We start from the raw sequence: 72,089 nt of genomic DNA, 5'->3' as shown, positions 1-72,089 counted from the left end.
AGTTTGAATACATCAGGACTACACAAGAAACTTGAGTAATTGCTTCAAAACCACACCAAATCAATATCCTCCAACTATTTATAGATAAAAAAACATCATCACTTCTTTAACAATTCAACATTTTCCAGATTAAGCAACAATCATCATCAACAAACCTTTTTGAACATCAATTTATCTTTATTGATTGAATACTTTTACACATTAAACTCATACCATAACTTCAAATAGACGCTGACAAATAAATTGACAACGAGTTAGAAACCAAAATTGATTATATTGACTGAAAAAACAAGGGTGGATAAAATAAAATTTGGAAGAACTGTTGATCAAAACAGGGGCCGTCGATGGTGGTTGACAGTTGAAGAAACGCACAAGAGGGGTAGTTGGTGTGTTCTCCGATAGTTACTTTGGGGGTAGGAGGCGTCTATCTACAAAACGAAAGGGAGGCTGTAACAATTGGTAAAAATAGGAATAATTGTATGGTGTCATGTAAGGAATATCAAGTCTAAGTCATTAAAAGATTGAAATACTTGAGGTAAGTGCCAAGACATCTAGTTAAGCACTTAATCAATTAAGGCATTTGCAAACTCATTCTATCTTCCTCTCATTTTCGAGACTTCCTAATTCCCTCCCTTAAACAACTAAATTAATTAATAAACTAACTTATAATTAGTTAGTTACTAAAAACTATCTCTAACTAACTAGATCTTCAAGATTGCAAGTGGGTAAATCTAAATCAAACCCAAATGATTTCCAAACATCCTACAAGATTGCAAAATCAAACTTGGATCTTATCTTATCTTTGCAAGAGACCTTCCTCCTCCTTCCTCTCATTTTCGTAAGGTTCTTCACTCTCTCATTAAAATAGCAATTTTAACTACTAACAAACAACTAACTAGTTAGTTAACTTCCTATCTTTAACTAACTAGAACTAGCAAGTGGCAAGGTAAATCTTATCCAAAATCCTTGGTAAATCTTATCTAATCTAGTAAGATTTGAGAGATCTTTTCACCCTCTCTCCTTCCCCTATAAATGTCGAGCCTTGCCTCCTCATTTCTCCTTCATATTTCAGCCAAATGCTCTCAAAAATCACTCGAATATCACTCTCAAACTTAGCCATTTTCAGCTACTCTTTTCCTCTTCGTCATCTACCAAAATCGAGAGCAAGAAAGGTGGTGTTGCCCCTCGGTTTTCTACCATTATTCCAGCCCCTTTCTTCCTTCATTTGGTCAAGTTTTCTACACCAAAACACCTCTGGAAGTGTGTTATTTTTCTGCAGTAAAATGGGTTAACAAAACAGTAGCAAAACCACTTCTTTTCTTGCTTCTTTGTTGTGATTTTCGAACCAAAGAACACCCAAAACAATGGATGTTTTTTGAGTGTTACACAACCCACAAAAAGTTCCAAATTTTCTGCCATATTTCAAAATTTTAACAGCCCCATAAGGTGCTGATTTTGAGTGTCTATAAACCCAAGAAACCCTTTATCTTGTTCCTTAAAATCCTTGTGTTTCAACACTCTTTTTGGTAACACACTTCTAGATCCAAGAATAAGCAAGGTAAACACTTGTTTCCTACCTTTCTTTTTTCATAAACTAACTTATTTTAAGTGATTTAAAGCTTGATAAAAGTCTAAACTTATTATTAATGTATGTTTTTATGTGTTAAGACATCCCAAAAATCATTCAAATCTCAAGCTTCGTTGGAACAGGAAATTCACGAATCTTTCTCGAACCATATAACGTTACGCAACAGAAGTGAGTTTCTATGGATCCTCTTCTATGTTTTAAAATTTTTGGGCGATAATACATGCTAAATGATTTCTAGTTGGATGATATAAAGGCTTAGTTAACTGAAAATACATGTTATTTCTCTAAACATTTCTAGGCTTAATTTTCAGCATTTTACAGAAAAATTGCGGTCTGTTCAAGACCTGTTTTTCCCCTCTTACACCCTATGGTTTTAAAACTGTACAATATGCAAGTTGTTCAGATCGATACCTTTACAGAGACTACTCGTACACGTTCATACAATGTTTCTACAATTTATGATGATTTTTACAAAATTGCATATCATTTCAGTATATTTCGAACTAGTCTGTAAAAACGGTAATTTTCACCCTGGTTAGGATCTACATAAAGTCAAGGAAAAAATCATGGACAATGTAGATTAAATTTCTAAGCTTTGAGAGTTTACGGATCCTAATTCCGACACCCGATGATTTTTCTAGAATTAAATTGATGTGTTCGATTAAGTTCTTTGTCAAACAAATCGGAAATCGGGAAACAAACTGCTGGACAATAAGTAAGACATTGTTCCATGTATTTGTCCGGCTGATATCATGAGAGCAGAGGATTATATGATCACTTATCTAAAATGACGCTTCATAGTTCAACAGGGTTTTGAGAGCTACGATTGCCGGTTGGTTCCTGAAGTCATATCTGCAAATATGTTATTAGACTCATCCAAGTGGGAGACTGTTGGATAAGGTGTCTAAGTCCATAACAATATTTGAGATGTACTTGACCCGACCCGGCATGGTCCATTTGGGTTGCACTTCACCCGAACAATTTGTTTGGATAATCTTTTAAGAATAGTATGTTCATGCTTTATTAATATATTATAAGTTATAATATATTAATATTAAATCATATTATTTAATTAGTATTGGTCATAAATTAATTTAGAATTAATTTGGTGATAAAAAAGGTGACTAATTAAATATGGGCTCTTGTATTTTATGTAGTGTGGGCTAATACTCATTTGGAATGGGCTTGGCATGCATGGGAATCCATGGATAGTCCGTGGAATTTTTAACCCATGGATCCTTGGAAAGGAAGAGTCATGGGTATTAGGGTTTACATAGATGTAACCCTAATCCTCTATATAAAGGAGCTTATGATGCTTGAAATGACACTAGTGGTGTGTGAACAAGAGTGGTGGCCTAATTTCTAGAGCACATATATTATTCTCTCAAGAGTTTTCCAAAGTTTGTGGTGATTTGTGATTCCACTTGAGGCATTCACACTATTGGTGCTAGGCTCTCAAACTCCAAGCAATCAATCACTATCAAAAGGTATGTCATTCTTCTAGTGTATTATGATTCTAGTTTTCCATGCTATGCTAGTTAGGATGTAAACCTTGGAAATTCTTATTTGCATGTATTTTAGAGAAAACATAGATCCAAGGTTATTAGGGTTGCATGTACACCTTAGGGGTAAAATGGTCATTTTACCCTAAGAGTAGATATCAGTTTCTAACTGAGTGTTTTGTGGGGATTGTAGCCGGAGGATTTCCGGAGCAGCAGCGGACAGAAGTTTCCCGCACAGCTTATCAGCAGTTTCTCGTATGAGGTGAGTTACCTTCCAGTAGGGGTGGGTCTAAGGCCACAATGCCGGCCCACCAAAGAGGAGTATTTAGAAGATGATTGTAGTTGTGATAATTATCTTGGTCTGGTTACATGCTTTGGTCATGAGTTTTATCTGTATGATATGTTACGTGTATGATAGGGATTGGTTTCCCTGATAGCGATCCTTAGGACCAAAGGGTAGGTCAGTACCCGGATATGCCTGACTGTATGTTTATATCTTGTTGTTGTATGCTAGTGGTAGGGGTGGAATAGTCCCCAGTTACCGGTTGAAAGATACCGATGATGATTACCGGTTGAAAGATACCGATGATGATTACCGGTTGAAAGATACCGATGATGAGTACCGGTTGAAAGATACCGACGAAGATTACCGGTTGAAAGATACCGAGGATATTGTATGGTATGTGGTATGATGGGGGAACTCACTAAGCTTTGTGCTTACAGTTTCCGTTTTGGTTTCAGGTACCTCTTCGTCTAAGGGGAAGGAGCCGGCGGCGTAGCATCGCATCACACACACACACACATGATTTCCGCATGGAGTTTTCTGGGATTGTACTCTGATATGTTATTATTTTATGACTCGAGTTTTCAGACATGATGCATGGTTTTATGAGATGATGTGTTTTCACAGTATTTTCTTATGAATATTTTTATGAGTCAATTAGATAAAAAAAAGAAATTTTTGGACTTGAAAATTGGGATGTTACAAGTTGGTATCAGAGCCCTGGTTTGAGGGATTCGGACACACCCTCGGGGGTGTCTGGACTCAAACTGAGGGACTAAAAGGTTTTTACAAGGAAAAGTGGTTTTCTAAAATCTAAATGGAAGGATTTTAAGAAAGACAAAGTGTGTGATGCATGCGACCGGCCGGGCTCAAGTAAGTTTTCCCCAAGATACCCATACTTGATATGTTATGCTATATGGTTATGATTATGAGAATTGCATGCTAGTTAGGGCTAAGGATCTAGGAGGATGCCTTGTGTGCCTGATATATGATTCTGAGAATTACATGCTAGTTAGGGCTAAGGATCTAGGAGGATGCCTTATATGCCTGTTGTATGAGCTGTATGCTAGGACTGTTTAGTCAGCAGTAGGATGGCCTGTGTAGGTTATGCCTGAATGCTGCTTGCTTTATGCTATGGGGGTTCTGGTCACCTTCAACTAGCTAAGGAACGGATATGTAACAGTATCCGCAAGTTAGTTAGGGGGAAGTGGTGGGGACTCCTAGTGCAGCTGATGGCGGAGGGTAGGTCGGAGAGTGCCCTAGGAAAGCCTAGGATGAGGTCAGTAGAAAGGGGTATCGGTGAAAAGGACTTGGTGAAGTCGAAGCAGTCCTTGAGGAAAGCACGGATAGATGTGGAAGGTAGTATGGGCCCGTACTACTGGAAGCAGAGGATCCGTACTCGAATCAAGGAAGGTTGAGACAGAACCGGGAACCTTGGAGAGTGTGTTAGACCTCTCGAGAGTATGTATGATCCCGACATTTACGCGTGTATTTTCAGCATGGTGACCACGCGTCATGGAGCAGGAGGTTCCGGATCAGGATCAGGATCAGGCTCGGGTGCAGGATCCGAGCAGGTTGATGACGGGCTGCGCGAGTTCATCGCGTCTGAGATCACGAGAGGCATTCTTGAGTCGACCCCGGTCATTTTCGGGTCGATCAAGGAAGGGATTGTTGAGCTGATGGAGGATCGCCTCCGAGCATTCAGGAGTGATATGGCGTCTAGTCAGGCGGGTACGCGCGCACTGTCCTTTAAGGACTTCCGAGGGAGTGGTGCGCCAGATTTCCATGGGGTGAAAGACCCCATTGCTGCTAGGAGATGGATCGCACACATCGAGTCTGCGCAGCTGACGAGCTTCTGCCCGGAAGGGTCGAAGGTGAGATATGAAGCAGGATGTTTGAGAGACAGGGCCAGAGATTGGTGGGAGTCGGTTGGTGAATCTCTGGGAGCCTCGGTTGTTGAGGCAATGACATGGCCGGATTTTGTGCCCCGGTTCAGGGCTGAGTTCACACCTGCGGTGGAGCTTCAGCAGTTGGCCAGGGAGTTCCTGGATATGAGGCAGACGACTGAGACAGTGGCGGAGATCACCGCCACGTTCCGGGAAAGGGCATTATTGGTGCCCCAGTATGTGGGAGATGAGGATATGAGGAGGACCCGCTACCATGACATGCTACGAGCTGATATTCGGGAGCATGTCAGTTTCTCAGCTTGCCCTACCCTGGACTCCATGATTGCCAGGGCTAGGGAGAAGGAGATTGATCTGGAGCACATCCAGAAAAGGAAGGCAGCGGAGGGGCTGACGACGGGGGCTTCGGGGAAGAAGCCCAAGGGATCCGATGGTAGGCCGAAAGGCCAGTCAGGGCGGGACCGCTGTGGGAAATGCGGTCGGTCACATGAGGGAGCTTGTCGCACTGGGCCGGGTTCAGGCTGCTATAAGTGTGGCAAGGTTGGGCATTTTGGCAGAGATTGCACTGCCCCTACTCCTGCGATTCAGATATCAGACCTGATTTGCTTTCATTGCAATCAGAAGGGCCATAAAAAGGCCAATTGCCCTAGATTGACAGCAGCAGCGGCGCCGGCAGTGGCACCGACTCCAGCGACAGCACGGGTTGTGGATGGCCGGAAGGCCAAGTTGGAGGCTCCAGTGGTTCGGAGCCGAGCGTTTCAGTTGACAGCCGAGGAGGCACGCGCTGCACCCGATGTGGTGACGGGTATGACTTCTTGTTTATGCTTTTATGATATGCTGCTGTGATGTTGATATGTTATGTATGCGCTCTGGTTAGGATCGTTCCATGTGAACGGTATTCCAGTTCAGCTATTGTTTGATTCGGGTGCTACCCGATCGTTTGTCTCTCTTGCGCTTAGCAAGAAGTTTCCGGAGTCTTCGGGCATGTTGGATTGCCCTCTAGAGGTCGAGATTGCGGACGACCGGTTGGTACGAGCGTCAGAGGTCTACCGGGATTGTGTTTTGAGGCTGTTCGAGGAACGTTACCTGGTGGACTTGGTTCCCATACCTTTGCGGGGGAACAAGGTTATTATTGGTATGGATTGGCTGAGCCCCAATGGGGCAGTGATTGACTGCGCGTAGCAGTCAGTACGGATTAGGACCCCTAGTGGGGGAGAGCTGGTGGTTCAGGGCGAAGGGCCACAGCGAGGACCAGCTTTATGTTCGGCAGCGAGGGCTAGGCGCTACCTCCAGCAGGGTTGCGCAGGTTTTGTCACCTATGTTAGGGATACCCGAGAGGCGGGTAGGGCGACGGTGGACGATGTGCCCGTGGTACGAGAGTTTGCGGACGTATTCCCCGAGGAGTTGCATGGGATACCTCCGGAGCGACAGGTGGAGTTCAAGATCGACCTAGTCCCTGGTGCGGCTCCGGTAGCCAAGGCACCGTATCGGTTGGCTCCTCCTGAGATGCAGGAGTTGTCTACACAGCTGCAGGAGCTGTTAGACAAGGGATTCATTAGACCGAGTAGTTCTCCCTGGGGAGCCCCGATTCTGTTTGTGAAGAAGAAGGACTGGTCGCATCGGATGTGTATAGATTATCGGGAGCCGAATAAGGTAACGGTGAAGAACTGTTACCCACTCCCGAGGATTGATGACCTCTTTGACCAGCTACAGGGAGCATCTTGGTTCTCCAAGATTGATTTGCGATCAGGGTATCATCAGATTAGGGTTAGAGAGGAGGATGTGCAGAAGACTGCGTTTCAGACGCGCTATGGCCACTATGAGTTTCTGGTGATGCCTTTCAGGCTCACCAATGCTCCTTCCGCGTTCATGGACCTCATGAACCGCGTGTGTAGACCGATGTTAGACCCGTCTGTGATAGTGTTTATTGATGATATCTTGGTTTACTCCAAGACGCGATAGCAGCATGAGGAGCATCTGCGAGAGGTTCTGGAGACTTTGAGAAGGGAGAACTTGTATGCTAAGTTCTCCAAGTGCGAGTTCTGGTTGCGCGAGGTGCAGTTTCTTGGGCACCTTTTCAACCAGAACGGGATTTCGGTAGATCCGGCCAAAGTGGAGGTCGTGATTAGATGGGAGGTTCCGAGGTCTCCATCTGAGATTCGGAGCTTTCTGGGATTGGCAGGTTACTATCGGAGATTCATTCAGGACTTCTCCAAGATAGTCGTGCCCCTGACCAGGCTGACGAGGAAGGCCGTGGTCTTTCGTTGGGGGCCTGAACAGCAGGCTACATTCGAGACATTGAGGCAGAGATTGTGCGAGGCGCCAATCTTAGCCCTGCCACAGGGCATGTGTGACATCCCCAATTTCACGGCCAGAAAAGACCGATTTCGTTTATGCTTTTTAAAATAAAATCAGAGTAATCATTTGATTAAAAGTGTTGCGGAATTTGTTCCCAAAACCAAACATGATAAAAATTTATCAAAACCTTTCTTTAAGAATATATATTTTTATTTCATAACAAAACCTCGGGATGTCATGTTCCGATACATATCAAAAGCATAAACAAGACATTATAAGCCTTACACAGTTATTTACAACTACTGGCCTATAATCCAAAATCACTCATCGTCATTCGACTATGCTCGGGGTCCACTACCTGTAACATAAAAAGCTGAGTGGGTCAGGCTTGGGAGCCTGGTGAGCATATAGGGTTTTCAACCCACAATAATAATAAACTTATTAAGTTCACCAATCAACAATAACCCTGATTGGACCGAGGGTGCGCAGGTGGCTGCACGTGCGAAGGTGGCTGCACGTGCGAAGGCCTCGGTGGCAGCTGCTGATTGGACCGAGGTCTAGGGGTCCATCTGCGAGGCTCGGAGGCTAAGGCGGTGCGAGGCTCGGTCCAGCTGCGAGCTTCGGATTGGGCCTCCCTTCGGTCGAATCAGAATCCGACACGTAGCTACTGTTCATGCGAGGGAAGGCGACACGTGGCTTCGCATGACTCACAAATTTCGGACACGTGGCACTTTTTCAGCGAAGGTGACGTGGCAAAAATGTGACTATGCGAATTTTCTCGATTTTCGCGCCAAAACTTCTAAAATCCATAACTTTCGCATACGAGCTCCGTTTTTGACGTTCTCTATATGCACGCGTAGGTAAAATTACGCTCTACAACTTTCGTTTAGACTTCGTCGGCTAATTTTGACTTTAATTTTTATATTATTATTTTTAACAGACCGGGACAGGAAATCCGTTAAAAATTCATAACTTTATTCATCCGACGTCCGTTTTTGTCAGACTTTTTACCGTTGTGCTACTATTTACGAGACCTTCGATTCTCGTTTAGGTTGTGTCGGCTAAAAATCACTCGATCTAAAATTCGAGTTTTTAGCTGTCTACTGCTAAGCTGAAACTTCGAAAAATCATAACTTCCTCATACGAAGTCAGATTTGGGCGTTCTTTTTATCGAACTTCTCGGTTTAACGAATACTACGAGTTTCGTTTAGATCACTAAGACTAAAAAGTAGTTTATCAAAAACTCACTTTTTACGACATTCGGCACCGTGCCGGTTTATCGCGAAACTTCGACATGTCATAACTTCTTTGTTATAACTCGGATTTCGGCGTTCTTTATATTTTCGGAAACCTCGAGACATATACTACAACTTGGTTAAGATTAATACTTCTAATTAATCTTCCATCAAAAAGTCATTTTTTGATGCTTATCGTCTCTAAATTGACTAGCCCGGATCTACGGGCGTTACAATTATCTCCTCCTTAGGATGATTACGTCCCGGAATCATCAACGAAAATAGGACTTGTATAATGATTCCATACGTTATCTTTCCATCCTAAGTAATAACCATGATGCTCAATCTTACACCTGCTCTTCGTACTAGGTCGGACTTTCAATCGTAACCTACAAGTTACAAAATAAATCCTTACTGAGGACTCCTTCTTCTTCTTAGGATAAGTACTTCCCCTTATCTATTGTAACAGATCGACGGGTCATGTTCTAATGACCTTCACTGGATGATGCAACGTCTAGACTCAAGTCTCTTTGAGTCAAATTCCAGAATGGAATATACCTTCATTCGTATCTTAATGTGATATAATCACATTTTAGCATATAGAATTTCCCGCTACAAGCTTCATTAACAACGAGCGCGATGTTATCGATCGCATTAATTTCCACCTTCTGACTTTAGTCAGATGCTACATCGAACTTGGTCCTCCGAACCATGTAACAAACTCATCGTAGTCGGACTCAATTTGATATGACCACTAGGGTCGGAATAACAACCAACTTACTAGTCATTATCGAAACAAGGGTAATTACATATCCGAATAAAACGGAATCAATCACTAGTTTCTTGGTAACCTTGTGACTTTCCCTGATCCAAGCGTGAATCCTATGCTTCCAGTAGTATAGATCTCTACTACTATTCACACCTACTCATACTCGTCCCAAGTACTGTCTCGCAGTCCCCAAGTCCTAAAATCACAAAACAATTTAACACATACGAATGTGTCCAAGTAATCATAAAATTTTCCTAGACTCTACTAGGACTTCTTCCACGAGTATCTTCAATCATCAATTCTACTTCAACTTGGTTGGTGATGGAAATTCCAAACGATGGAATAAGTTCAAGAATTACACCAACCATTCCATCATCCTGCCAATCGGAGGTGTACTTCAGACGTATCGTACCCCTCTAAACGTTCCGTTATTTTATTAGACATATTCTAAAGGCAAGATACCACTCTTATGATATCTTCTGATAGGTATCATTCACTATCATAAGCTTTTCATTTCCTCCATCTACTCAATTATCTACGAGTCTTCACCATAATGTTTTGTACACCCAAGCAAACGTTCGGTGTACCGGGCGAGAATTTAAGATAAGAAAGCTTTATTTACGATAGACGTATAAATCTCCTTATCACTCCGAAACGTTTACATGCTAGTTCTAATATCGTAGTCGTACGCTTAGAATCCTACACACATAAAGTTTCCAGATCCGGTCGGCAACAGACCATAGATCCGAACAAATAATAGCATCATTATAGCTATAACACAAAACATTTAGCACATAAAAGCATTTTAGGCATCCTTCCTAAAATAAACTACTGCTCGTGTCAATTTAGGTGTACTACCTAAAATATAATAGACACACTCAACTCACAATCATCGCTTAGCATTGTAAGTTTAAGTCTTGAAATCCTACAATTTTCCTAGTTCGCTTAAACTAATGCTCTGATACCAACTGTAACATCCCCAATTTCACGGCCAGAAAAGACCGATTTTGTTTATGCTTTTTAAAATAAAATCAGAGTAATCATTTGATTAAAAGTGTTGCGGAATTTGTTCCCAAAACCAAACATGATAAAAATTTATCAAAACCTTTCTTTAAGAAATATATATTTTTATTTCATAACAAAACCTCGGGATGTCATGTTCCGATACAGATCAAAAGCATAAACAAGACATTATAAGCCTTACACAGTTATTTACAACTACTGGCCTATACTCCAAAATCACTCATCGTCATCCGACTATGCTCGGGGTCCACTACCTGTAATATAAAAAGCTGAGTGGGTCAGGCTTGGGAGCCTGGTGAGCATATAGGGTTTTCAACCCACAATAATAATAAACTTATTAAGTTCACCAATTAACAATAACCCTGATTACCCATTTCCCGTTATCCTCACTTTACGTCCCTAAACACTTAACACATGGGACCTAGCCTAAAGAATATCATCGGGATGAACACTACTGCTAAGGGGTTTCCTCAGCCATACATGTCCTAAAGGAAACCATGAGGGGGATGGAGTACAGCGAATGAACACCCAAGTTCATTAACACCTACAGGTTGCGGACCTGCTAATGTTTCCCACTGGACTGTCTAGAAAGTTCGTAGTCGTCATCCAAACTCCGCTAGATGACTGAATCTCAAATCACGTCGAAACCTTTCATCACTTTATTTTATCACACACCAACTATCTACCCATGTTCTAACCAACATATTTGTAGATAAAAATATATATATACAGTTTAAAACTTGTATAAAACATCAATTCAACAGTCACCTCAAATAAACAATTAATATATTTACACATAGCACGTATATTAAACAAAATACTTCATATATATGTGTAAGGTGAAAGTAACTACACACTCACTTGTTTTGATGAAAATCAGGCAGCAATTCGTTTCCTAAAACGTTCGTTTCTAATAAAACCGGGAGTTTTATTCAGAAACCGGGCTCTGCGAGGGTCGGGCTTCGAAACCGAAAAGATAAATTTTCCGGACTTCTCGGGCTCTTCGTGGCGTATTCCGGGGCTTATAATTGATACCGGGGCTTTGGGGGATTCTAAGATGAAGAAAATATGAAGAAAGGGGTGAAAGATGGTGATTTTCTAAATGTTTCCGAGAAGGCTCGCATGACCCTTCTATTTATAGGGGGTCCGAAGTAGGTTCTGGTGGTGGGGTCCGCAGGCGAGGGTGCGCAGGTGGCTGCACGTGCGAAGGCCTCGGTGGCAGCTACTGATTGGACCGAGGTCTAGGGGTCCATCTGCGAGGCTCGGCGGCTAAGGCGGTGCGAGGCTCGGTCCAGCTGCGAACTTCGGATTGGGCCTCCCTTCGGTCGAATCAGAATCCGACACGTAGCTACTGTTCATGCGAGGGAAGGCGACACGTGGCTTCGCACGACTCACCAATTTCGGACACGTGGCACTTTTTTCAGCGAAGGTGATGTGGCAAAAACGTGACTATGCGAATTTTCTCGATTTTCGCGCCAAAACTTCTAAAATCCATAACTTTCGCATACGAGCTCCGTTTTCGACGTTATTTATATGCACGCGTAGGTAAAATTACGCTCTACAACTTTCGTTTAGACTTCGTTGGCTAATTTTGAATTTAATTTTTATATTATTATTTTTAACAGACCGGGACAGGAAATCCGTTAAAAATTCATAACTTCTTCATCCGACGTCCGTTTTTGTCAGACTTTTTACCGTTATGCTACTATTTACGAGACCTTCGATTCTCGTTTAGGTTGTGTCGGCTAAAAATCACTCGATCTAAAATTCGAGTTTTTAGCTGTCTACTGCTAAGCTGAAACTTCGAAAAATCATAACTTCCTCATACAAAGTCAGATTTGGGCGTTCTTTTTATCGAACTTCTCGGTTTAACGAATACTACGAGTTTCGTTTAGATCACTAAGGCTAAAAAGTAGTTTATCAATAACTCACTTTTTACGACATTCGGCACCGTGCCGGTTTATCGCGAAACTTCGACATGTCATAACTTCTTTGTTATAACTCGGATTTCGGCGTTCTTTATATTTTCGGAAACCTCGAGACATATACTACAACTTGGTTAAGATTAATACTTCTAATTAATCTTCCATCAAAAAGTCATTTTTCATGCTTATCGTCTCTAAATTGACTAGCCCGGATCTACAAGCGTTACAGCATGGAGGATCTCGTCGTGTACTGTGATGCGTCCATCTCGGGTTTGGGCGCAGTATTGATGCAGAGAGGGCATGTCATTGCTTACGCTTCGAGGCAGCTGAAGCCTCACGAGGCGAACTACCCGACGCATGATTTGGAGTTGGGGGCTGTTGTGTTCGCCCTCAAGATTTGGCGTCATTACCTCTATGGGGTTCGTTGTACGATTTACACAGACCACAAGAGCCTGAGGTATCTCATGGACCAGCCAAATCTGAATATGAGGCAGCGTCGGTGGCTTGATGTGGTAAAGGATTATGACTGTGAGATTCTCTACCACCCGGGGAAGGCCAATGTGGTGGCCGACGCGCTTAGCCGCAAAGCAGCGCCGATCAGGGATATCTGTCTGAGGATGACAGTGGTGACTCCGCTTTTGGAGCAGATTCGGGAGGCCCAGCAGGGTGTGGGACAGGTTTCCTCCTTCGACTATGATAGCCGAGGGTTATTGACTCTTCACCGTAGGATGTGGGTCCCTTATCATGGAGGCGTGCGCCAGATCCTGATGGAGGAGGCACACAAATCCAGATTTTCTATCCATCCCGGAGCGACGAAGATGTATAGAGATCTTCGTCCTGACTATTGGTGGCCCTGCATGAAGCGGGATGTAGCATGGTATGTGGAGCGGTGCTTGACCTGCAGGAAGGTCAAGGCCGAGCACCAGAGGCCACACGGCAAGATGCAGCCGTTGGATATTCCGCTGTGGAAATGGTAGGACATTACGATGGATTTTATCACAAAGCTTCCCAGGACCGCGCGGGGAGTGGATTCGATTTGGGTCATCGTTGATCGATTGACCAAGAGCGCCCATTTTATCCCGATTCAGGAAAGTATTTCGGCCGAAAGGTTGGCCGATATCTATATCAGGGAGGTAGTGGTGCGACACGAGGTGCCAGTATCGGTGATTTCAGACAGGGATATGCGGTTCACTTCCAGATTTTGGAAGAAGTTTCATGACGAGCTGGGTACTCGTCTGCATTTTAGCATCGCCTTTCACCCGCAGACGGATGGTCAGAGCAAGCGGACCATCCAGACATTAGAGGATATGCTGCGGGCATGTGTTTTAGACTTCGGAGGTAGCTGGGATACCTACCTTCCGTTGGCGGAATTCTCGTATAATAATAGCTATCATGCGAGTATTGACCATCCTCCCTTCGAGATGTTATACGGGAGGAAGTGCAGAACCCCGATATGTTGGGGTGAGGTTGGCCAGAGGGTCATGGGGAGCACCAAAGTGGTGCTCAAGACGACAGAGAGGATTCAGCAGGTTCGAAGCAGACTTCAGATTGCTCAGAGTCGGCAGAAAAGTTATGCCGACAAGCGCCGATCGGACCTGGAGTTTCAGGTCGGGGATATGGTTCTCCTGAAGGTGTCGCCATGGAAGGGCGTCATCCGATTCAGGAAACGGGGCAAGTTGGGTCCCAGGTATATTGGACCTTTCAGGGTTATAGCCCGGGTGGGCAAGGTGGCTTATAGGTTGGATCTGCCAGCATAACTCATCCAGATCCACAACACTTTCCACATCTCCCAGTTGCGGAAGTGCCTGGTGGACGACTCGGCAGTGGTACCATTAGAGGATATTCAGGTCGATGACAACCTGAATTACATCGAGCGGCCTGTAGCGATTCTCGACCGAAAGTCGAAGGATCTGAGGAACAAGAGGGTTGAGCTGGTAAAGGTGCAATGGCAGCACCGGAAGGGCTCGGAATGGACTTGGGAGCCGGTGGATGAGATGATGGAGCATTACCTAGAGCTGTTCCAGGATCGAGCAGCAGACTTCTAGGACGAAGTCTAAAATAAGTGGGGGAGATTTGTAGCACCTGGTTCTTGGTATGTATTGTTATTTAAGTATTTTGCATTTTTGGCCTTGGACTCAGCGAGTTGAAGGACCGACTCGCCGAGTAGAAGCGGGATGAGGCGCGGGATTTAAGTGATGGACTCGTCGAGTCGGGTCCCAGACTCGACGAGTAGGCTCTGACTGGACAAAACCCTAATCTGAGGGTTTGTACCCTATTTAAACAACCTTATGCAGCCTCCATCGCCCCTTTATGCTCCCAGAAACCCTCCATAGCAAACCCTAAGTGTTTTGGGGCAAGATCTAAGGCTTTTGAGTGATTTTTGTGGGTTTTGACCTCAAGGAAGAAGGAAGAGCATAGAAGGATCAAGAGGAGACTGAAGGATTCGAGTTTGGTTCATCATTTTCAGTCTTTGAGAGGTATAAAGTCTGTACCTTGCTCTTTCATTTGATAGATCCCTTTTTGGGGAGATTTAGGGCTTTTATAAGCCATTTTTGGTAACCAACCATGATTGCAAACATGGTTGGGGGTTGAGGCTTTGGAATCAGGTCTTTATAGGGGTCACAAGGCAGATTTGGGTTGCTTTTGCACCCAAGGAAGGCCCCATTGAACACTAGAGCTTATTTTATGTCCTTTTGAGCTCAAATTCCCATGCATGCACGTAAAGTTTGTAACTTTACGTGCTAGAACGATTGAAGGAGCTTAGATCTATCTTTTGGTCAAGTGTTGTACATCAGAAATCGAGGATTTAGGGTGTGGATGTTATCGACTCGGCGAGTCCGTTCTTGGGACTCGACGAGTCCAAGGCTTTGAGTCCCATATCTGTTGAGGGTCAGAAGGACTCAGTTGGGTGTTAGAAGGGTTGTAGCAGGATAGAAAGAGTGACCCAACGCATTGGACTTAATTTTAGACCTGTAGTTCATGGGACTCGACGAGTGCTAGAGCAGACTCGGCGAGTCCAAGGCAATCTCCTTATGTTTGGAGATGAACTCGACGAGTTGTTCATACAACTCGGCGAGTCAAGGTCAGGACTTGTTCATCAGTTGAAGGTGAACTCGGCGAGTGTTCATCCGACTCGGCGAGTCGGATGAAGGTTAGGGAACTGGTCGAGTCGTTGCCAAACTCGACGAGTCGAGTCGTGGATAAGGACGAGTAAGGGGAAGGGACTCGACGAGTTGACGGCCCAACTCGGCGAGTCGGGTCAATTGGAAGTTGACTTTGGCTTGGACTTGGTTATGGGTAAAATTGTCATTTTACCCTAACAGTAGATATCAGTTTCTAACTGAGTGTTTTGTGGGGATTGTAGCTGGAGGATTTCCGGAGCAACAGAGGACAGAAGTTTCCCGCACAGCTTATCAGCACTTTCTCGTACGAGGTGAGTTACCTTCCAGTAGGGGTGGGTCTAAGGCCACAATGCCGGCCTACCAAAGAGGAGTATTTAGAAGATGATTGTCTTTGTGATAATTATCTTGGTCTGGTTACATGCTTTGGTCATGAGTTTTATATGTATGATATGTTACATGTATGATAGGGATTGGTTTCCCTGATAGCGGTCCTTAGGACCAAAGGGTAGGTCAGTACCCGGATATGCCTGACTGTATGTTTATATCTTGTTGTTGTATGCTAGTGGTAGGGGGTGGAATAGTCCCCAGTTACCGGTTGAAAGATACCGATGACAGTTACCGGTTGAAAGATACCGATGATGATTACCGGTTGAAAGATACCGATGATGATTACCGGTTGAAAGATACCGATGATGAGTACCGGTTGAAAGATACCGACGAAGATTACCGGTTGAAAGATATCGAGCATATTGTATGGTATGTGGTATAATGGGGGAACTCACTAAGCTTTGTGCTTACGGTTTCGGTTTTGGTTTCAGGTACCTCTTCGTCTAAGGGGAAGGAGCCGGCGGCGTAGCATCGCATCACACACACATGATTTCCGCATGGAGTTTTCTGGGATTATACTCTGATATGTTATTATTTTATGACTCGGGTTTTCAGACATGATGCATGGTTTTATGAGATGATGTGTTTTCATAGTATTTTCTTATGAATGTTTTTATGAGTCAATTAGATAAAAAAAAAAGAAATTTTTGGACTTGAAAATTGGGATGTTACAGAGTTGCTGTCAATCGTTTTTGCATTGGAAAAATTCGGACAATATTTGTTGGGCACGAAGGTTATAATCTTTTCTGATCACGCAGCTATCCAATACCTTCTTGCCAAAAAAGACTCGAAGCCAAGGTTGATTAGATGGATTTTGCTGCTACAGGAATTTGATATAGAGATCAGGGACAAAAGTGGGAGAGGAAATTTGGTAGCTGATCATTTGAGTCGACTCACTCCACCTGAAGACCCGACACCGATCCGTGAAACATTTCCTGACGAGCATCTATTCGCTGTTCAGAACCCTCCTTGGTTTGCTGATATAGTGAACTATTTAGTCTCCAAAGAACTCCCTTCAGATCTCACCCGAGCCTGGAAAGATAAAATAAAGAAGGAGGCGAAAAGATATGTCTGGGACAAGCCATATTTATGGAAACACTGTACTGATCAGGTGATTAGAAGATGTGTGCCTCAAGATGAAGTCAATTCTGAATTTCTGCCATTCAGAAGCTTGTGGAGGGCATTATGGTCCACAACGAACCGCACGCAAGGTCTTGGACAGCGGTCTTTATTGGCCTCATATTTTTCGTGACTCTTTTCTATTTTGCAAAACTTGTGAGAGGTGCTAAATGACTGGGTCTTTGACATCTCGTAATCAAATGCCACTTACTCCAATCTTGGTATGTGAAATCTTTGACGTTTGGGGTATAGATTTCATGGGTCCGTTTCCGCCATCTTTTGGGTTTGTGTACATCTTACTTGCTGTGGATTACGTTTCCAAATGGGTTGAGGCAAAAGCTACACGAACAGACGATGCCAAGGTTGTAGTTGATTTTGTCAAGACAAACATATTTGCTAGATTTGGGACACCAAAAGCCATTATTAGTGATCGGGGCACGCATTTCTGCAACCGTACCCTCGAACCAGTCCTCAAGAAATATGGTGTCACACATCGGGTATCCACAGCATATCACCCGCAAACCAACGGGCAGGCCGAAGCTTCAAACAGCAAGATCAAGGGTATTATTGAGAAAACCATCAATCCAGTCAAGAAATATTGGAGTATTCGATTGGATGATGCGTTATGTGCTCACCGGACAACATACAAAACTTCTATCGGTATGTCACCATATTGAATTGTTTTTGGTAAACCTTGTCGATTACCGGTTGAATTGGAGCATCGCGCATATTGGGCTGTCAAAAATTTGAATATGAGCATGGATGAAGCTGGCAAGAAAAGAAGATTGGATATCCAAAAGTTAGAAGAAATCCGGTATGATGCTTACGAGAACGAAGCAATCTATAAGGAGAAGACGAAAGCGTTTCATGACAAGATGATCTCGCGAAAGGTATTCATTACCGGTCAAAAGGTACTCTTATACCATTCTCGTTTCAAACTTATTTCTGGTAAATTGAGGTCTCGTTGGGTGGGACCTTTTGTTGTTACTAACGTGTTTGATCATGGTGCCATAGAAATTAAGAGTGAACAAACAGGAAAGATTTTTAAGGTAAATGGTCATCGTTTCAGACCATTTTACGAAGGGTTTCAAGTTACAAATAAAGAAGTGGAGGTATTCGAGGTCCCGACTTACCGCAATTGAGGAAACCAAGTAACAACGTCGAGCCAACGATAGTAAAAACGGGCAGCTTACCGGGAGGCAACCCGGGCGTTTGTTGGGTTTCGTTTTATTTTGCAACTTCTTTTTAATTTTTGTGTGTTTTTAGCTACTTAGGTCGTCCCTTTTTAACTGAATCGTGTTTTTAAAATAAAAAGGAACAGGGAGAATTTGAAAAAGTTGAAAAAAACACAGTTTTGGTGGAACCAACGATCGCAAGTCCTGTCTTTGCGATCGCAGGATATGATTTTTTTAGTCGCAGGTAGTCATCGAGGTTTTTTTGGAACATTTTTCACGAAAAAAGCAAACCTGCGATCGCAGGTCCAGTACATGCGATCGCATGTATCCGTTTTTAGTGCCTGGAACAATTTTGAACAATTAAAAAAATCGATTGAAGCACATTTAAGCAAACCTGCGATCGCAGGCTCCCTACCTACAATCGCATGTATCAAGTTACTTTCATATTACCTTTACGTGCCTCGAAAAATATGCCATGGTAAAAATTTTAAAACCTGCGATCGCAGGTTCCCCCTTGCGGTCGCAGGTTATGTTTTTCCTTAAAATATCGGTCGCAGGCCTCATTTGTAACCACCACACTTCAAAAATTCTCTCTGAATTCCACTACATTTCGAGTTCTTTCACCAACGAACACCCAAATCACTCATTTTTCTTCCAAATCAAGCAAATAAGGTATAAATCTCTTCTATTTTACTCCTACAACATCTATACGGTAACGAAATCATGTTTTCATGGTTGAAATTCTCCAAAAATCTCATTTAGTTCATTTGAAATTTGAATTTTTGTGAGTTTCTTTTTCAGATCTACGCTCCGTAAGCAATCCGCAGGCCACGAAAAGTTGAAACGTTTGCTCACGACGCAATTCAGAAGAGATTCATCCAGACGAAATTTCAAAAATCAAAAAAAAAATTCGGCACGAAAAATATACTGCTGCTCAGCGCACAGTCAGGTATTTTCGTTTTGAAACTGAATTTTTGTTTTTGTTATATATTTGAGCGGGCTTGCGTATCCGTTTGGGAGTAGTTAGACATAATTATTTTTGCTTGATTATTATTATTATTATTATTATTATTATTATTATTATTATTATTATTATTTACCTGGAAATTGTGCCTACCTTGTCCCACTTGTGACTTGAAAATAAAAATGCCCTTAGACCCTCCCGTTCACGCAGACAGGTTGACGCCCCAGACCCGTCATACACTGTCCAGGTGGACAATGTCACTGTGGATTTAGGTTCACAGGCCGCACTCGACTGTTACCAGTGACTTCTCGACCGCGAGATTTTGCCACAAGTCTGGGCCCCTAGCCGCACATTAATGCATGAACTCCATATTTATGATGGTGTTCACGCTCTTTTTGCCAATATTGGCTGGGAGCGCCTATTATCTGCAGATTTTGCCACTTGTCCCCTATTAACCCGAGAGTTTTTTAGCTACGCTTAGTGAGGTAAATCATGATGGAAACTTAGCTTTTCGTATTTTTAGCACCCCTCACACTATTCACGTGCACCAGTTATGTACTTTCTTCCATACCCCTATCACCAGTTTATCCCAGCCCGCCCTTGCTTTTGACGTACGCGAGTTTTGGTACTCCATCACCGGTTCGGAGTTTTACGATTCAGCCCAATCCGTCCAGACTAGTATTGTGCACCCTGTTCTCAAAATTGCATTGAAAATTATATGCAATATTATTTATGCACAACTTGAGACTACAAAAGCCGGCAAAGCCGAGCTTTTTCATTTGTGGTGCATGATCACCGGGTCGCACTGCCCGCATTTTGGTGATATTATCATCAAACGTTTCCACAAAGTTATAGCCCTTCGCACCGGCGGTGCAATTCGCTGTGGTAGTCTGATTTCTATCATTGCTCGCGCCCTTACGGCGCAACATGTCCCGGGATACACCTTCTTTACGGGTGACACCTTTCGTTTGACCCTGCAGAACCTTCGGGCAATGCACATGCTACGTACAGCCCCAAGTGGGTATGTTTGGATGCAGGGTTGCTCCACTTATTTCAAGGTTACTGGTCCTGATGTCATCGCTCTCGCTGACCTCATTAGCGAGACTGTGTGGGTTCTTCCATCAAACCTTCCACCACATCTTCGCCCACGTAGGTCACAGCAGGTCCCGCGTCCACATTCTGATCGACCATCTTCGTCCACTATGCACCCAGATTACGCAAACGCTACACCTATCTCCTTTAGTCAGCCTGATCCCATGCAGACTGACTTTCAGGATCAGCCCCCACCCACCCAGCCATCTCACCCTGACCCCAACTCCCCCTTCACTTACCAGCATTATCTTGACCTCCGTCAGGATATTGCTTCCCTTCAGCAGACTATGACTGGTCTTCGTCTTGACTATCAGCTATATAGCTCTCAGGTTACCGACTATCGTGACGAGCTCTTAGGTTTGCGCGACGATTTCTTCCGTCGCTTTACACCCACGTCCGAGTAGTCGTCTTCCACTCCTCCCTAAGCATTGAGGACAATGCTTAATTTTAAGCTTGGGGAGGGGATTTCCTATCTTTTTGTAATAAGTTTTTATTTTGTCATTTTTATTTTAAAAATCCAAAAAAATTAAAAAGTTTCAAAAATCCAAAAAAATTTAAAAAGTTTAAAAAAATCCAAAAAGATTTTTCATTTACGTTTTTATTTGTCATTTTTTCTTTCATTCCTAGTTTTTTCAAAAATATTTTCATTTTGTTGCATTTTGCATTTGCATATATAAAAAAAAACGAGATGATGACACTCTTTACATACGATAGCTCCATGAAGTAGGATATTGAGAATTGAAAATGAAAAAATCCGAAGCAACCTGATTGTTATTGGAAGTGTAGAATCAGCTGTCATAACCAGGGGATCCAAACACCGTGATTCGAGACCCCAGCTTTAGACAATAATAAAAATGAAGCACTGAAATGTTATTTGGGCGGTAATAACAGCTTTAGGATGATTTGCTTCTGAATGTTTAAAAAGAATCTTTATCGGCAACTCTGAACCCACAGAACATGGCCCTATTTGTTGACACGCGTTACCCCTCGCGGTAACAGAGAGCTTAAGTATCAGATCCACACAGTCGAAGAAAGAAAGAAGAAAGGGTACAACGTCATATCCAGTACCCAAATCAAGAATTTCAAGCGCTCAATTGAAGAAATTCCAAAAAAAAAGATTGAAGAAATCAATCTCAAAACGGAGTATAAATCAAAGTTCAATCAAGTTAGAAGCCGTTCCAACGTTACATCTGGCGAATAAAGAACTGTGTGATATGATACTTGTGGCTCTTGAAAAAGTGAAAGCATAGATCTCGGGCTTGTACGGGGTTTGGCCCTTGCTGCTTCGGCGAAAGCTGATTTGGTCGTGCGGGTTCTTAAGGATGCGTCGATTCTGATTCTTGGCCGTCTAGTCTTAAGGACATGAGATACGGACTGTGTTATTTTCGCTCATAAAGCTAATTAAGGTATAAAGTTTAAATAAAACTAGAGTTGGATTATTGGGTTACACCGTTTATGGTCTTCCTCACTTTGGGAGTCTGTGATACATGAAAGATAGCAGGATGGTTGCTTTGGTGTTAGTGATTGGAGCCCATTATCGATGTAAAGTCTGATCGTATAATATATATATATATATATATATATATATATAAAGCATGTTTCATTTTAGTTGTTCGTTTCTCATTTGCGTATTATTTTAGTTCATTGTTCATTTTCTTTATCTTTGCATGCATATTTTATGTTTAGCTTTGGTAATTCTCATTATTTAGGTTTTCGTTTTCAAGTTGACGTGTGTCTAGGTTATTCCTTTATTGCCCTTAGCCTCAATTTCGTTTCCAAAGTTATCGTTTCCTTACTCGAGGGCAAGTAAGGTTTAAGCTTGGGGAGGTTTGTTAGATGCATTTTTGTAACATCCCGAGTCCAGGTATACTTCGAGAATCTTGGTCTTTTGAGTTATTGTCTATTTTGGTCCTTATTACGGGAAAAGGTAAAAACGAGTACACAGGGCATACCTGAGGTGTACGCTTAGTGTACTCGTCAGCGTGCATGTCACGCGGAGACCACCTAGTATGTTGGGCGTACCCGTGAGTACGCTGGGCGTACTAGGCCCAGAATGCAACCCTAATTTGGGGTGAGTCCCCTATATAAGGAATATGATGGCCTCATTTCTGGCCACCATTCCCAGAGAGAAAACCCTAAGAGTTCCCTAACCTCCATTCTAGAGATTATGTGTGTGTGTGTGTTTGAGCCTTGAGAGAGTGTTTGTGTGGAGGTTCCATCGACGAGTGAGAAAAGGAACGAGAGACCTACGGCTACGTGAGGATCAGGACGCTCTGGCTGCATTTGCCAAGTCCGAGGGCTGAGGGGTTTGAAGAGAAGAGAAGGTCTTGAAGAAGGAGAGTTGGAGTCCAAGCTTCTAGATCTGAGCAAAACTGAGTGGGAAGCTTCTTATTGAGGTATAAAGCTTCAGACTTTGCCTTTCCTTTCTTATGAGCATGTTATTTGAGCATTTTAGGGTTTTGTCCCATAAAGGTGGAGTCTTGATGAGATCTTGAACTCCAGAGTCTAGGACCAACCCCTTTTGAGTGTATGAGTAGTGTTATGCCATAAAAATCCAATCTTGGTTGGTGAAATCACTCCATGCATGAGTTATGAGATCCTTGAAGACAAAAGAGAGTATATTTTGGAGGATGGTGACTAATCAGCCATGTAAAGGCTTAAAGTCGATGACTTTATGGATTAAGAGACATTAGAGAGTCTAGATCTGAGATATGAGCTTATGTATTAACTGATTAAGACCAAAAATGTGAGAAGAGTGAAACTGGGGCGTACGCTGGGCGTAACCCCAGTACGCGCAACATAGGGGTCGAGCACCCCCGATTCTGTAGAGCAGCCGAGTACGCCCAGCGTAGGGAGGTGGAACGCGCAGCGTACTCCCTGCTGTTGACTTTTGTTGACTTTTAGGGTTTAGTCAAGATTGAGGACTATTAAGCCTTGGAGGGGTAAAATGGTCTTTTACCCTTCTGTGAGTTGTAGAAGGATTAGTCTAGCTTCTTGAGGGCCAATATTAATTAGGGATAATTATTATGTATTAGGCGGAGGCTAGACCGGTGGGTAGAGTTCGAGATCCCGAGTACGAGGTTTTCATTCACTAGCTTACGAGGTGAGTCTTCTCACTTTACTTACCTTGTGTGGTAATTTTATGTGTGACCAGACGGTCTTATGTGAATGAGCTGTGTAGTGAGATATCCTGCTATTTGTTTTGTGATATGCTTACTGTGTATTATATTGAGCTGCTGAGTTGAGGGACCGGAGGGTCCTTCTGAGTTGTGGGACCGGAGGGTCCCACTGAGACATATTGACCGGAGGGTCTTATTGAGTTATAGCCTCGAGTGGCTAGTGAGCTGTGTGTGGTATTTTTGGGGAACTCACTAAGCTTTATGCTTACCGTGTTATGTGTTATGTGTTTCAGGTAGTTCCGAGGATCGCGGCAAGGCACCAGCATGAGTGTACACACTAGCGAGAGATTGTTTTATGATTCTGGGATTTATGTTTTATTGTTGACATTTGAGATACATGTGATTTTGAGAATGATGAAATGAGATATATTATGTTTCTAAAATGAGAAAAATTGTTTGAAAATTTTACGTCGTTACAAGTTGGTATCAGAGCATTGGTTTGAGGGATTCGGATGCACCCTCGAGTGTGTTTGGACTCAAACTGAGGATTTGAGAAAGATTTTCAAAAGAGATGAATTTTTATAAAAATGAGAAAGAGTTTAAGAGAAGACGAGCCGGAGCAGTATGTACAATCAGCCAGAGCGGAGCGGTGAATTCCCAAAATACCCTCATTTTGTGTTACGAGATCTTTTATGTGATATAATGCATGCTAGAGAATAGGCTAGGTGATTCATATATTAGGACTAGGGTGGCCTGATTTGTGATGCCTTAGCCTAGGGATTTCTGATGTCAGTGATTTGCTTTGAGTATGAGTATCTAGCAGAAGCGAGCCAATGAGAGGACTACTGTGAGAGTAGCTTGTGAGGCATAGAGTACTTGTAATTGGGATCCGAGGAGGAGGACTTGGGGTGAACACTGATGCGGTGTGGAAGGTAGTATTGGGCCCGTACTACTGAAAGCACCGGATCAGTGAGCGGTCCAAGTAAGAATCCTTAGGATGCTAAGGAACAAGTAGGGGCGGGTGATCGAGTGTGAGTATGCTCGAGCGAGTCTCTGATGATTTTGTGTTATGTTTCAGAGACATCATGGTGGGTACACGCCACAACCCTGGTAGCAGTGGGAGTAGTGATGAGGAGATACAGAGGATGATCCACGAGGAGGTGGCTGCAGCTATCCGAGCAGAGATTCCAGAGATGTTTGGGTCTATCAAGACCACCTTGATACAGACGTTCGACGAGCGATACGCTGCTATCACTGAGGCTGCTGCTGTCGCGGCCACTGCAGCCGTCGCCGCTGCTAGGCTGCAGGGAGGTGACTCGTTGCTGTTCCGAGAGTTCAGCAACACGAAGCCACCAGAGTTTGATGGGACGCATGATCCGATTGCTGTGATGAGGTGGATATCTGATATCGAGGGGTGTTTTTACACGTGTTCATGCCCCGACCACTTGAGAGTTCGGTTTGCGCTGAACCAGCTTCGCTTGGGGGCGAAAGACTGGTGGAAGTTTGTGACAGCTGGTTTTACCCCTGCAGATCATGCTGCAGTGACATGGGAGAGGTTTGTTCAGTTGTTCCGAGACGAGTATGTTCCCCCGGTGGAGAGGGAACGTTTGGCACAGGAGTTTATGTCTCTCAAGCAGAAGACAGAATCAGTGACTGAGATTTCGAGGATGTTCCATGAGAAGGCGATGTTTTTCCATGAACACATGTCCACTGAGCAGGCACGTGTGAGCCGATATCTGAGCATACCGAGGAGGGACATACGAGTGTTCATGGCGAACTCGTCGTATAATACATTGGCCGAGCTTCAGGCCAATGCCAGGAGGAGGGAGATTGAGCTTGAGTTGCAGACCAGGGAGGAGGAGGAGGAGTCCCAGGGGAGGGACTGAAGACCAGTGCAGTCGCAGCCGGCGACGAAGCGGGCCAAGCCCGCTGATTCTAGAGTTGGGGGCCAGAAGGGCCGCACTTGTGGCAAGTGCGGCAAGAGCCACGGGGGTTCTTGCCGTTCGGGGATTTGCTACAAATGCGGCAAGGAGGGGCATATGGCGAAGGATTTCCGCAAGGGATTCTCGGTTTGCTTTCATTGCAACCAGACCGGCCACCGGAAGGCCGAGTGCCCTCATCTCGTGCAGGGATCAGCCCAGGGATCTTCACCTACTTCTGTGCGTGCTACTGAGGTTCGGCCAGTGAAGGCCGAGACACCGAGGGCTCGTGGGAGAGCCTTTCAGCTGACAGCGGAGGAGGTCTGCGCATCACCGGATGTTGTGGCTGGTACGTGTTCCTATTACATTCTTTTGAGATATTTTGTGCTTATATTGTAATTGTGTATAGGTACTTTTCTTGGGAGTTCTGTGCCTGCCTTGGTGTTATTTGACTCGGGTGCGAGTCGATCCTTTGTATCTTTAGCATTTAGTCGTCATATCAGCATCCGACGCGAGGCGTTGAGTCGACCTCTGAGAGTTTCCGTAGCCGATGAGCATGCGGTATTTGCGACTGATGTGATTCGTGGATGTGTGCTTGAGATTTTCGGAGTTGAGTTTCCGATAGATCTATTACCGATCGCAATGAGGGATGTATGTATCATCGTAGGCATGGACTGGTTAAGTCGATTTGGAGCTATGATCGACTGTGAGCGTCAGCTGGTGACCATACGAGACCCTAGTGGGGGAGTGCTTACAGTATATGGTGAGGGTACCCGATCGGGGTCGGCATTTTGTTCGGCCGCCAGAGCGAGACAGAGCTTACAGCAGGGATGTATGGGATTTTTGGCATATGTGATGGACACACGGCCTACAGCGGAGAGATCGAGTTCTATCTCCGAGGTTCCGATCATGCGTGAGTTTTCAGATGTTTTTCCCGAGGAGTTGTCGGGAGTGCCTCCCAAGAGGCAGGTAGAGTTTCGGATCGATTTGGTACCGGGAGCGGCGCCCATTGCCAAGGCACCGTATCGCCTTGCGCCTCCAGAGATGCATGAGTTATCCTCACAGCTACGGGGAAGGGGTTTATCAGGCCGAGTAGCTCACCGTGGGGAGCCCCGATCCTTTTTGTCAAGAAAAAGGATGGTTCACACCGGATGTGCATTGATTACCGGGAGTTGAACAAGTTGACGGTCAAGAACCGTTACCCACTTCCGAGGATCGAAGATTTGTTCGATCAGCTGCAGGGGGCGTCTTGGTTTTCCAAGATCGATTTGAGGTCTGGGTATCATCAGATGAGAGTTCGCGAGGAGGACGTCCCGAAGACGGCCTTCAGGACACGTTATGGGCACTATGAGTTCGTGGTGATGCCCTTCGGGCTCACCAAGGCACCGACAGCGTTCATGGATCTCATGAACCGGGTGTGCAGGCCCATGTTGGATCGTTCGGTGATTGTGTTCATCGACGATATTTTGGTGTATTCGAGATCTAGAGAGCAACATAAGGAGCACTTGAGGGCGGGTTTTGGGTATACTGAGATCGGAGAGGCTCTATGCCAAGTTCTCCAAGTGTGATTTCTGGTTACGAGAGGTCCAGTTCCTGGGACACCTCGTTAACCAGAATGGTATTTTGGTCGATCCGGCCAAGATTGAGGCAGTTATGAGATGGGAGGTACCGAGATCCCCCACCGAGATCAGGAGTTTTCTGGGACTGGCCAGGTACTATCGGAGATTTATCATAGATTTCTCCAAGATCGTCGTCCCACTCACCAGTTTGACCCGGAAGGGCGCCACGTTTACCTGGGGTCCCGAGCAGCAGACCTCATTCGAGACCCTTCGCCAGAGATTGTGCGAGGCTCCCGTGTTGGCCCTTCCGGAGGGGATGGAGGATTTTGTGGTTTACTGCGACACATCTATTACGGGCATGGGTGCGGTACTGATGCAGTTTAAAAAACAATTTTTTTTAAAAAGTTGCAGTTTTTAAGAAAAATTACTTTGTTTTTCAATTTTTTTAAAAAATTAATGTTTTCTGAAAAAAAAACTAAAATATCTCCATTTAAAAAAAATCAAAAATTATTTTTAAAAAAATCTGAAATTTGATTTATTATGTTAATTTTGTTCAATTACACAAAAAAATAAACATTACATGAGATCGATAAGATTACGATCATGCCCTTAATGAGTTAATTTTGATCTAACGCTCCATCTTTAGTTCTCAAGTTCTCGGGAAACTATGAGTTCTCAACCGATCTCACCCCTATATATATCATTATATGAAAACCCTTTTTCTTTCGTGCCTCCTAGATCAATTTTACCCTGTTCTTTCGACGCCACGTAACCTACTCTTGAACGACATAATGAATCGATTCATATTACTCTTGAACGACGCAAGGAATCGATTCATACGTACTTTGTTTCTATTGTGCCGTATCACTTTACCTTTCAAATTTATTGAATCGGATGCTCTTCCGTTCCTCCTACTCCCGCTGTTCTCCATTAAACACAACTCCCACTTAGTGAAAAACTCTTATCAAATCCTCCACAGAAAAAAAAAACCTATTTGGCGAATTTGGGTTTCTGCACAAGAAAAATTCCACGAAAGGCTCCGTAGAAAAATCCATTTAAGCCTCTGCAGAAAAAAGAAAAAAAAAATTAATTGGCCTCCACATATGTCTATTCATCTTCTTCCTCGGTGATTGATGACATTCTTGACTCCTTAACAAAGGTTATATTTCATTTACTTTTTACTTATATATTCCACTTAACTGTATGTTCACTGTCAAATGACTCAAACTAGAACAACATCGACATAAATCACATACTTCATTATTACCTCAGGAAGCTTTCTAATCTATAAATAATAATCAAGTTTGTGACAATGTGTATGAAGACAAACCTTGCTAAAAAAAACCATCAAATAAAACACCAAGAATTTATTGATGTTTTATAAACGTTATGTTTTCACTTTTGACTATTGTTGCACTTGTTCGCTTATATATACCTCTTCCATCCATATCTTATTTGACCACCGTTGTTCTTCAAGCGTTAAACAGTTAATCATCAACAATTTGGATGGCCTTAAAAGATGAAATTGTCGTATAATCATCGATTCATATTCCTCTGTCTATATATCCAACTCTTTCAAGTATTTACCAAATTGTAAAAGCTAAACAAGTATGTTCCAAGTTCCATTTCATCATTGTCAACACACCAAATAAATTATTTGTTGGTTACAGACCATGGCAAGTTTCTATATTCAACATCAATATGTATGACGACATTTCAATCTATTTTTCCTAAAATATAGTCAGATTTTGAAATTATGTACATCAGTTATGTATGTTGGCTTGTAGTTGCAGGGAAGTTTTCAAGGGCATGGCTGCACGGGAGCCTGACACCATTTTAATAAGGTAATATTTTCATGTAAGTCTTCAATGTTGGTCACAAAATAATCACAAGTCGGCTTATCAGGTCAACTGTTTAACTTCTTACCTCCAATTATATTTTTGTTATAAAAACATTCCAAGTTTTCTATTTTTTTATAGTTCTAAAAGTACTGTTGACCTCTTCCAAAACCATCATTATCTCATTTGTATTTTTCTATTTTACTTAATTAAGTTAAGAGTTAAGTTGGGGAAATTAATGGGGATTCTCCTATTAATTCATAGCCTTTTCAAAATCTGCCATTATTTATTTTTTAATTCTTTTTTTATCAGAGTCAAGTGGGGGCATGTGGAGGGGTTAACCCGATGTCCTATTTTGAATTTGTGTTTGATACGGTGAGAATTGATAAGTATTTTTCAAATTCAAGCTCATTTATTCATGATCTCACTTCTGCCATTTCTTTAGTTGATTCTTAATTTAGTTTAACTTTTTACTAGAACATTAAACGTATATCTTTTGATGTCATATACAAAATTTACATTGAGGTAGAAGGCAAACACAAGAGAGATTGGGACTTAGTCACTGCCGGCAGGAAAGGTATGTAAATTTGGTCCATTTATTATCCAGTTGCTATGGTGTTGTTGAATTGCTATGAATCATGAGTGTATGAAAAATATGCAACTTTCAAATTTAAGGATAATGATACATAATCAAGTCAAAATTTCCTTTAACTTATACTTGTTCACTGATATATAAAATATAAACTCTATTGATGAGTTCCTGCATTTATATTCATAATCAGTTTCAAATTCTCCCTTGCAGACCGAGCCTACAAAGTCGGTGCCTGAGAAATACTATTGACTATCGAGAACCAAAAGACTCATGGCCTTTACCTTTCCAACTACTTGTACTACCAAACAAGCCTTTATACAAGCAACTCAACTCTCAATAGTATATACCGATTACTCTGTCTTTAATTTTTAATTGTTTGTATGGGTAGGTTTCTTGAAGTACCATGACTTAGATACAAATTTCTTGAATTGCAAAGATGTAATAGAAATAAATGAAAGTGTATCACTAAAATACAATGTATTTGCACTTTTTCGGTATTAGCAAAATCAAATATAATTCAAAAATTCCCAAATTGCCCTCCATGGACTGTGCTTAGCACGGGCCTCAAACTTTTCTAATATATATATATATATATATATATATATATATATATATATATATATATATATATATATATATATATATATATATATATATATATAGTGTGTGTGTGTCATTATCAAGCAGCGTGAAGAAGGATCCAATAAATGGTGTTATATGAGGGAAAAAGTAGTGGTTGGTGATTTACCGATGTAGCGAGTGGGTTGTTGCTGCTTTGGCGCATGAATAATTGGCCTACACGGTGATTAGGCCACGTGATTCGTTGGTTCATGGACCCCTCACCTGCATTAGCATATATCTTCATCATGTGGCCTATAATTTTAAAGGGTTGCTACTCGTCAGTTCTATTGTATCTTATTTTGGTTGGATTTTATTAAGTTTTTGTTGGTTAGTCAAACGTTTAAAATATGTTATTGTATATATGAATTTCAGAAATTAACGAAAAATAGATAATCGATGAAAGTCTCCTTCCGTTCATGCTCTTTTTGTTGTAACTAAGTTCTTTAAGATTATGTTAAAAGGACACAAGGGGAGGGGCTTCCTCAAGTGATTTATCTTCAAGCTATTTATAGACTTAAACTGATCACGAGTCAAGGGTGAGGACAGACTCACTCATATCGTTAATAAAGATCATATGATTGGATTATGTGAGTTTGTTGGGTTAAACAGCAAGATGCCTTATTTAAATGAGAAAGAGAAATGTGTAATATGACAACATATATACAGTGGACCACATCCATTATAATGATTGATTAATGGTTATGTGATCGTATCGTGTGTGTGTGAACAAGATATTGGATAGCTATGCTGCAATGCTAAATAAAATATCTACTTGGGATCGCATTTTTATCCCTTTGTGAAAGGAGAAAGGTATCAAAGACGATATCACTTTATGTAACTAACATATCACGCATGCACTTTGGACTTACATGGACTCATGGAGTATGTTGTCGGGGGGCCTTGGGGGGGGGGGGGGGGGGGGGAGGGGTTCTAGTTTGGTATGCATGCAATCATAAATATCCATTTTAGTGTGTAGTAAAGCATCATGAACTCAACTTTCAATCGATGCCGGATCCGTTTTTTCGAATTCATTTGATTAAAGACAAATCAAATTCATTTTTTTCCTAATGTCTTGGAACGAATACTAATACACAATTGATTGACGCAGTGTGGAAATACTTCTTACAAAATAGACAATTTCTACAATGTTCAAGGGCTATTATATCTTCCCAGCTAACAAGGTCTAAAAGTGGAGTAATAAGGTCTAAAATAGACTACATGCCTTACAGTGGGTTATTAGGTATAAAATAGATTATTTTCTGATGTGCCATTGCTTCATTGTTGAAGGGTCAAATTTGCCAAATCTGACAAACCTTTTCCCTTTTGTAGCTTCAATTGAACACAGGAAATTAGATGAGAGGTTTTAGAAGACAAAATAGATACCGTTTTTTTCTCCCCCTTCCGAGTTACATTTCTAGGGTTTCAATCCTTTATCACCAAATCATAATCTCTTTGATCAAACTCTGTAAACACTGCAATATTTTAGTGGATTGATTATCGGTTTCTTCCGCCTGTGGGTTTTTCCCGATTTGGATTTTCCACGTAAATCTCTGTCTCTTTGATTAACTGTTTTACTTAATATTTTTCATTCCATGTGATTGATGGTGGTTTGATATATTATTCCTATTCCGCTTGAACTAATATGGTTCTTGTTATTCGGATTTCTGGGTTGTTTGATGAATTAGGGTTTTTTCGTTTTAGTGCATCCTTACCATCTTTCTTTACTATAATTGGTATAAGAGCTTTCAGATTTAATATTAGTTTGTCAGGATAACTGTATCAGCTGATTGATCATGTCTTCAATGAAATGTGATATTTCGTTGGATTGGAACACTAGGTTTCCACTATGGCAAGTAAAGATGAGAGATATTCTTATTTAGATGGTTTACACAAGACACTTTTGGGTTTTGATAAGATGCTCGGTTCATGGACGGAAGAAGATAAAGAGATAAAAGATTTAAAAGCTCAATCCCAGATCCGTTTACATTTGTCAAATGATGTTATTCAAGATGTTTTGAAAGAAACTTCACCGGCCGACTGCTTTATGGTTAAAGTTTGAGCAATTATTGATGACTAAGAGCCTGACAAACAAGTTGCACCTAAAGCAACGGTTGTTCAATCTCAAGATGATTGAAGGAGGTTCTTTAGCTGAACATATTTCCATATTTAAAGAGTTGGTCAATAACTTGGAGAATATGGATGTTCGGTATGAAGATGAAGACTTGGCTTTATTCTTGTTGTCATCGTTGCCCAAATCCGATAGCCATTTTCGTGATACTATCATCTACAGTCGTGACACTCTTGTTTTAGATGAAGTTCTTATAGCTTTGGATTCAAAAAAGAAGACGAAGCATATTATTGGTGGTGGTTCAAGTGATGTTAATGATGGGTTTTTAGCATAACAAACAATCATATGTGTGCATGCAACCCTAATTGATTTGATCTATGTTTCCTCTAATTGAACATACAAGTATTGAACAACAAAAGGAAAAACCCTAGGAACCCTATGTTATAATCAAAATTTACATCTAGGGTTAGTAAACATACATTTAATTGTTATATAGTAATAACAATTTAAATCCTTAGTGTTGTTGAAGCTTCAAGAGCAAGCACCACAAATGTCGTGCCTCTAATGGTTCCCACCCAACACTAGCAAGAGGATGAGAGAGGAGAGAGAGGAGAAGGAGAGGGGAGATTTTCGGATTCTCTTCTAAAGATCTGGTGGTCGAAAATACAAGGGTGAAGGGCCCTTTAGATAGTGCAACAAGGATGCCTTGGATAAGCCTTATCTGAATATAATAATAATATTCAAACTTGGTAATTATCCACATCCTTAAATATCCATTTGAGATAATCTGGAAACCCTAATTATCTTAGGAATTTCGTCCACCACCTTCTAGGAAGGTTCTGGACCATTTTGCTCAATTATTGAACAATTGCACTTTTAGTCCCTACACTTTTAATTAATTCATTTAATCCCAAAATTAATTACAAATTAATTTCTGATTAAATATTAATTAAATAATATGATTTCTAATTAATATATTATTTTCATAATACATTAATAAATCATTTATTTCAACTTATTAATCATATAATAAATTCAACCTCTTTCTCCAAAAGTCATCATGTCCAATTGCTAGTTATGAGGGCAACGCATAAGGACTGTGCTACTATCAATTCAAGTATATACCAATTATAGTTATGGGCTTAGACACCTAATCCAATAGTTAAAGCCGAAGGTTTAAATGCTAGAGGAAGAACAATAGATAGAGGTAAAACCTCTCACTCTTCCAACAGGGCCAGATCCAAGTCTAAAGGTAAAAGAAAGTTTTGAAATTATTGTCGCAAGAAGGGACTTTTAATTAATGGATGCTTCAAGTTGAAGAATAAAGATAAAACAACAACAAATGGTAAACAAGCTAGTTCTTCGGGTGAAGCCGATGTTGCTAAGGTTGATTGTACTGGAGAACTTCTTACAGTTTATTCAGATGAACTGGATTTTACTGGTGACTGGATACTCGATTCCGGTTTTACTTTTCAAATGTGTCATAATAGAAGTTGGTTTTATACGTTTGAGAAGGTTAACTGTAACGCCCGCAGATTCGGGCTAGTCAATTTAGAGACGATAAGCGTCAAAAATGACTTTTTTTATAGATGGTTATTTAGAATAAATAATCTTAACTAAGTTGTAGTATATGTCACAAGGTTTCTGTACATATAAAGAACGTTGAAATCCGAGTTATAACGAAGAAGTTATGACCTGTCGAAGTTTCGCGACAAAATCGGAACGACACCGGGAATCGTAAAAAGTGAGTTTACGATAAAGTACTTCTTAGCCTTAGGTTTCTAAATGAAAGTTGTATAGTACGTCTCCACCTTCGCGTGGATATAAAGAACGTCAAAAATGGAGCTCGTATGCAAAAGTTATGGCCTTCCGAAGTTTCGCGACAAAACCGGAACGACACTAGGAATCGTAAAAAGTGAGTTTACGATAAAGTACTTCTTAGCCTTAGGTTTCTAAATGAAAGTTTTAGAGTACATCTCCAGCTTCGCGTGGATATAAAAAACGTCAAAAACGGAGCTCGTATGCAAAAGTTATGGCCTTCCGAAGATGTACCTGTCTGAGAGCATGACATGTGTCAGAAACCCTAATCTGACTGGACTCGCGACGTGAGCATAGAAATTCACGACGTGAGGAGTCAAAACGCCACTTTTTAAGGCTAGAATGCAGATGGCAAGTCTACGTTCAAAACTCACGACGTGAGCATGATTTCTCACGACGTGAGGAGTCAAACGGACACTAATCGAGCCTAGAAAACACATGACTCTTGAAAGCTCACGACGTTAGCTTATCATTCTCACGACGTGAGAAGTCGTCCAGACACATTTCGGAGCTATAAACGCAAGTGGAAAGTCTACGAGGTGAGCAAGCATGGCTCACGACGTGAGTATGTGTGGCTCACGACGTGAGAGAGCCAAAATCAGCCTATAAATAGCAATCAAGACCCATTCTTTCATTACACCTTCTACTTTCATTCTCTCTCGTTTCCGAAGGCCGTTTTCCCTTCCCGAGCCTGACAACGACGAACCGCTGACCGTTTCTAGTTAGATTCTATCCAGTCATGCTACAAGTGAGTGCATAGTTACTTTCATGAACATGATTTTAATACAAATATTAATTAAAATATTAAATATTTTTTGGAAGTTTATATGTCAATTGTATGTTTATTTCCTGAAATATGCGTTAGATATATATTTGATGATATACGATGTGCGAACCAGTTATGGTTCTATATGTTTTAATATGTATGTATAATGATATTACATGATAACAATAATAGAAGTATTATTTCTAAGAAAGTAGATATATTAATACATAATACTTTGTGTTACTGTATACACTAGATTAGGACAGTGTTGCCTAAACAGAATTGATATTATAAATATTATAGTCTTTCCTAGTGATGAGATAAGACTTAAAACTTAAAAGGGGTGCTTAGTTTAATTAAGTTTGGATATTGGGTAACATCTTATTAAGGGTACGTGTGTGATAGGAACGGAGAGTAGAAGCTCGGTTCAATGAGATTGATGGTCGATGGAGTACATCCTACGTATAGGAGTACTACATTTGTATTTCCCATCCTAAAATTCTATTAGCTGATGATAATGATGGTGATCGGTGAAGTACGGGAGCGTACGGGAATACTATATTAGTATTTCCCCATAATTTTTATTTTGAAAGGGCTTTGGAGTCATCGTTTCTTTTATGAAGTGATCGGACGAGCTTCATGTGTCAGCGTTTCCTTTCACGAAGTAATTGAGGGAACTTCGTAGACTGCCTAATAAAGTGTGTCGGTAATAGATGACTACTAGGCATGTCTGGTGTTATATTGCCGGATAGGGTGAGTCTGGGGGTAAAATACCTCACAGTGTCAGACCACTGCTAGGCAAAGTTCGATGCCGGATAGGGTGAGTCTGGGGGTAAAATACCTCACGGTGTCAGACCACTGCTAGGCACAATTATCTAGATAACTACCCCTGACTTAACTGTCTTGTGGTTTTTACGAATTAAGGTTCATGGTGAAACTTATTCCATTCCCCTCATTTGATGTCTTTATTGATCCTCATTTTCTGCCAGGGAATTTTCGAAGCAGCTTCGTCAGTTTGTTGTTCATATCGGTCGTTTAGGCTAGATCTCGTAAGATCATTAGGATCAGTACGTGGGGATCGACAGGATGGGATAGATTGTTTTAGAGATATGATATATGTATTTTGATAATAGTGGTTACGTAGGTTTGAGATATATATTATTATCACATTGTGGGATTGAAAACCCTATGTATCTCACCAGGTTTCCCAACCTGACCTACTCAGTTTATTTGTATCACAGGTGTCGATATGAAGCTACATTACACTGAGAGATTAAAGCAGATGTAAATCACTAGTGTAAATGAATGTAAGTTCTGTTTATGCTTATGTTTCAGTATTGATGATAACATCCCAAAGTTTTAATATGAACAAAATACATTTCTTCGGAAATGCTTTGATAATATATTTATCATGTTTTTCTGGGGACAAATTCCGCAACACTTTTCTTTAAAAAGTTACTCTGATTTGAAAATAAAGCATAAACAAATTGGTCTTTTCTGGCCGTGAAAATGGGGATGTCACATTAACCAAGGCTATGTTTTGATGGGTAACGATTCTACATGTCCAGTCGTTGAATATGGTTCAGTCAGAATCTGTATGTTTGATGGAGTTATCCAAACAATAGGGTATGTTAGATATGTTCCTGAACTTAGAAGAAACTTGTTATCTCTTAGTTCCTTTAATAAAAAGGGATATGAGTTTGCTAGTAAAGTTGGAGTTCTCAGGGTATTTAAAGATGTTTCTGACAAATTAAGAGCCAAGCGAAAAACCTCAAACCTCTATTTTCTTGATAGGCAAACAATTTCAAGTGACGGTGTTATTGTTTCTAAGTCTCTTTCTGATCCAGATCAATACCGTATTTTGCACCTTCAACTCGGCCATATGAGTTTTCAAGGCATGTATGAGATAGGTCGAAGAGGATTACTTGGTAAATAAAATGTTGTTGATGTGGAGTTCTGTAAAGATTGTATATATGGCAAGGGAAAACGGGTGAGATTTTCAAACCTCGTACCTAGAACATGCTTTTGTTTCTTCCATTGTACAACTTCATTGAATATAGTTGGCACATTGGATTATAGCGCATTCTCATCCATCTTTGCATCAATGTCATTTTCATCCTCGGGTAGGGTGTAACATCCCAAAATATGGTCCCAAAAATTTTGGTTTTAAAATAGATAAAATAGTATTTCTGTGATATCCCCATTTTCACGGCCAGAAAAGACCGATTTTGTTTATGCTTTATAAAAATCAGAGTACCTCTTTTAATAAAAGTGTTGCGGAATTTGTTCGCAGAAAAACATGATAAATACGTTATCAAAGCATTTCCTAAGAAATGTATTTTATTCTTTTTAAAACATTTGGGATGTCAGCGTCAATACAGAAACATAAGCATAAACAGAACTTACATTTATTTACACTAGTGATCTACATCTCTTTAATCTCTCAGTGTAATGTAACTTCATATCGACAACTGTGATCTATGTAGTCAATACCGGCACTATAGCGGTGCTATAGCGGCGCTATAGCGGTTAGCGGAGGTAAGGAAACGCTATTTCGAAATAGCGGTTTAGAATAGCGGCGACGCTATTAGCGCCGCAATTTACCGCTATTTACCGCGATTATGGTCACCGCTATAGCGGCGCTATAACCGCTATTTGAATAAATTCCATTTTTGGGCTATTTTACATATAAAAAACATTTTTTTGTGTCATTCCATTGAATAAAATTGTTTTTTCTAAGCCCCTAACTAAAAATTTTGTGTCATTCCATTGAATAAAATTGTAATTTTGTGACTGTCATGACTTCCATTGAAACCATGTATGTGTTGTGTTGCTAATTGTGTTGAAAACTTGAAGTACTACATTATGATTAATTATCAAATTGCTTAATCATTTATTTGATAATTGTAATTGTGTTAAAGTATGATAAAATAGTAAGTATTTCATATGTTTTCTTGTTAATTGTGTTAAAGTATGATTAACTGGGGCATTGGTAACCGATCTGTGAAGTATGATTAACTAATTATGATATGTGAAGTATGATTAACTAAATATGATATGTGAATTATGATTTACTGATTAACTAATCAACTGGATTGGGTTGAACTTTAAAGTATGATTTACTGATTAATAGTCTAATATATATAAATTCTAAATAATATAAAAAACGCTATATCACCGCTATATCGCCGCGAAAACCGCCATTTCAAATAGCGGCCGGTGACCGCTATTCTATTTTTGACCGCGATAACTGCTTAGCCTGTGATACAAATAAGCTTGAGTGGATCAGGTTGGGAAACCTGGTGAGTACATAGGGATTTCAATCCCACAATGTTATATCATATATATAATTTAGAACTCACAAAATATACAATTTCCCCATATTTATAATCAACTCTTACCCCGCCCCGTCAATCCTCACAACGAGACTATCCATACTCTCGGACCTTAAACTTTACCTCTTACTCCCAGATCTAATCCATGATCTCGGATCAATAATTGTGCCCATTGCATACTCTCGGATTAGGGACAAGTGTCTACGTCTAAATCCATACTCCCGGATTAATGACGGATAACTATGTCCTGCCCATACTCGCGGACCAAGGACAACTGACTATGTCTTAATCCATACTCCCGGATTAATGACATTTGACTATGTCCAATCCATACTCTCGGACTAGGGACAATGACTATGTCTAATCCATGCTCCCGGATCAATGACATATTAATAAAGTTCTATTCTCTGGGTATAACTCACTCGTACTCATAAGAAGATACTACCCAATATTCCTCATAATTAATTTAGGTTTACTCTTTATCCTAAATCATCATATATAATCAGGTATGTTCTTTAACACGTATTTCAGGAAATATCAAATAACTCGTTCATAAACATATATTTAATACTTCAATCAATACTTGTATTAAAATCATGTTCATGAAATGGACTATGCACTCACTTGTTAAGGTGGTGATTCCGAACTCAAATAGCGCTTCGCTTCTTAAAAATAATTTCTTTCGACGAAACCTAGTATTATTACCACTAGATTTTAGTCTAATATTTACCGTGACTAATTATTATTATTATTATTATTATTATTATTATTATTATATAAGCGTTTAAACAATATTTTCCAACCACTATATACAGACAAAGGCCAGACATAAAACACCGGAGGGCAGGACCATTTTGGCATATAGCACTTCTGAAATCCAACAACCCTATGCGGCCCTTTAAACCAGATTCCCCGTACCACGAGTAGTTAAAAAGATATTATAACGACACTTATATAAGTCATAATAATAGCCCAAATATTTATTATAAGTTCATAATAACAATACTAATTTTAAATATAAACTATATTTAAAATAGGGTAAGCATAACTTACTTACAAGGGGGTTTTAGCTAGGAGCCAAGCTCTGCAGGGGCAGAACTTCGTCACTGAATCTTTCTAAGAAAGATTCGTGCAGCGCTTCAGCGCTCACCTTACTATACTAAAACTACAGAAAGAGAAGTCGAATCACGAGGGACCGAAAATGCTCGGGGGATAAGAAGAGAAAGACTCTTGAATCAAGAGAATGGTGCAAGAAATATGAGCACCCAAGGCTCTTATTTATAGTAATTGAATTTACAAAAACTACCCTCCATAATTACTTAATGACCTTATAGTTATATAAACGACTAAACACCCCTTCATAATACTATTTTAAATAGATTTAACGATATTTGTACTAAACTAATGTCGAAAGTATTCAACACTAGTCTTATAATGACCGCATCGTCGATACCTTTCTAATGATATATACATATATATATATATATATATATATATATATATATATATATATATATATATATATATATATATATATATATATATATATATATATATATATATATGTGTGTGTGTGTACGTATATATGATTTATAGTTTATTTTAATACTTAAATATGCTATTATAACTTGTAACTCGTTCATACGAACTCTATTTTTGACGCTATTTATATCCACGCGTAGGTGGAGACGTACTCTACAACTTTCATTTAGACTCTGTCGGCTAATTTTGACTTTATTTTTAAAGTTATATTTTTAACAGGCCGGGACAGGAAAAGTCCGTTAAAAATTCATAACTTCTTCATCCGATGTCCGTTTTCGTCTGTCTTTTTACCGTTGCGCTACTATTAATGAGATCTTCAATTCTCATTTGGGTTGCGTTGGCCAAAAATCGATCGATCTAAAATTTGAATTTCGGGCCGTGCACTGCTATGCCAAATCTTAGAAAATTCATAACTTCCTCATACGAAGTCAGATTTGGGCGTTCTTTTTTTTGTATGTTCTCAGTTTAACGTATACTACAACTTTTGTTTAGATCACTAAGGCTAAAAAGTCTTCTATCGTAAATTCACTATTTACGTCTCCTGGTGCCGTGCCGGTTCTGTCACGAAACTTTGATGGGTCATAACTTCTTCGTTATAACTCGGATTTCGGAGTTTTTTATATGCACGGAACCCTTGTAACATATACTACCACTTGGTTAAGATTAATCCTTCTAAATAATCTTTCATCAAAAAATTATTTTTGATGCTCATTATCTTTAAATTGACTAGCCCGGATCTACGGGCGTTACAATTTCCAAATATCATCCATACATCTCAAAATAACCAATGTATCAAATGTCATAAAAATCAGAGTAAAATATCATGTGAGGAATCCCAATGGTGTGTGCGATGCAGTTAACCCGAGCTCTTCCCTTTGCAACCGGAAGTACCTGAAACATAAACTGAAAACTGTAAGCACAAAGCTTAGTGAGTTCCCCAAACTACTCCATACCAAACATAATAAATCACATACTAGGCCTCCTCCCGACATCGGTATACATATATGTTATTCTCAGGCCTCGCCTGTCACTGGGCCTCGCCCGCTATACACATACAATCAATATCATATAATCATGCTAACACATATAGAGATCATAAACAATATCATATGTTCCAGTCCTCAGGCCTCGCCTGGCATCGAGCCTCGCCCGGTTCGCGTAGCAGCACATAACACATGCAAGGGCCACGTAGACTCCTAACATCCTAACATAATCAATAAGGGTCCGTATTGGTGCCTTAGACCCGCTAAACCCAGTAAGGAAACTCACCTCGAAATTTGAACGATAGTTGAATAGGTCCCGACTTCGAATATCAGCTCTACCCGCCACCTAATAAATAACAGTGACCAATCCTTAGATACACCTCATATTACCTCAAGTGCCCTCCCTTAGGTCATACTTGGTCAAAGACAAAGGTCAAAAGTCAAGGTCAACAGTCTGTGTTGACCCAACACACCGTGTTGTCCTTTAACACGCCGTGTTTCTCCATCCTCTACACGGTCGGGAAAAACCACGCCAACACGCCGTGTTTACCAATAAACACGTCGTGTTCGACTGAAATCTAATAGCTTAATACATTAAGCTGCCTTCATCGAATCTAAGAGATCCAAAGCTCATATCTCGACCAAAATGATATCTAGAAGGGTAAAGTTTCCAACTTTACCCCTAGGAACCACCAAAATGGGTCCAAAACCCAAACCCTAGGCTTAATAGAGTGAGGGCTTAACCATTAAGCACTTAATCTTCAAGACATATCCCCAAAATGCATATTTGACACCCTAGAGCTGGAAGACCACGTAACGTTGCCAACTTTACGTTCAAAATGACAAAGAGAAGCTATAAAGCTCAAGAAGGGATTAATAAAGGACTTAATGTATGCATGAGACCTATAATCCTATAAAGCTTGCACCTTTAAGCCAAAGGAGGTCACAAGATACTTAGATCTAACAGGACAACCCATGAAACAACTTAACTCCTTAGACAACCCAACAATGAGCCAAAAATCATAGCAAAACCCCATAAGAGAATATCTATTCAACAACAAAGCAAGGTATGCACTTGATACCTCAAGGAGACTACAACAAATGGTGAGATTTTGGATCTATGGCCTTCCTTCCAAGCTAGGCACCTTCAAACTCCAAAGCTCTTTCGAATGCACCCGAAAATCCACAAGAATACACTCAAAACCTCAAGAACACCACCAAGAAAGCTCAATACTCGATTTAGGGGTTTAGGAGATGAAGGAGGCTGGTAAGGAGGCCGATCAAGGGGACATAAGGCCTTTAAATAGGGTGCAACACCCTAAAAATTAGGGTTTCCTTCCCAGCTGCCAACACGTCGTGTTGAGGCACCTCAACACGCCGTGTTGGTTCATTAAACTCTGTGGCCAAATACATCTCGACACGCCGTGTTGAGGCTCCAACACGCTGTGTCCCAAAGAGAAAACATAAATAACTTGGAATTAAAATCATACCGGGAAATCAAGCGTTACAATTCTCCTCCACTTGAATTAGACTTCGTCCTCAAAGTCCGTCGACTCAAACAACTCTGGGTAGTGCTCTCTCATCTCCTCCTCGGGCTCCCAAGTCCATTCCGACCCCTTGCGTTGCTGCCACCGCACCTTCACCAACTCTACATCCTTGTTCCTCAAGGTTTTCGTCTTCCGATCCAAAATTGCCACCGGTCTTGCAATATAATTCAGGCGGTCATCCACCTGAATATCCTCCAATGGTACAACTGTGGAATTTCCACTAAACAATTCCGTAGCTGAGAGACATGAAATGTACTATGAATTTGACTGAGCTCGGCTGGAAGATCAAGACGGTATGCAACCCAGCCCACCCGAGCCAACACCCTGAAGGGACCAATATACCTGGGGCCGAGATTGCCCCGCTTCCTGAACCGGATAACACCTTCAGGAGGACCATGTCTCCACTTCAAACTCCAATTATGAACGGCATCTGTCAGCATAACTCTTATGCCGACTCTGAGCTGTCTAAAGCCTGCACCGAACCTGCTGAATCAGCTCAGTGGTCTTGAGTACCTCCTCGGTACTCTGCATGACTCGCTGACCGACCTCGCCCCAACAAATCGGGGTCCTACATTTCCTCCCATAGAGCATCTCAAAAGGAGGTCGATCAATGCTAGCGTGATAACTATTGTTATACGAAAATTCTACTAACGGAAGATATGTATCCTAACTCCCACAAAAATCCAATACGCACGCACGGAACATAAACTCAAGAGTCTGAATAGTCTGCTCACTCTAACCATCAGTATGCGCATGAAATGTTGTACTGAAAAGGAGACGAGTGCCCATCTCGTCATGAAATCGCTTCCAAAATCTGGAAGTAAAACGAACATCCACGTCCGAAACCACTGATACAGGCACCCCATGACGTGCCACTACCTACCGAACATAAATCTCAGCCAACTTCTCTACGGATATGCTTTCCTGGATCGGAATGAAATGCGCGCTCTTGGTCAAACAATCCACGGTGACCCAGATAGAATCCACTCCGCACGCGGTCCTGGCAAGCTTAGTGATAAAATCCATAGTGATGTCTTCCCATTTCCATACGGGAATCTCCAACGGTTGTATCTTGTCGTGAGGTCGCTGATGCTCGGCCTTGACCTTTCTGCAGGTCAAGCACCGCTCCACATACCATGCTACATCATGCTTCATGCAGGGCCACCAATAATCAGGACGAAGATCCATATACATCTTCGTCGCCCCGGGATAGATGAAGAACCTCGATTTATGGGCCTCCTCCATAAGAACAAACTCGCTGATGCAGGGTCAATAATCCCCGTCTATCATAATCGAAGGAAGCTACCTGACCCACAATACGCTCACTCTTCCGGTGCTCGTTTTTTTAGCCTCAACCTGTGCCTCATGAATCCGCTCCAACGATGGAGTAATCATTGTCATCCTCAAGCATATATATCTGATCGACGCCACGACCGCCTTACGGATGAGAGCATCGGCCACCACATTGGCCTTCCCTGGGTGATAAATGATCTCGCAATCATAATCCTTCACCACATCCAACCAACGACGCTGCCTCATATTCAGGTTCGGCTGATCCATCAAATACCTCAGGCTCTTGTGGTCCGTGTAAATAGTACAACGAAGCCCACAGAGGTAATGCCGCTAAATCTTGAGGGCAAAAACAACGGCCCCCAGCTCCAAATCGTGCATCGGGTAGTTCGCCTCATGAGGCTTCAGCTGCCTCAAAGCGTAAGCGATCATGTGACCCCGCTGCATCAACACTGCATGCAAACCCGTGTTCAAGGAATCACAGTAAACCACAAAATGATCAACACCCTCAGGCAGGGTCAGATTCGACGCCTCACACAACCGTTGTCTAAGGGTCTCAAAAGTTGCCTGCTGCTCAGGCCCCCAGCGAAATGTCACCGGCTTCTTGGTCAGTCGGATCAATGGAACAACGATCTTGGATGAATCTCCGATAGTAACCCGCCAGACCTAGAAAACTCTGACTCTCAGATGGAGACCTTGGAACCTACCACTACATCATGGCCTCAACCTTGGCCGGATCGACCAGAATACCCTTCTGGTTGACAAGGTGCCCCAGAAAATGCACCTCATGCAACCAGAACTCACAGTTGGAGAACTTTGCAAAAAGTCTCTCCCTCCTCAATGTCTCCATCACTTCCCTCAAGTGCTCCTCGTGCTGCTCCCGAGTCTTCAAATATACCAAGATATCATCAATAAAGACTATCACGGACCGATCCAGCATCGGTCTACACACGCGGTTCATGAGATCCATGAACACGGCAGGAGCATTGGTGAGCCCAAATGGCATCACCACGAACTCATAATGACCATATCAAGTCCGAAAGACTGTCTTCTGCACATCCTAATCTATGACCCTCATCTGATGATAACCCGATCTCAAATCAATCTTGGAGAACCAAGATGCACCCTAAAGCTGGTCGAAAAGATCATCAATCCTCGGTAAGGGATAACGGTTCTTCACTGTTTCCTTATTCAACTCCCGGTAGTCGATATACATCCGATGAGACACGTCCTTCTTCTTCACAAACAGAATCGGGGCTCCCCAAGGCGAACTAATTGACCTAATGAATCCCTTATCTAACAGCTCCTGCAGCTGTGTAGACAACTCTTGCATCTCAGGAGGAGCCAGTCGATACGGTGCTTTGGCTATCAGAGGCGTACCTAGAACCAAATCAATACTGAACTCTACCTGCCTCTCCGGAGGTACCCCTGGAAAATCCTCCGGGAACACATCCGGATAATCTCGAACGATTGGCACATCATCCACGGTCGCCTTACCCTTATCCCGGGTATCCATGACATAGGCGACGACCCAAACCTGCACTAACTGGTGAAGATAGCGTCTGGCCCTCGTTGCAAAAAACATAACCGGCCCACGTTGCGGTCTCTCATCCTGAATCATCAACTCTCCCCCACTAGGGGTCCAAACCTGCACTAACTGTTGCTCATAGTCAATCACTACCCCATTAGGGCTCAACCAATCCATGCCCACGATGATCTTGTTCCCACGTAGAGGAATGGGGAGCAGATCAACCAGATACCGTTCACTGAACAACTGGAGAGTACAATCCCGATGAACTCTCGTAACCCTAACAGTCCTATCATCAACAATCTCCACATAAAGAGGACGATCCAGCTCCACGGGAGCTCCAAAAAATTTCTTGCTAAGCGCAAGCGACACTAAAGATAAGGTAGCCCCCGAATCAAATAATACCAGAGCAGAAATACCGTTCACAAGGAACGATCCTAAAATAAAATACATAAACATAAGCAACAATTCAATATAAATAAAGAGAAAAGGAGAAGATACATACCCGTCACAACATCGGGAGCTGCAAGCGTGTAACATCCCGACTCCCAGGTATAATATTTAATTAATTTATATTAATGTTGTCAGAGCAACTCGACGAGTTGGAGGCCTCAACTCGCCGAGTAGGGAGTTTAAATGGCCGCTTGATTTTTAGAGTCTACTCGACGAGTTGGAGGACCCCAACTCGACGAGTAGGTGCTGAGTGTGAAAACCCTAATTTTCAGGGTTTGTACCCTATTTAAAGGACCTTAAGCCTTTATTTTCGCCTCCCTTATCATTTTGACACACTGAGAGAAGCCCTAATCGAGCTGTATTCATTTATGAGAGAGAGAAAGGCTAAGATTGTATGTTCTAGTGCACTTTTGGAAGGAGATTGAAGAGTAAAAGGCTTGGAACGAGAAAAAGCCCTTGGATTCGGTGTTCTCTTTGTGCTAGCTGCTATTTGGAGGTAAAAAGCTATCACCTTGATCATTGTTTGGTTAGATCTCTTCTCTAGGGAGTTTATGTCCATTTCCATCCTTTCTTTGGGTCCTTAAGTCGTTTGAGCTTGCCATGGAGTTGAGACTTCAGATCTGGACAGTATGAGGTCCCTTGGGCCTAAAGATTCAAGCTTTATTAAGCTATTGGCCATCTTCCATGCATTAAACCCTCTATAGAGCTTGTTTTGGCATTTTGAGCCCTAGATGCCATACATGGACGTAAAGCTTGCAGCTTTACGTGATACTTCAGCCTTGGAAGGCTAGATCTAGAGTATGGGGCCTTAGTTCTGCTTAAAAACATCCGAATGAGAAAATGGACTAAAGGGACCCGACGAGTGGATGAGCCAACTCGACGAGTCGGTTAGGGTTTTCCCCAATAGTTTGGACGTGTGCAAACTCGACGAGTTGATGAGACAACTCGACGAGTTGAGTTGGAGTTTTCCCGATTTGCTGAGAACAGGAGGAACTCGACGAGTCGCATAGATGCACTTGACGAGTTGGGTCAACTTGGACTGTTGACTCGAGTGTTGACTTCTATTGACTTTTAGGGTTTGGTCAAATTATGGATTATGGAGACCATGGAGGGGTAAAATGGTCTTTCACCCTTATTGAGAGTTAGAAAATGGATTAGCTTAACATCTTTAGTGTGGTTGTTAAAAGTGTTAATTAGAGATGATTATGATATGTAGGCGTAGGCTAGACCGATCATTGAGTACGAGACTTACATGCTTACTTACGAGGTGAGCCTTCTCACTATTCTTACCTGAGTGGTGATATTGTGTAACTGGAGGGTCTTATATGCGTATACTGAGTTATTTGATATTCTGCATTTGTCTTTGTGATATATGGTGTATATTATTGTTGTTCTTTGTTGAGTTAGGACCAGAGGGTCCAAACAGAGTTGTGAGACCGGAGGGTCTTCACTGGGACACATTGACCGGAGGGTCCTTATCGAGATATAGTCATCAAAGGCTAATTATTTGTGTGTGGTAATTTGGGGAACTCACTAAGCTTCGTGCTTACAGTCTTGTGTGATATGTGTTTCAGGTACCTCTCAGGATCGCGGGAAGGCGCCGACTTGATTGTACACACCTGGTAGAGATTATGTTTTTTTGAGGATTCTGGGATATTATCAAACATTTTGTGGTCTTGTGTTTTGAATAATTTATACATTTGGGTTTTTGAGAAATGTGATATTGGATTTTATGTGGTTTTAAAAATGAAAATTTTGTTTGGAAATTTAGAGTGTTACAAGTTGGTATCAGAGCCTTGGTTTGAGGGATTCGGATGTACCCTCGGATTTGTCTGGACTCAAACTGAGGATTTGAGAAAATTTTCTAAAAAGAAATGATTTTTCTAAAATGAGTAATAGCTTTTAAGAGAAAATGAGATGAAGCAGTGTGTACAGTCAGCTAGAGCCCGAACGATGATTTCCCAAGATAGCATTACCTATTTATATTATAAGATACTTATGTGATATTAGAACTGCATGCTAAAGGATAGGGTAGGTATTTCAGAATTTAGAGCTAGAGTTGCCTGATTCATGATGACTTAACCTAGGGGATACTATTGATTGACATTATCTGCTATCTGCTCTTTGTATGTGCTGAGTAGGAGTACCTAGCAAGAATCTTTTAGAGAGATTTTTGAGTTGAGGAGTAATCTAGGAGAGATACCTATATGTGCATTGATAAGTCTTCTGAGAGAGTAGTTGATATCCGTGAGGAATAGAGTACTTGTGAATTAGGATCCTAGGAGGAAGACTTGGGGCGACTACAGGTTGGTGTGGATGTAGTATTGGGTATGTACTACTGAAAGCACCAGATCTGTATGCGACCCAAGTAAGAACATTAGGATACTAAGGAGCATGTAGGGGTGGGTAATGGCGTGAGTGCTTGAGCTAGTCTTTGATGATTTTCATGTTTGTGTTTCAGACACACTATGGTGATTACCCGCAACAACCCCGGGGGCAGTGGTACTAGTGACGAAGAGATTCGCATGATCATTCATGAGGAGGTGGCCGCAGCTATCAGAGAGGCCATACCAGAGATGTTCGGGTCTATTAAGACCACACTGATTGAGACTTTTGATGAGTGATATGCTGCTGTCACAAAGGCTGCTGCTGCTGCAACCACCGCAACCCTAACTGTTGTGAGGCCTCAGGGGAGTGATTCGTTGTTGCTTCGGAAGTTTAGCAACACGAAGCCACCGGAGTTCGACGGGACCCAGGACCTGTTTGCAGCTATGAGTTGGATTTCTGATATTGAGGGATGTTTCTATACTTGTTCATGCCCTGAGGACTTGAAGGTCCGATTTGAGCTGAACCAGCTTCGCTTGGGAGCGAAGGACTGGTGGAAGTTTGTGACGACTACTTGTTGTCCTGTAGACCATGCAACAGTGACTTGGACGAGGTTCACACAGCTATTTCGAGATGAGTACGTTACCCAGGTGGAGAGGGAGCGGTTGGACCAGGAGTTTCTGTCTCTCAAGCAGAAGACAGAATCAGTGACAGAGATTACGAGGATGTTCCATGAGAGGGCGTTGTTCTGCCCTGAGCACGTGTCTACTGAGCAGGCACGTGTGAGCTGGTATTTGAGCATCTTGAGGAGAGATATACGGGAGTTTGTGGCGAACTCGTCATATCGAACATTGGCTGAGCTGCTTACCAATGCCAGGAGGAGGGAGATTGATCTAGAGTTTCAGGTTAAAGAGGAGGGAGAGTCTCAGGGTAGAGACAGAAGACCAGTGCAGTCGCAACCTGCGACGAATCGGGCTAAGCCCGCTGATACGAGAGCAGGAGGCCAGAAGGGCCGCACTTGTGGCAAGTGCGGCAAGAGTCACGAGGGATCTTGCCGAGCAAGGATCTGCTACAAGTGTGGAAAGGAGGGGCACATGGCGAAGGACTGCCCAAAGGGATTTGTGGTTTGCTTTCATTGCAACCAGACTGGCCACCGGAAGGCCGAGTGCGCTCAGCTCACTCAGGGATCAGCCTAGGTTTCTGCTCCTGCTGCTTTGCGTGTTACTGATGGTCGGCCGGTGAAGGCCGAGGCTCCGAGAGCTCGTGGGAGAGCTTTCCAGCTGACTGCGGAGGAGGTCCGCGCAGCCCCCGATGTTGTTGTTGGTACGTATCTCCTTAATTATGTTATTTTGAGATTTATTTATGCTTATACTGTGCTGTATATAGGTACTTTTCTTATGAGTCTTGTGCCTGCCTTGGTGTTATTTGACTCGGGTGCGAGTCGATCTTTCGTGTCTTTATCATTTGTCGTCACATTAGTGTTAGACGCGAGGCGTTGAGTCAACCACTGAGGGTTTCTGTAGCTGATGAGCATGCGGTTTTTTCTACCAATGTATTCTGGGGATGTCTCTTAGAGATTTTCGGTGTTGAGTTTTCGATAGATCTGGTGCCGATTGCGATGGGTGATGTATGTGTCATAGTGGGCATGGATTGGTTGAGCCGGTTTAGAGCCCTAATTGACTGTGAGCATCAGATGGTGACCATACGAGACCCTAGTGGGGGATTACTTACTATATATGTCGGGGGAACTAGATCGGGATCAGCTTTCTGCTCTACCGCCATGGCGAGGCAGAGTTTACAGCAGGGATGCATGGGTTTTTAGCGTACGTGATGGATACGCGAGTTGCCACTGAGAGGCCGAGTTCTATTTCTGATGTTCCAGTAGTATTTGAGTTCCCGGATGTTTTCCCCGAGGAATTGTCGGGTGTGCCTCCAGAGAGGCAGGTGGAGTTCCGGATCGATTTGATTCCGGGTGCGCCGCCTATTTCCAAGGCACCTTATCGCCTTGCACCGCCCGAGATGCAGGAGTTATCCTCGCAGCTCCAGGAGCTGTTGGGGAAGGGTTTTATTAGACCGAGTAGCTCACCCTTGGGAGCGTCGATCCTTTTTGTCAAGAAAAAGGATGGTTCACACCAGGTGGGCATCGATTACTGGGAGTTGAACAAGCTGACGGTCAAGAACCGTTATCCATTATCGAGGATCGACGATTTGTTTGATCAGTTGCAGGGGGCGTCTTGGTTTTCCAAGATTAACTTGAGATCTGGGTATCATCAGATGAGAGTCTGCGAGGAGGATATTCAGAAAATGGCCTTTCGGACTCGTTATGGGCACTACGAGTTTGTGGTTATGCCTTTAGGGCTCACCAATGCACCGGCGGCGTTCATGGACCTCATGAACCGGGTGTGCAGGACCATGTTGGATCGGTCAGTGATCGTGTTCATCGACGACATTTTGGTGTACTCGAGGTCTAGGGAACAACATGAGGAGCATCTTCGGGAGATTCTTGGAGTATTGAGGATGGAGAGGCTTTATGCCAAATTCTCCAAGTGTGATTTTTGGTTACGAGATGTCCAGTTCTTCGGACACCTCATTAACCAGAATGGGATTTTGGTTAACCCGACCAAGATTGAGGAAGTTATGCGATGGGAGGTGCCGAGATCCCCATCCGAGATCAGGAGTTTTCTGGGTCTTGCGGGTTACTATCGGAGGTTTATCAGAGATTTCTCCAAGATTGTCGTTCCTCTCACCAGATTGACCAGGAAGGGTGTTACTTTTGTCTGGGGACCCGAGCAGCAGGCCTCATTCGAGACTCTTCGCCAGAGATTGTGCGAAGCTCCAGTGTTAGCCCTTACGGAGGGAGTAGAGGACTTCGTAGTCTATTGTGATGCATCCATTTCAGGGTTGGGTGTCGTGTTGATGCAGAGGGGGAACGTGATAGCATATGCATCGAGGCAGCTGAAGCCTCACGAGACGAGATATCCCACCCATGATTTGGAGCTGGGGGCTGTGGTATTCTCCCTCAAGATTTGGCACCACTATCTTTATGGTGTCTGATGCACCATATACATAGACCATAGGAGCCTGAAGTACCTTATGGATCAGCCCAACCTGAATATGAGAAAGAGGAGGTGGTTGGATGTAGTGAAAAACTATGAGTGTGAGATTTTATATCATCCTGGCAAGGCTAATGTGGTAGCCGATGCCCTGAGTCGTAGAGCAGCGAGTGCTCCGATCCGAGATGTGTGCATGAGGATGACGGTGATGACTCCAGTCTTAGATACCATCCAAGAGGCCCAAGCGGTGGCCATGAGACCAAAGAACCGTAAGAGAGAACGGGTGATTGGGTAGATTTTTGAGTTTGATACGGATGGACGTGGGCTTATGACCTATCATGGGCGGATATGGGTGCCATATTCGGGTGGATCTCGACAGATTTTGATGGAGGAGGCCCATAAGTCGAGGTTTTCTATTCACCCTGGAGCCACTAAGATGTACTTGGATGTGAAACGTGAATACTGGTGGCTCTGTATGAAGAGAGATGTGGCATGGGTAGTCGAGAGATGCTTGAGCTGTCGCAAGGTCAAGGTAGAACACCAGCGTCCTCATGGCAAGTTGCAGCCTTTGGAGGTTCCTCTATGGAAGTGGGAGCAGATTTGCATGAATTTTATTACCAAGTTACCAAGGACTACGCGAGGTGTTGATGCGATATGGGTGATTGTAGATCGGTTGACGAAGAGTGCTCACTTCCTGGCTATAAGTGAGAGCTCTTCTGCGGAGAAATTGGCCGAGATCTATATTCGAGAGGTGGTGGCACGACATGGGGTGCCAACATTGATAGTGTCAGATCAGGATGTGCGTTTTACCTCCAGGTTCTGGAAGAAATTTCATGAGGAGTTGGGTACCCGGTTGCATTTCAGCACCGCTTACCACCCACAGTCAGATGGGCAGAGCGAGCGGACGGTTTAGACGCTCGAGGATATGCTACGGGCATGTGTTATGGACTTCGGTGGAAGTTGGGATACTTACTTGCCCTTGGCTAAGTTTTCATACAACAACAGCCATCACTCCAGTATCGGTATGCCTCCCTTTGAGCTTTTATACGGGAGGAGGTGTCGGACTCCCATCTCTTGGGGAGAGGTAGGGCAGAGAGTGATGGGGAGAACTGAGATAGTGCTCAAGACGACAAAGTAGATCCAGCAGGTCAGACAGAGGTTACTGATGGCCCAGAGTCGTCAGAAGAGTTATGCAGACCGACGACGTTCAAAGCTAGAGTTCCAAGTCGGAGATTATGTCCTCCTGAAGGTATCCCCGGGGAAAGGGGTGATCCGATTCAGGAAGCGGGGCAAGCTGGGCCCTAGATACATCGGTCCTTTCAGAGTGATCGCCCGAGTGGGTAAGGTCGCTTATCGGTTAGAGCTGCCTGCGGAGTTCAGCCAGATCCATAACACCTTCCATGTGTCCCAGTTGAGGAAATGTATAGCCGACGAGACGATAGTGGTCCCTTTAGAGGACATTCAGGTTGATGATCGCCTGAACTACACTGAGAAGCCGGTGGCAATTTTGGATAAGAAGGTGAAGGTCTTGAGGAATAAAGAGGTGCCTTTGGTTCAGGTTCAGTGGCAGCATCGGAAGGGATCCGAGTGGACTTGGGAGCCGGAGTCTGAGATGCGGGAGCAGTACACAGAGTTGTTTCCGGAGGATGACTTCGAGGGCGAAGTTTGATTCTAGTGGGGCAGAATTGTAACATCCCGACTCCTAGGTATAATATCTAATTAATTTATATTCATGTTGTCAGAGCAACTCGACGAGTTGGAGGCCTCAACTCGTCGAGTAGAGAGTTTAAATGGCCGTATGATTTTTAGAGTCTACTCGACGAGTTGGAGGACCCCAACTCGACGAGTAGGTGCTGAATGTGAAAACCCTAATTTTCAGGGTTTGTACCCTATTTAAAGGACCTTAAGCCTTCATTTCTGCCTCCCTTATCATTTTGACAAACTGAGAGAAACCCTAATCGAGTTGTATTCATTTGTGAGAGAGAGAGAGAGAGAGAGAAAGGCTAAGATTGTATGTTCTAGTGCACTTTTGGAAGGAGATTGAAGAGAAAAAGGCTTGGACGAGAAGAAGCCCTTGGATTCGGTGTTCTCTTAGTGCTAGCTACTATTTGGAGGTAAAAAGTTGTCACCTTGATCATTGTTTGGTTAGATCTCTTCTCTAGGGAGTTTATGGCCGTTTCCATCCTTTCTTTGGGTCCTTAAGTCGTTTGAGCTTTCCATGGAGTTGAGACTTCAGATCTGGACAGTATGAGGTCCCTTGTGCCTAAAGATTCAAGCTTTATCAAGCTATTGGCCATCTTCCATGCGTTAAACCCTCTATAGATCTTGTTTTGGCATTTTGAGCCCTAGATGCCATGCATGGATGTAAAGCTTGCAGCTTTACGTGATACTTCGGCCTTGGAAGGCTAGATATAGAATATGGGGCCTTAGTTCTTCTTAAAAACGTCTGAATGAAAAAATGGACTAAAGGGATTCGACGAGTATATGAGCCAACTCGACGAGTCGGTTAGGGTTTTCCCTAATAGTCTGGAGGCGTGCAAACTCGACGAGTTGATGAGACAACTCGGCGAGTTGAGTTGGAGTTTTCCCGATTTGCTGAGAATAGGAGGAACTCGACGAGTCGCATAGATGCACTCAACGATTTGGGTCAACATGGACTGTTGACTCGAGTGTTGACTTCCGTTGACTTTTAGGGTTTGGTCAAATTATGGATTATGGAGACCATGGAGGGGTAAAATGGTCTTTCACCCTTTCCGAGAGTTAGAAAAGGGATTAGCTTGACATCTTTAGTGTGGTTGTTAAAAGTGTTAATTAGAGATGATTATGATATGTATGCGGAGTCTAGACCGATCATTGAGTACGAGACTTTCGTTGACTTACGAGGTGAGTCTTCTCACTATACTTACCTGAGTGGTGATATTGTGTAACCGGAGGGTCTTATATGCTTATACTGAGTTATTTGACATTCTACATTTGTCTTTGTGATATATGTGTTGGATTAGTGTCTAAGTCCATAACGATAATTGGTATGTACTTGACCCGAGAGTAGCATGGTCCATTTGTGTTGCATGGCACCGGAACAATCTGAAGGATGGATAATTGAAAAGAGATTATTTATGGTTTATTAATATATTATAAGTTATAATATATTAATATGAAATCATATTATATAATTAGTATTGATCAAGAATTAATTTGGAATTAATTTTGTGATCAAAAGAGACTAATTAAATATATGGGGATTGATTATGTAAATCATTCATTCTTATAATGTGGGCTTATGATCCATAGTTCTTCATGTTGGGCTAAACGTATGTGGTGACCCATGGATACTCCATGGAGGTTTTAACCCATGGCGCATGAGGGATATGGAAAGTCATTAGGGTTTACATGGTGTAACCCTAGCTTGCTACACTATATAAGAAACCCCAAGGCTATGAAATCGGCACCTAGACCTAAGAGAGTGGAAACACAAGAGGGAAAAACGATTTTATGAGTGCAAGTGATATCTTCTCAAGTTCCTCCATTTGTTGGTGGTGTTGTGTGATTCCATTTGAGGTGCAACACTTGGGGCACTAAGTTCTTAAAGGTCGAAGGTCTCCATCTACAACAAAAGGTATGCCATCTAACTTGTATTTCATGTTGTTTATACTCCATTGTATGCTAGTTAGGATGATACTTTGGAACATTGAATGTATGCATGTATAATAGAGAAAACATAGATCCAAAGCATCTAGGGTTGCATGTACACCATAGGAGTGTTAGAATGATCAAAACCCAACAGTGGTATCAGAGCCTAGGGTTGTTTTCAATTATACTTGATGCTACTTGTTGTTTAAGCTTGAAAAAATCGATTTTCTGTTGTTCTGGACTGTGGACTCGCCGAGTCCACTGGGGGACTCGCCGAGTCCCAGTACAATTCTGACCAACTCGTCGAGTTTGTTCTTGCACTTGACGAGTTGATGCTCCAAAATGCAGATTTTCGAGTTTTTTTGGCTAGAATTGGACTAGGATCATTACCCTAAGCTATTTTTGAACTTATAAACCTATTTTTGATGTGCTAATGATCATTCTTATCTAATTTATAAGATAATTGTCAAAGTTTCATGTTTTGTATTAGTTTATATGATTATGCTAATTACATGAAATTGGTTTGATATGAATTATCTTGTTCATAAGAGTTTAATCTAGATCATGGACATTATTTGACATGCTTGTTAGTTTATTTGATGATCTTTATGGCCTTTAATGTACTCCATAACTTGTCCTCAAGTTATGGCATGTGAAAAGTTTTTCTTTTAAAGAGTTCACTAAACTCATACGTTATGGTCTTGAAGAGTCTTTTTCCATAAATGTTTTTATGAACTCGATAACTTGTCCTCAAGTTATGGATTTTCAAGAGTCTTTTCATTAAAGTATATATTAAACTCATATGTTATGGATTCCAAAAGTTTTTGAATAGTTCAAAACTTGCCCTCAAGTTTTGGAATTTGTAAATGTAAAAGTCTAACTTTTGAAACATTTAATTCCAAACCCTAGAATTTTAAAGTTTAAAATTCTACCCTTATACTATTATAATATTATAGGTTTAATATTTATCTATATGTATAAGAACAAAGTCAGTCTTACCGTTAGTGGGCCTCATTCACGAAGCCAGTCTATAAGGGGGGTATAAGGTTACTGCCTATAAAATGGCAGCTTAATGGGTATCCACTCTCACCCACCGCTTCCTTGACTGGTGGAGGGTCGTTAGCTGAACGGGTAGCATAGGGCTCTAATTCTCCCTTCATTAAAAGTATAATGATAAATATGAAGTAACTAAACACTTATAAATTCCCAAATCTTAGTTACTTAGGAAAATGTGAATATGGTGCTAACCCATGAAATTGCACTTTGCACCTTGTTAAGTCGTTAGTGGAGCGTGTGTGGTTAACCGGCACACTAATCTGGGACTGACAGTGTGTGGCAAAGGTTAGATTGATGTTAATCATAGATCAGTGGAGCGTGTGTGGTTAACCGACACATTGATTAGGTGGTTGTAACATTGGGTGTACCAAGCTAATTTGCATGGTTATTCACACCTTTTTTGTGATCCTCGGCATCCCAGTCACAAACTTGAAGGGCACAATCGAGATTTAAACATGTCATTGAAAGTTTCAATGAATCTCAAAGGATCTAGGAATTTCAATTCACTTAAAACCTAAAAATTATTTTTCGTTTTTCGTGATGGAAATTCGTAAATCGTCATTTACCTACCTTCAAATATTTTGCAGTTTGGATTACGGCATCCCTCTTCCAAATTGTAAAATATTGTGTTGGGTCCAAGCCTTAATATTTCATTTAGGTGTTATATTAAGGACTTAAATCAACTAACTTGAATTTCTCCCATTGTAGATGTCTAGTTCAGATAACTATGGTCTTCCCAAATATTTTGGAACAAGTTTTCCTCTTGAAGATGATGTCCCGCGGTTGGATCGTGGAAGTCATACTTCACTTCCTCCACCTCCTCCAAAAATTCTCCCTAACCCACAAGTTCAAAGACTTAAAAAATTCAAGGCCACTCAAGCCCTACTTGCAATGAAACATCAAGATGGAAGGCATGTGTGTACTCATGTCTTGGAGATGAAGTCACATATTGACAGGCTGAGAGTATTGGGTGTCGTTGTCTCGAGGCGCATCTGCCCGGCCCTGACGGCCGTCAGTAATCCTCAAAGTCGCAGGAGCGGGTGCTGACACCGGTCCTGCTGCAGCCAAACTCGGACATTGGGCCTTCTTGTGGCCCCTCTGATTGCAATGAAAGCAAACCAGATCTGATTACTAGGTGGTGGTAGCAGTACAATCCCTGCTATAATGTCCGGTCCGGCCGTACTTGAAGCAGCCAGAACCACCACCACTACCACTCCTGCACACACCCTCGTGCCTCCTGTCGCACTTGCCACAACGTATATGACCCTGATGGCCACTCGATCTGGAATCCGATACCTTGGGCCTCTTAGCCAAACCCCCTGATGTCTGAACCTCATTTGGCTGCCTCTTCCTCTCCATCTCCAAGTCAATATCCCCCTCCCTGGCTCGAGCGATCATATCCTCTATCGTCTTGTAGTTGGATCGGCTCACAAACTGTCGAATGTCGCTCCTCAGCATCTCATGATATCGGGCCTTCTTCATCTCCTCGTCCGCCACATACTGCGGAACCAGAAGCGCCCTCTCCCTGAACATCGCGGTGATCTCAGTCACCGTCTCAATAGTCTGGCGGAGATCTTAGAACTCTCGTGCCAGCTTCTGCACCTCAATAATCGGTGCAAACTCCGCTCGGAACCTGGTCGAAAAATCATTCCAGGTCATACCATCAACAACATCGTCTCCCACAACATTACCCACCTCCTCCCACCAGTCTCACACCCTTTCCTTCAAAAGTCAGGAGGCTAGTCTGACATTGTTCTCCTCGGGAAAATGACTGGTGCGGAAGGCGTTAGCAACATCTTCTAACCAATGCCTACTCGCAATGGGGTCCTTCTCCCCATGATAGTCTGGAGCTCCGTAAGCCCGAAACTCCCAGAATGTCAAAGATCGAGCTCCAGCTATAGCCATCATCTCAGTATGGAACGAGCTCAGACGCTCCTCCAAAACCTCCAGAATATCCTCCTTGACCGAGCTGAAGATCACAGGAGTCTGGTCGAGAATGAAACGAGTAATCTTTGATGAGAGAAACTCCCTAGTCTGCTCATCGAGCTGCCCGGCTCCATATCCTGAGCCTGATCCCTCCTCGGCACCAGAACTACCGGCTGGTCTGCCTCGTATTACCACCACACTGAAAAATAGACCACAAAAACGTCAGAATATGCATCACAATATACCAGGGTATCACAACCCTACAAGGTTCTTGATTTTGTCGCAACTCTCCTTGAATCGAGTACGGATCCTCTGCTTCCAGTAGTACGGGCCCATACTACCTTCCATATCTATCTGTACTTTCCTCAAGAATTGCTTTGACTCAACCAGGTCACTCCAAATCCATCTATCCATCCCTCACAGATAAGGCTCCCAACACTAAATCTTCTCCTAGGTTTTCCTAGGGAAATTCCACACCAGTCTCCGCTATCAGCTATAGAAAGAATTCCTGCTATCTCCTTCTAACTAACTCGCGAATACTATCACATATCACTAAAACTAGATAATTCTTCGAATGAGAGGTCTCACACTACAACGGTTGGACTCAAACAAGAGTTGTGCAATAGAGTTTAAACCTAACCTTATAAAATTATTTAGTTCCCATGATATGTAACTTAGCATATTCGTTTATTAGTTAGCTGAAGCTAGTTAGAACTCCTAAAAGCACAAAGCAAGTAGCATTCGAGCATCAAGTATCAGAATCAAGCATAACCTAATCAGGCCATCCAATCACTGATAGATCAACACTAGCATCCAAGTCTAAGAGCTCATACAATAGGCATACAAAGGCATCTCTCCTAACATTCTATCATGCACAAGAATTGAGCGGATTCTTAGCCCTAACTAGCATGCAGTTCATGCTGGATTATGTGTCTAAGCCCATAACTATATTTGGTATGTACTTGACCCGGTAGTAACATGGTCCTTTTGGGTTGCCTTCACCAAAGCAAATTGACTAGATGAATTATGGAGAAAGAGGTTGATTATGGTTTATTAATATATTATAGGAATAATATATTAAAAGAGAAATCATATTATTTAATTAATATTGGTCAAGAATTAATATGGAATTAATTTAGTGATCAAAAGAGATTAATTAAATTAAGGGGACTGATATTGTAATTATAAGATAATTGCAAGATGGGTTGTGGACTCCTAAAAGAAGGAGGTGGACGAAATTTATGTAGAAGCCCAAATAGAATTCGTCCATAGGGGCCTTCTGGAAGGATCCTGTGGACTGCTTAGGTCTAAGCAATCAGATTAGGGTTTTGACTGAAACCCTAACAACTCAGTTATATAAGGACCATATGGCACTCCTAAAATTGGCCACTAGAAACCCTAGAAGGATCTTGAGCCGATTTTGTGCCTCTCCCTCTTTCTTTAATATTCCTCCATTGCTTGTGGTGTTTGTGATCTATTAGAGGCATCACATTTGAGGTGCTAAGTTCTCAAAGGTTGGAGATCAAGCAAGCTACAATTGAAAGGCAACATTCTAAGCATGTATTAGATGTAGATTTCGATACTGGCATGCTAGTTTAGGGTTCATAGCTTTGGATAATTTTTATTGTATGTATAACTAAAGAAAAACCTAGATCCAAAGCTTTAAGGTTGCATGTGCACCATAGGAATGATGTTATGCTCAAAACTCATCGGTGGTATTAGAGCCTAGGATAGTTTTTCTGTTATATGATGCAAAAGTAATGTTTTCAAAGCTGAAAAAAATTTCATTTTTTGATTCTATCAGATTCCACGACGTGGAATAGCCTGCCACGACGTGGAATGGGATCTGACGGAAATTTTCGGGATTTTGGCTTAAATTAAATTTGGATGATTACCATAAATTGTTTTTCTAATAAAAATTCGATTTTATCTGTTATGGTAATGCATATCTTAATCCAATTGAAAGATAATTGTTAAAATTTAAGATAATTTCTAGATTATGTGATAAACTAAATATTTGTAAATTTTACTTTGTAATTATCTTGCCAAAATAAAAGGAAACTGGATTAGGTCAAATTTAGATAATAATAAGTTATATAATTGATTTAATTTGTTTAAATTTGATCTAGAAAGTTTTGAAAAGTTTCATTACTTGCCCTCAAGTTTTGGAATTTAAATTTTGATTAAAAAGTTTTAATTTTGAAATATTTAAATTTTAAACCCTAGAGTTTTAAAAGTTTAAAATTCAACCATAATACTATTATATTATTAAAAGATTAATAATTATATATATGTATAAGATAAGTCAGTCTTACCGTTAGTAGGCCTCATTCACGAAGCTGGTCTATAAGGGGTGTTCAAGGAAGCGGCCTGTAAAATGACCGCCATTAGCCGAACGGGTAGGATATGACAAACTAATTCCTCATTAATAAGTATAATGATTTTATAAAGTAACTAAATGTTTTCATAAAATTCTCAATCTTAGTTACTTTAGGAAAAATGTGAAAATGATGCTATTCCATGAAATTGCACTTTGCACCTTGCCAAGTCGTTAGTGGAGCGTGTGTGGCTAACCGGTACACTAATTTGGGACTAGCAAGAATGGCAAATGGTAGCTCGATGTTTATCATAGATTAATGGAGCGTAAGTAGTTAACCTTCACATTGATTAGGTGATAAATGACATCGAAAGTACCAAGCACATTTGCATGGTTATTCACACCTTGTTTGTGAACCTCGGTATCCCAGTCACAAACTTGAAGGGCATAATCGAGATTTAAACATGCCATTGAAAAGTCCAATGAATCTCAAAAGAATCTAGGAGTTTCAATTCATTTAAAAACTTAATATTCTTTTTCGTTTTTCATGGTGGAAATTGGTAAATCGTCATTTACCTACCTTCAAATTATTTGCAATTAGATTACGGCATCCCTTTTCTGAATTGTAAATAATTGTGTTGGGTCCTAGCCCTAATTTTTCATTTGGGTGTTAAATTGGGGATTCTTATCTAATCTAAACTTTGTCTCTTTTCTTTTTCAGATGTCTACCTCAAACAACAACGCTTCTGGCTCCAACCCTTCTAGCTCTTTCTCCCTCATGAACTTATGTGGGAGGGTGACATTTGATGGATCCAATTTTAACGATTGGATTCGCAACATTCGCATTGTCACCACTCACCCGCTACGAGGACAAATAGAATGTTCTCTACAAGGAGCTAAAGGATATTGACCACAACACTGCTACTCCTGAGAAAATCGTTCAATATGATGCTCATGAGAGGGACGCGAAAAAGGTGTCGTGTATCATGCTTGCGACCATGACTGCCAAACTCCAAAAGTCCTACAAGGACTACTATCCCTACGAGATGCACCAAGATTTGATGGAAAGGTACCATCAAAGTGCTAGACAGGAAAGGTACGAGATCATCGCCTCCATGATCACTACAAGGATGAAGGATCGAGAGTCCATCACCACCAACTTACAAAAGATGCAGAGATTTGTGGACTGCTTGTTGAAGTTAAATGTAAACTTCGACGAAGATTTGGCCATATATATTATCCTACACTCTTTGCCTCCCTGTTATGATCAGTTTCGTATGACCTATCATATGAACAAGGAGGAGGTCACTCTAAGCAAGCTCCAAGGACTTCTACGAACTGTTGAGAGTAGTTTGAAGGGAAAATCTGTTGCATCTACTCCTACTGCTGTTGCTACTGTCTTGGCAACTGGACAAGGGAAAGGGAAGAAGAGGAAGGCTCCTTCTAAGAGCCACAGGGGAATGTCCCATGATGGATCCTCTTTTAGTGGGACCAAAGGTGGTTCTGCTGCTCCCTCTTCCAATCTGAAGGATGCAGAGTGCTTCCACTGTCACAGAAAAGGGCATTGGAAACGAAGCTGCCTGAAGTATCTGCAGGATATCAAGGATGGGAAGATAAAGCCCACCTTCGCAGGTATTTATACTATTCAATATAACAACTCATCACATGCTATTTCTTGGGTCCTTGATACAGGATGTGGTTTTCACATTTGTTCTGATTTGCAGGGTCTAAGAAGCAGTAGGGATGTGGAGCATGGGAAGATGAACTTGATCACGGGGAATAGGAAAGCGTCGTTTGTCACCAAGATTGGAGTTTATTCTTTAGTGCTTAGTAGTGGGTTAGGTTTATAGTTGAATAATTGTTGCTACTCGTCAGAAATGACACGAAACATTATTTATTTTCATGGTTTGTATAAACAAGGTTTTAGATTTTTGATTAATAATGAAATTGGTTCTATTAATGCTTTCTTTAATGGTACTTTCTATTTTGAAGCATTGCCTTGTAATGGTATATATAAAACTGTGATGGCTGTAGACAACTTAGGAAATAATGTGTTGCATATCGATTCATACAATGGTTTGGACAAAGCATGCTTGTGGCATTGTCGTCTTGGACATGTTAACAAGAAACGCATAGCCCAACTCCAAAAGGATGGAGTCTTTGAGTCATTTGACCTTGGCACCGATGATACTTGCGAATCTTGTTTGCTTGGAAATATGACCAAGTCACCCTTCGCTGGTACTTGTGAAAGGGGTGAGGGTTTATTGGATCTCATACATACGGATGTATGTGGGCCTTTTAGATCCACCACAAGGGATGCGAACCGCTTCTATGTGACTTTTACCGATGATTATAGCAGATATGGGTATATCTACTTAATCAAGCACAAGTCAGAAACCTTTGAAAAGTTCAAAGAGTTTAAGCAAGAAATGGAGAATCAGCTGGGCAGGAAGATAAGGATGCTCCGATCCGATCGAGGTGGTGAGTATCTTAGTATCGAGTTCCACGACTATCTTAAGCAATGTGGAATTGTTTCGCAATTGACGCCACCTAGGACACCACAGGTGAATGGTGTGGCTGAGAGGCGCAATCGAACCTTTTTGGACATGGTTCGTTCCATGATGAGTCAAGTTTTGTTACCTATCTCATTCTGGGGGTATGCCTTAGAGACTGCTGCCCATATCCTTAATCTAGTCCCAACTCAGAAGGTTGCCAAAACACCTCACGAGATGTGGACATGGAAGGTTCCCTTGTTGACACATATCAATGTTTGGGGTTGCGAGGCTTTCGTAAGACGAGAGAGTAACGACAATCTCGAACCTCGTAGTGAGCGATGTATTTTCATCGGCTACCCACAGAAGTCCTTTGGATATCTCTTCGATAGACCGAGTGATAATGTTGTCTTCATTGCGAGGAGAGGGGTTTTTCGTGAGAGAGAAATCATATGCCAAAAGGACAGTGGGGAAAATTGACCGTGAAGAGCTTCAAGAGTCAAGTGATGAAGGAACCTCAAACACTAGCGCTCAACCCGAGGAGGAAACTTCTGTTGAACCGATTGACGAGTCATTACCTATGAGACGTTCCGGTAGAGTTAGCGTTCCACCTGATTTTTATGGTTTTCATATTACTACTGAAGGTGATACGTTTATCAGTGATAGCACACTGATAAATTTGGATGAACCTAACAATTACAAGGAAGCCATGGCAGGCCCGGAGTCTGCGAAATGGAAAGAGGCGATGGATAGCGAGATTCAGTCCATGTATGACAATCAAGTTTGGAACTTGGTTGACAATGTACCAGGTCGTAAGACGGTCGGGTGCAAATGGATCTTCAAGAAGAAGACCGACATGGATAGGGAAGTACACACATATAAGGTGCGATTGGTTGCGAAGGGCTTTACTCAAACTCCTGGAGTTGACTATGATGAGACCTTCTCACCAGTAGTGAAGATTAAATCTATATGGGTTATGCTAGCCATAGATGCGTTTCATGATTATAAATATGGCAGATGGATGTCAAAACCGCTTTCCTTAATGTAAAGTTGGCTAAGGATGTTTACATGAGTCAGCCAGAGGGTTTTGTCGAGGCGAAGCACCCAAATAGAGTGTGTAAGCTTGAGAAATCCATCTATAGATTGAAACAAGCGTCTCGCAAATGGAATCTTTGTTTCGATGAGAAAGTCAAAGAGTTTGGTTTTTCGATAAGTAAGGATGAGTCTTGTGTATATGTCAAAGCTAGTGGGAGTATAGTTAGCTTTCTGGTGTTGTATGTGGATGACATACTTCTCATAGGAAACGACATACCAACCTTGCAGGAGGTTAAGTCCTGGCTTGGGAAGTGCTTCGCTATGAGGGACCTCGGAGAAGCTGCTTATATTCTGGGGATAAGGATATTGAGAAATAGGAGTAAGAGACTTATAGTACTTAGTCAAAGTACTTACTTGGATAAAGTGTTGAAACGTTTCAGCATGGAGAATTCCAAGAAAGGGGAGTTACCAATCCAAAGCAATACCAAATTGAGTAAGACTCAAAGTCCGAGTACCGAAGCTGAGATAGCAGAGATGAGTCGAGTACCTTATGCTTCCGCTGTTGGCTCGATCATGTAGGCTATGACGTGTACTCGCCCTGATGTGGCCTTCGCTTTGAGCATGGTCAGCATATATCAAGGGAATCCTGGTAGAGCTCATTGGACTGCGGTAAAGAACATTCTTAAGTACCTGCGGATGACTAAGGATTGGGTTCTTATCCTCGGTGGGAGTGATGATGTGAGAGTGCGAGGGTATAGTGACGCCAATTTTCAGACCGACCGAGATAATTTCCGCTCTCAGTCGGGCTGGGTGTTTACCCTAAATGGAGGAGCAGTGACTTGGAAAAGTTCCAAGCAGGAGACCGTAGCTGATTCAACGTGCGAATCATAGTACATAGTAGCAAGCAAAGCGTCGAAGGAGGCAATATAGCTAAAGAACTTCATTGGAGACCTTGGAGTTGTACCTACCATAAAGGAGTCTATGGATATTTTCTGTGATAATGAAGGTGCGGTCACCTTAACCAAGGAACCGAAGGATCATGGCAGATCCAGGAATATCGACAGAAAATATCACTTCATTAGACATCGGGTAGAAGAGGGACTCCTCGTAGTAAAGAGGGTATCGTCATAGGAGAACCCAACAGACCCCCTTACGAAGGGACTGAGTAGGGTTAAGCAGTTGCAGCATGCTAATAGTATTGGGCTGAAGGACGATATTAGTTTTAGTGATTATATAGCTTTTAGAAACTTGTAATAGATAAAATGTAGTTGACATTTGATGATTAAATAAAGAAGTTTTGTTTATAAGTAATGTTACTGTCTTCTGTCAATTGTTTACTATTGTTTCATTTTGCATGTTTTGACTTCCAGAATAATAAGATTATTCAAACCATCCACAGTCGATCATACTTTGGAAGTAGGTATTGAGGCAAGACTATCATGAATTGGCTTGTAGATTGTCTAAGCGTTTAGACATAGAAAACGTTTGCTGCAACGTTCATGCGTGCTTCTGAAATAAGATTTGAGTATTGGATTAAACCCGTGCTCACATGAATCACTTCATGGAATTTATCATGAGTGATTGTGAGACGATAATATCGTATAGTCTTTAAACCGAGATATATGAGTTGTTGTTTACAAGTTGGTTGTGCATTGATAATGCGTAAACGCATCAGTAACTTGATGTTATAAAAAGTATTGTTGTGTACGATTTAATAAGTAAATAGTACAAGCATATAGTCAAATTTTATATGTTCCTTTTATCCTAGGAGGATTAAAAACGATATCTTGGGCTCCTCGATGATTTTGTTTTGACTTATGTGTCGGGCCCGGTCAGGACTAAGTTGATGTGTTCAATTAAGTTCTATGCCAGACAAATCAGAAATCGGGAAACAAACTGTTGGACAATAAGTATGACTATGTTCCATGTAATTTTCCACATGATATCTTTAGAACGGAGGAATACATGATCCCTTATCTATAGGACGTGTCACAGTTCGACAACGGCTTTTGAGACCTACGATTGCTAATCGGATTTTGAGGTCGTACTTGCATTTATAGTTATTAGACTTATCCAAGTGGGAGACTGTTGGATTAGGTGTCTAAGCCCATAACTATATTTGGTATGTACTTGACCCGATAGTAACATGGTCCTTTTGGGTTGCCTTCAGCAAAGCAAATTGACTGGATGAATTATGGAGAAAGAGGTTGATTATGGTTTATTAATATATTATAGGAATAATATATTAAAAGAGAAATCATATTATTTAATTAATATTGGTCAAGAATTAATTTGGAATTAATTTAGTGATCAAAAGAGATTAATTAAATTAAGGGGACTGATATTGTAATTATAAGATAATTGCAAGATGGGCTGTGTACTCCTAAAAGAAGGAGGTGGACGAAATTTATGTGGAAGCCCACATAGAATTCATCTATAGGGGCCTTCTGGAAGGATCTTGTGGATTACTTAAGGTCTAAGCAATCAGATTAGGGTTTTGACTGAAACCCTAACATCTCAGCTATATAAGGACCCTATGGCACTCCTAAAATCGGCCACTAGAAACCCTAGAAGGATCTTGAGCCGATTTTGTGCCTCTCCCTCTCTCTCTAATATTCCTTCATTGCTTTTGGTGTTTGTGATCTATTAGAGGCATTGCATTTGAGGTGCTAAGTTCTCAAATGGTGTGTGCGATGCAGTCAACCCGAGCTTTTCCCTTTGCAATCGGAAGTACTTGAAACATAAACTGAAAACCGTAAGCACAAAGCTTAGTGAGTTCCCCAAACTACCCCATACCAAACATAATAAATCACATACTGGGCCCCCGCCCGACATCGGGCCTCGCCCGACATCAGGCCCCGCTCGGCATTGAGCCCCGCTCGGTATATAGATATGTTATTCTCAGGCCTCGCCTGTCACTGGGCCTTGCCCGCTATACACTTACAATCAATATTACATAATCATGCTAACACATATAGAGATCATAAGCAATATCATATGTTTCAGTCCTTAGGCCTCGCCTGACATCGAGCCCCGCCCGACACGCATAGCAGCACATAACACATGCCAAGGTCACGCAGACTCCCAACATCCTAACATAATCAATAAGAGCTAGCATTGGTGCCTTAGACCCGCTAAACCCAGTAAAGAAACTCACCTCGAAATCCGAACGATAGCTGAATAGGTCCCGACTCCGAATATCAGCTCTACCCGCCACCTAATAATAAACAGTGACCAATCCTTAGATACACCTCACACTACCTCAAGTACCCCCCTTAGGTCATACTTGGTCAAAGATAAAGGTTAAAAGTCAAGGTCAACAGTCCGTGTTGACCCAACATGTCGTGTTGTCCTTTAACACGTCGTGTTTCTCCATCCTCTACAAGGTCGGGAAAAACCACGCCAACACGTCGTGTTTACCAATAAACACGCCGTGTTCAACTGAAATCTAACAGCTTAATACATTAGGCTGCCTTCATCGAATCTAAGAGATCCAAAGCTCAGATATCGACCAAAATGATATCTATAAGGGTAAAGTTTCCAACTTTGCCCCTAGGGACCACTAAAATGGGTCCAAAACCCAAAACCTAGGCTTAATAGAGTGAGGGCTTAACCATTAAGCACTTAATCTTCAAGACATTGCCCCAAAATGAAGATCTGACACCCGAGAGCTGGAATACCACGTAAAGTTGCCAACTTGACGTTCATGCATGCCAAAGAGAAGCTCTAAAGCTCAATAAGGGCTTAATAAAGGACTTAATGCATGCATGAGACCTAGAATCCTATAAAGCTTGCACCTTTAAGCCAAAGGAAACAATGAGCCAAAAATCATAGCAAAACCCCATAAGAGAAGATCTATTCAACAACAAAGCAAGGTATGAACTTGATACCTGAAGGAGACTGCAACAAGTGGTGAGATTCTAGATCTATGGCCTTCCTTCCAAGCTAGGCACCTTCAAACTCCAAAGCTCCTTCGAATGCACACGAAAATCCACAAGAATACACTCAAAACCTCAAGAACACCATCAAGAAAGCTCAATACTCGTTTTAGGAGACGAAGGAGGCTGGTAAGGAGGCCGATCAAGGGGACATAAGGCCTTTAAATAGGGCGCAACACCCTAAAAATTAGGGTTTCCTTCCCAGCTGCTAACACGTTGTGTTGAGGCAGTTCAACACGCCGTGTTGAAGCACCTCAACACGTCGTGTTGGTTCATTAAACTCTGCGACCAAATACATCTCGACACGCCGTGTTGAGGCTCTAACACGTCGTGTCCCAAAGAGAAAACATAATAACTTGGAACTAAAATCATATCGGGAAATGAAGCGTTACATAGGGTTCTGGGATTAGGGCAAAGCTTAGTCAGAAAAGGGTCCTCCTCATTATTCGACAACATGGGGGTGGTGAGATCATTGCTATGATATTCATCAGAGTCATCATAAAGATCTCCCAAAAATAAACATTATATAATAACAACTTCATTGAGATATATAACGAATAAGAACCTAATCAATCCCACATACAATAATATAATATAAAATCCAAAAAAATATTATATAATTATGGGAAGTATATGGAAATTAACAGAAAAAAATTATTTACCAAAATGACCACAGTGTCGATAAAAATTAATCCTAGATTGAATCAATTTTGTTTCAAATAGTTTTACATCATACAAAATTACATTTACGATAAAAAAAATTACATTTCATATTCAAATTTAGAGACTTTGGATTTCACATTAAATATTGTAGACAAAGTAAAAAAAAAAAAACATATTCCGAAATTTCAAGAAAATTGTTTAGTTTCTTCCCGGAATCTAAACAAATTAATGAAATATACCAAAAACAAAGTAGATTACGATATAATGACATAAGAATGTGTCATTTAGGGCGTGTTTGGCACGCATCGTTTGGGAGCTTCTAGCTTCTAGCTTTTAAGAAAACGCTAGCAAAAAAGAAAAATTCTCGTTCGGCGACAACAAAACGCTCTAAAATCAAAAGTTACATGGAATAGCTTTCAACAAAACGCTCCAAAATCAAACGCTACCCGCTACCCGCTACCAGCTAGTTTTTCCAAACACGCCTTTAGTTGGAAATCCAGTGATAGTAAATATTTTGGGTTTAAAGGAGTATAACGTTTTTTTATAAATATTTGATGCAAATAAATAATAATACATATTACTTGAAATCAAAATACCTATTTCATAATTAGTGATAGTTTTGAGAAATAAATAAAAAGAAAAGTTTCTTTTCCATAATCATACGGTAGAAGTTTAAATGAGAGAAAAATACAATGGTAGAAGTTGAAATAAGAACACTCGTTCCTATGAGATATAGTGACGTATTTCTAGCCATACATTCGGGTGATCAATAAATAAAAAGAGTATTTGACATTAGTTTTCGTCATGTTTTACATCCAAAATTTCAAAAAAAAAAAAAGCAAATCATTTTTCTAATTATATTTATAACAAGAATATTATTCACAAAAGTATAATATGTGTAATATATTTATGAGAAATATACTAAAATTTAAAATATTAACAATATTCTTATAAAAAATATTACAAATAACACTCATTATAAATAATACTGAGTTAGATATTCAACTAAAACAATGATATTCTTTAATGTTAAAAATGACAAAAATAAATATCATAATCTTTTTGTCCGTAATCATAAATACATGGTAGAAGTTGAAATGAGAACACTCATTCTAGTGATCAATAAATAAAAAGTAAACAAAATAAAAAAGAGTATTTAAAATTAATTTTCAGTCATGTTTGACATCCAAAATTTCAAAAAAGAAAATAATAATTAAGCAAATCATCGTTCTAATTATATTTCTAACAAGAATATTATTCACAAAAGTAAAATATGTTTAATATTCTCATTCAGAAGTATACTCAAATTTAAAATATTAACAATATTCTTATAAAAAATATTACAAATAACCTTCATTATGAATAATACTGTTAAGCTATTGAAGTAGAACAATGATATTTTTTAGTGTTAAAAATGACAAAAATCAATACCATAATCTTTTTGTCCCGAAATATATTAGCCACAAACATGACTCCTTATCTTAAAGAATTGTCTATCTCATTTAAACCTTTCCCTCTAAAGTTTTGCTATTAAATGACAACCTTTACACCATGTTTTCGAGTTTAAAATGAGAAGAAGAAAGGAAAATGAAAGAAAGGGAAGAAAAGAAACGTAAAAAAATGTAAAAAAAAAAAAGAGAAGAGAACGAAGAGAGAGGGAATCACTTCCAATTAGACTACATTTAGGCGGATAGACCAAATGGCGTTTAGTTTTGTGATATCAGGAATCGACGAATAGGTGTCCCTTAGCCAAATGTTAGGGTTTATGTTTCGTTTCAAACGTAAAATGTAGACTTAAGAATAAAATAAGGGTGTGTGTACCAGTTGTTTTAAAAAACATTTGGACGGATAAGTTCTAAAAGAAAATTGTTTATCCTTTCCTTCCCTTCGATTTCATTTTCTTAATTAAAAAACTCAATAACACACTTTGCTTCCTTTCATTGTCGAAAAATAACTCAAAATCATACATTTCATTCTCTTTCTTTCCTTAAATAAACTCGAGAACAATATATATGAACGTTTTTTAGAGTGTGCAAGGTGGACAATCGTACAAGGTTCAAGTCGTGAAGGGGGTCCAATTTTACATATGATTCAATTTACTGTCCAACAATCAGTAATTTGGTAATCCCAAGAAAAAAGCTCATGTTTTGTTCCAATTCTAAAAGCACAAACTAAATTAAAAATTATAACAACTCATATTTTTAAAACTGGGCTTAAAATTAAAAATTACATTTGGACTAATAATGGGCTGATGTAGATTTACGGCAAACAAGAGCTCACGTTTTGTTCCAATGTCAAAATTCCAAAATTGCGGCAACTAGTTTTATGATTCCATTGGACTTCATCTCTCGTTTTTTATTGCACTATCACTCTTGTTTTGATTGTCGTCTGAAATTAAACAAGTGTTTCATTATTCCTGATTTTTAAATTTGATGTTCTCTCGTTTTATATTATGACTGTTGTCGCCGATTAATGAACGTATCATACTAACACATAAATTATGAATGACCGAATTTCTTACTTCGTATTAGTGCATTATGACATTTGATTTATGTTTGGAGTGCTTTGACTGATTTCTCTAATTGCGAGTTCCCTCTTATTTTTGTAATTTTATTTCTATTTTGTGGCATCTACTTAGTTGATCAAAACAATGTTTATGAGTTTCACATTGGTGTTAATGACTTGATGTTATATCATATATACTCCTAACATCTATCGGGTTGTGAAAAACGTAAAATAAAATTAATAAAAAATTAAGAAAGTCTCAACTCTCAAAGTGGAGCTCTTGATAGGTTTATCTAAAAAACCTCAAGTTTCCTATCGAAATCAAAATATTGTTAGGTATTGAGAACGATATATTGAAGAGTATTGATTATACATAGTTGATGACCAACTTTATTTCCAAAAATGTTAGACTTTTACGCAGGGGCGAACCTAGGGGTGGTCTACGGTGGCACCGACAACCCCTAACTTTTCCGGCCGCAGTGGAAAATTTTTCGAAATTTTTCGAAATTTTTATTTTTTATACTGCCGTGCAACCCCTAACTTTCTCGTGCAACCCCTACTGTAAACTCCTGCGTCCGCCCCTACTTTTACGATTTATGCAACTATGTAATATTATATATTGCATTATCATTTTTTTGTCATGATTATTTTTATAATATTTGTCGACTTGTCGTATTATTAACAAATTTTATTTAGTTTATATAAAAAAATATATTTAGAACATCTTTTAGTTTTGGTACTAGCCCTTAAAATCAACAAAACACCAATATAATACAAATGACATAAAATGAAGTCGGAGGACAGAAAGAATGAAAGAGTATATCCATTGTCACAAATATTATTCTGTTTTTGGGCGGTGAATTAGACACTCACAGGACGGTTGGAGAGCCTAATATACAATATAATCTTTGAAAATTCAAATGTCTTTCTAGAAGTATCTAAAACCAATATGGGTATTTTAGTAATTTCACAATACACTTATGGCTATGCACATCTTCTCGTAAGGCCACACATATTTAAACCCGACCCCCTTCCAAACAACTCACTGCTCCACACAAAAGATTCTGAGAAAATGGAAACCTCTTTTTACGAATCAAGCTCAACATTTTCTAAAACCCCATATCCACAATCCCAATCATCAAACCAATCATTATATCACGAAACCAGATCTGGGTTCTTCAAGAACGAGGACGTATGGCCGAAACCCCAAATCCAGAGAAAGAAGAATCAAGTGTTTCTTGAAGGGTATGTGGATGAAGAAGAGCTGGTTAGGGCTAAGAGTTTAACAGATGAAGATCTCGAAGAACTTAAAGGGTGTTTGGATTTAGGATTTGGTTTCAGTTACGATGAAATTCCGGAGCTCTGCAACACCTTGCCGGCGCTGGAATTGTGCTATTCGATGAGCCAGAAGTTTCTCGACGACCAGCAGAAGTCGCCGGAGTCTACGTCGAAGGTGAATGATTCATCGTCGCCGCCTTCATGTGCTAAAGCTAATTGGAAGATTTCTAGTCCTGGTGAGTATTTTGAAAGGGTACCCAAATTAAAATTAGAATTGATTGAAATTTGCATTAATGTCTATTTCAATCAAATGATTTTATTCACAATTTGTAATTTGATTTGAGTTTGATTCTGGAATCTAATTAAAACGTATGTGCAGGTGATGATCCTGAGGATGTGAAAGCAAGATTGAAATTTTGGGCACAAGCAGTTGCATGTACAGTCAGATTATGCAGCTGAAATGAAGCCATGGAAAATGATAAATATCAACTTACATTTTGGAATAGG

General features: G+C 41.2%; 1 protein-coding gene across 1 annotated transcript in view; it reads left to right on the top strand.

The window, feature by feature from the left end:
* Positions 1 to 71,322: 71,322 nt before the first annotated feature.
* LOC145158114 (uncharacterized) overlaps positions 71,323 to 72,089 on the top strand; it is a 920-nt gene continuing 153 nt past the window's right edge. The window contains exons 1-2 of the mRNA XM_079077056.1: positions 71,323 to 71,818; positions 71,962 to 72,089. The exon at positions 71,962 to 72,089 is cut by the window's right edge and continues 153 nt beyond it. Of these exons, the coding sequence (XP_078933182.1) occupies positions 71,377 to 71,818; positions 71,962 to 72,041 (522 nt within the window). The 5' untranslated portion in view covers positions 71,323 to 71,376 and the 3' untranslated portion in view covers positions 72,042 to 72,089. The remainder of the gene's footprint in view (positions 71,819 to 71,961) is intronic.

The sequence above is a fragment of the Lactuca virosa genome, chromosome 1 (genome assembly GCF_052849685.1).
Source record: "Lactuca virosa cultivar CGN04683 chromosome 1, Lactuca_virosa_CGN04683_v6, whole genome shotgun sequence".
Classification (NCBI taxonomy): Eukaryota; Viridiplantae; Streptophyta; class Magnoliopsida; order Asterales; family Asteraceae; genus Lactuca; species Lactuca virosa.
This window is presented reverse-complemented; position numbering and strand designations above follow the sequence as displayed.